The 72,089-nt window shown below is 35.0% G+C and overlaps 1 protein-coding gene across 1 annotated transcript; it reads right to left on the minus strand.

Annotated features, from left to right (window-relative positions):
• Window positions 1-14,929: 14,929 nt before the first annotated feature.
• LOC150079643 (uncharacterized) lies at window positions 14,930-42,905 on the minus strand. Its single transcript, XM_090383153.1, has 2 exons — window positions 42,080-42,905; window positions 14,930-15,202 (listed from the first exon to the last, which is right to left on the minus strand). Exons 1-2 carry the CDS (start codon window positions 42,797-42,799, stop codon window positions 14,930-14,932), a joined length of 993 nt encoding a protein of 330 aa, XP_090239279.1. The 5' UTR covers window positions 42,800-42,905.
• Window positions 42,906-72,089: the final 29,184 nt, after the last annotated feature.

Raw genomic sequence — 72,089 nt, forward strand, 5'->3', positions numbered from 1 at the left:
CCAGAAAAATTATGTTCATTTTGCTGCTCATGAGAGCAGTGAAACTTTTTCATAAAGTGAGGCAGCAACAAAACACAGTATTACTGGGATCTTTTCATGTAGTAGAGAGGAATAGCATTTTCTTGTTTGCATCGGGTGCATAAAAGCCTTAGGTGTCCTTGACACAGCCTTGTTATATATGTGAAATTTTATTATATGATATAGGATGCAAGATGATACAGATCCAGGGCACAGAGGACCTTTTGCTCATGCATCTCACTTTATATTCACTGGGGGAAGGCACCACTGACGTTTTGCCAAGGATCCATATATTTCCAGCTAAGCTATTAATCAAAAGACAACTAAAACAAACAAGTGAATTGTACAAATTAAATACTTTGTTCAACTTTCTTTGGTTGTTAAAATACATTTGGCATAATTGTTTTGAGCCTCTGCATTTGCATATGTGTATGCAGTTTTTTTCTATAAACAGATGTTTAGTCAATATGCACCTATGGTGCACACTGCAAATCACTTAGAATATAAAATGTATATCAGTTGCCAAAAAAAAAAAATACACATATAGCCATTCCATGCAAAAATTTTCTACTTCATGATTTTCACAAAATATACTTATCTGCCATTGCTTTGTAGAATTCACACTTTTTATTTTTATTTAGTTTAATCAAAAATTAAATAATTTCCTAAAATCAGTTAACACGAATACTATCAAAACTTACAAGTTTATCTCATATTAAAAGATGACTTTATGGTTTAAAATAAATATATGAAGTTGGCTAGACCAGTATTTTGTTACTGCAAGAATAACATTTAAGAAACATGTATAGAGTAAGACATTAATATAAACTTAAAACGGAGAACTTGATAAATATTGTGCAATAAATTATAAATAAGCAATAATAAAAAAAAGCTTCTGTAGTGCTAAATAACATTATAAAAAAAAAAAAAAAAAAAAAGAGTATATTTTCTTTACTAGAGAAGTAGATTTTATTTTACGTACATTGTATCAATACATGCTACATAATATAGATATACTGTGTGCTATGGCTGATGTGCGTTTTGTAAGAGACAACCCAGCCTGAGACTAATCAACCCAGAATTGAGTGCAAGAATAAAATTTTCTATGATTTTATAATATCTAAACTCTAGTCCTTCCACTCAGAAAGAATTATCTAATTATACCAACAAATTTTCATATTTATAGTATATAGCTAATATTATATAAAAAAATTTAATTGCATTGCATACATGTATAATAGATCACAGTAAAACTTATCAGATTCTCATACCATCCTTCAGAATGATACTCAAAACAGCTTTGTTATCTAATTTATCAAGACAATGCAGCAAGTGTTTTAAAAATTAAAAAATTCTAATACTGTCTTCTTTCCATTTTATTTCTGCATAACTGAATATGCATAGAAATGATGACACTCATAATTCATACCGAAATTAATGTCATTTAAAAACATCACCTGTGCAAGAGTTAATTTTTTTCTGCGCAAGAAAATTCTGATGTGATTTTTTGACGTGCCTCATTAAAAATTAGAATCAAGTTTGTTACATGTTTTATAATTAATTTTTTTTATTTGTAACGAGCTTAAACTATCAAGGATATATAAGTGATCATTTAAGTATTTAAATAAATAAACTTTAAATGATAAAAATTTAAAAACCAAGTAGCTCATTAATTTCAATTAAATTAAGCTGTCAAAGTTTTTTTTTATATAATAAATATTGTTTTTGTCCTATTAATCAATCAAAGTGGCAGTTCAGTCTATAAGGGAGTCACGATTACCCATGTCCCAATTTATTTATGTTTATGATGTTGCTTTGATCTGATAGTAGCATTTATAAGTTTTATAAGAAACAAGATTTAGATTGTTATATTTAATATTTTAACTGAAGCAGTCCTCTTCTTAAAAGATAGCATTTCCTGTTACAAAATTTGGTGACTTAAAGTTAACAAATAGCTTTTATAACTGCAATTCCAATTTCATTAACTTCCATAAAATGTATGAGATCAGATGCAGCCCTGGGGTTTTGGCACGCTTCAGATACTTTTATTAAATATTATAATAAAAATTTTGAATTTCGGTGACCCTATGCCCTGCTTACCATGCTGGGCCCATCTGACATCTGAGATTTTCATTTGTTTTCAAAATATCATGTTTATATCCAATGACTCATCATGAGAGATGATAAAATGGTGCAAATTAATAAAAAAGACAACCGTGCCTTAAAATGAACTAGACAGTTCTCATTTATTTAACCCAGGGCAAGAAATTCAACAGTTGGTTGGTCTTCTCAGAAATTATTACCAAGGCAACTCAGGCCACAAGACAGAAGTATCTCTGTGGGATATAAAAATGTTGGAAAGACCTTCCACCAATTAATTCAGCCCAACTTGAAAAAGCCTAAGTGAGTTCCCTGCTAGACATTCTCATTTCCCTGGACTTATTTAACTCACCTATGATTAATTATTGTAAAAGAGTTGATTATGCAAAGCTTAGAAGGAATAAAAATAAGACGTTGATATATTAGCACTTCAAAAAATTTGAATAAATATGTCAGGTACACAACAGACTTTAGTTTGCTGTGGTAGAGAATACTTCTGGACAACCACTAGTATAAAAATAAGATGGATGCCATATAAAGAGGCATGAATCTTACGAAAGAGTAGATAGAAATTCAACATGCAGATGACAAATGCAAAGAGAAAGTACCATAGACAAAGAGACAGAATGAAAGCAATAATTCTTCTTATGACATCAATTTAAAGCAATGTCTTTAAAGTTTTTTTTTTTTTTGGAAGTATTACTAAGAAAACTGTGGTTCTAAATACAAACACACACATACACACACACACACACACAATAGCCAATAAGATGGAATGGATGAATTGCAAGTTTACTATTTAAATAAATATGGTTAAGGCGACAAGAAATTTCATATATGTATTGTTAGTATTTTTATGGCACACCTTAGGCCAATTGTGCCAGTGTATTATATCTGTACACGTGTATGTTTCACAGTTGATTTGCATGTTGTGTGGGAAAAAACTCGGAATCACATCATTGTATTATTTAATAAAGTTACCACTGAGTCACAAAATCCATACATTTACATTCTAACATATACATTAATATTCTTAATTTTTCCTTATACTTATTAGTTACCTCAAAACTAGATATTATACTATCATGTGTAGGTAACTAACTACAATGTCTGGTTTGAAACCAAATGGGCAGCAATTCTAATTAATGGCAAAGTAAAAAATTACAATTTACTATCCTTATATATTAATTCTTAAGTAAGTAGGTAGGTAGGATATGTGCATCAATTCCAATTTTTTCTTTTTAATTATTTTGCACTCCAAACCACTGTTTACCCAGTGGCAATTTACAATATTTTTTGAGGAAAGTTTCTGTCTCAATTTCTCTATTAAAAATTCCAAAAACCTTCACTAAATGGAATAAAAATGGCTAAGTGCACCTAATAAAGGCTAACTATATATACAGTATCTTATCAACATTTACACATAAACATTACTCCTACCCAAAGGAGAAAATTTAATTTAATACAAGAATTGACTAAAAGTTATGCTTCAGTTATAAAGATGAACATTTAAAAGACACTAAAATCGAGGAAAGGGTAGAGGGACTTAAATCATAGGTTGGATAGCAAGAATAATATCTTAAAAGATATTATTCTCTTAAAAGATTAATTAACTAGACTTAAGAAATCTCTTAAACAATTTTCTTAAGTCTAGCTAAGAATTTGTAACATTAATGATAAAAGCATATAAACACTTACTTCACACACAAATTGGTACATGCATTAATTCTAATATTTGTAAAATTACTATAAATTGATTAAGATAAGGTTTCAAAAGAATATTAGCATGGCATACTATATACAGAAAATATCTGATGACACAGAAATAGCATCTGCTTCCAGTTTTTTGTACATTCAGGAAAAAGAAATTGTGGCAGTGTACTTTAAAATATATTCATTTTTTTTTTATCATGGCACTTTACATTTTGAAAGCCAAATTAGAAATCTGAAACAAAAACTGGGTAAGGTGCAAACCTTACGTGTCAAAAAATTTAAATAAAAACAGTGTTTGCTTAAGTCTCTCAAACCTATTAAAAAAATTATGAAAAAATATTTTCCCTACTCATCAGCTGTAATTGAGAGGTAATCGAGTTCAATCAAGAACAAACTTTTAATTGCACACACTATTTTATCATTAAAATACTAAGCATTTTGATGATAAATTTCAATTATGACTAAAATGCAAGGCAAGTACGATGCTAAATGTTATGCTATTACGCTTAAGAAACCAAACTAGTATTCTATAATTTATCTAAGGATATGTTTGACTTTCCAATGGAGCAACCAAATACAAATAAAATCAAACAAAAAAGGGTAATACCACTAATAAATTGTCATATGTTTATAAATTATGTTTTTGTCATTTTCACTGATATAACAATTTATTATTTTATGGGTTACCTAATAATTTTTTCATTAAATATAAAGTGCAGAAAATACTGTATTTTCTCGAATAACCTGCACATTTTCCCCCCCCCTAAAAAATAGAACAAAAAATTTGAGCAAGCAGCTTATTTGTGAATTTAATCTGCTATTTTTCTCCTATGGCAATGGCCAGATAGGCAAATAAAAATATCCTGAAAAAGGCCTCTGAGGTTGGGAAAATTCATATTTTAGCATTAAATCAGCTCACACACCAACCATAAGAATAAGTATTTACTGTAACTAAAATATTTACATATTAAAATAAAATAAAATAACTATTTACAAAAACTGCTATTATATTAAATTAAATTATATACATGTAAAAACATTAAAACTGTGATAAAATCCTTAAGATAAAATACACTAAAATAAACCGGATTAAAAGCGATAAAAACAATAAAAGTCTCTGGAGCTTTCGGAAGCATCGGCTTCCTTCCTCAGCAGTAACAAAACTTCCTGCAGCACGTCCATATATAAATGTAGAGGATATTTGTTCGGGTGTGGAACTTTGTCTGGCCAGCACCACTATGGTGTACCAAGGTGTTATGTACAAACAGGTTCACGGTACAGCCATGGGATCTCCTATTAGCGCCATCGTGGCCAATCTGGCCATGGAGGAGTTAGAGGACAGGGTTTTTAGTGGATGTCAGTTTCCCATAAAGAAATGGAAAAGGTATGTTGATGATACCTTTACCGTGGTCCAGAAGGGGAGAGAGGATGATGCACTTCATTGGCTTAATAGCTTCTCCCAATTTATACAATTTACCTCAGAGGTGGAAACAGGAGGTGCCCTTCCTTTCTTGGATGTACTGGTCTCTAGGGTAGGCCCTAGGCTCAAAACTTCTGTGTTTAAAAAACCTATGTGCAGAGGCCATTACACCCATTATAGTTCAGCACAAGCTGGGCAGCATAAGAATAGTGTAGTGAAAGCTCTACTAGATAGAGCAGGGTCACACTGCACCACCTCTGAGGACAAAGAATGTGAAATTAGACGAGTCACAGCAGACCTTAGAAAATGCGGATACCCCCAGAGGATCATAGACAGATTTAGTAAAGGAATAGAGTCTAACCGTCAGGAACCGTTTGTTCCTGTGGCTACCGCATACATTCCTTACTATCCGGACGTTACTGAGCATCTCGCTAGAGTTTTGCGGGGTTATAAAACATGCTGTGTGCAGCTTCCCGGGCGGAGGTTGCACACAGTGTTGTCTCAGGTAAAAGACCCAATAGCAAAGGACCTGAGTAGTGGAGTAGTATACAGGATAAAATGCCCGGATTGTGGGGAATGTTATGTGGGCGAGACAAAACGACGGCTCAAGGATCGTCTGGGGGAGCATGCAAATGCTATAAAAACCGCTGATTACAATAAGTCTGCTGTGGCCGAACATTTTCGGGAGAAGCAGCATCAAATTTCCCCAGAGGATGCGGTTATCGTGGATCGAGCGCATGGGTTCTGGAACCGTAAATGGCTCGAGAGCCTACGAATCTGTTCATCCGACCACAATATTATGAATAGGGACAGAGGTATGCGTATGCATCCTCTGTTTGAAACTATCATCCTAAGTACGGATGAACGGTTCTGCTTAACACGTTCCCGAGCTATTTCCGCTTCCAGTTCAGACCATGCGCCGACTGCACCACGTGTATAGGTACCGTGAGCCTGTTATATATGGACGTGCTGCAGGAAGTTTTGTTACTGCTGAGGAAGGAAGCCGATGCTTCCGAAAGCTCCAGAGACTTTTATTGTTTTTATCGCTTTTAATCCGGTTTATTTTAGTGTATTTTATCTTAAGGATTTTATCACAGTTTTAATGTTTTTACATGTACATAATTTAATTTAATATAATAGCAGTTTTTGTAAATAGTTATTTTATTTTATTTTAATATGTAAATATTTTAGTTACAGTAAATACTTATTCTTATGGTTGGTGTGTGAGCTGATTTAATGCTAAAAAAAGGCAAATAAAAATGTTGTATTTTTATTTGTTTGTAGCCTAAAAGAAGTATACCTTTATTATAGCAGAGTGTCGATAATTCAAACTAATTGGGATCGAGGGTAGTTTGGACTTCCAATTTGTTTGGATTTTCAAACTTTTCAAAAATACTGTTCCAGAGACTTGAAAAAAAAACAGTTTAGTAAGTTTAGAAATAAAAACACTAAGTTGTACTTACATATTTTTTTTCATAGTTAACAAAAAAAAAAATTAAAAAAAACAATAGAACTTGCAGCCACAATGACACAATATATATAGGCCTTTAATGAAAATAATTGCTTATTTTTTGCTGCACCATTTTTGAACTTCGTTTCTTTGCTGCCAGATCTCTCACTCTTTTCAGCAAGAGTAGTTTAGTCTGACAGCATTCAGTTTGTTTGTTGATTTTCACGTATCATTTAATTTTGTTAATTGGTAAGGTAATAAGTGTAAAAGATATAAAACACAAGTGTAAATTTGTGTTTTATATCTTCATTTTTATAGCCTCTGGATAATATTCCTCTGATTTTTGCTTATTAGAATTGCCATTTAATAGAATCAAAATTCAATTCGCAAACGTGATCACAATAACTGGCGTTTACTGCAATTATTTTCTGGCACCAGCGTAAAAAATAAATAAATGCTGGCTTGTTCAGATTATTGACATTTCAAATTTTTGATGCTCTACTGTATTAATATTTATTAAAATGTGACTTGTATGCAGAAATAAATAATTCACATTAAAAAAATAAATTTTTTTTTTCTTTTTTGTGTCTTAAAATTAGGGTGGGCAACTTTTTCAAGGGTGTGGATTATTTGAGAAAATATGGTATTATATCACAGTTAAAATTCTTCAATAATAATACATTGCACAGAATAATCAGAATATTTACAGCATGCATAGCAAATCCTCATATAAAACTGTACAATGTTAACAATTGAAAAGCTTTTCTTGCAGTGAAATATAAATGAATTCTAAAATGATGAAAACTTAAATTTGAAAGTCTTTGTATATTAAGAAAAGCTATGAGATTATCTTAATAAGAAAACAGGAAGGAATAAAAAAAATTTATGCACAAATGGCATAATATGGAATGGGGTGGAACTATACAGGGGAAAAAAAAAAAAAAAAAAAAATTTTTTTTTTTTGTCTGGCTTACATGGTGTAAGCCAGACAATTGCCGACCGGGCTAACCAGGTGGGTAAAGTGCCTGCCTGGCAACCCAAAGGTCGCAGGTTCGAATCCCGTCTCAGGCTTGGATCAGAGTAAAATGCAAAAACTTTGGGAGGTGCATTATGGCCATAGAAGCCGATGCGCTAACAAAAAAAAAAAAAAAAAAAAAAAAAAGCCAGACAAGTTTTTGCAACTAATCATTTGACAAGAATATTATCATTATCCACATTTTGTGGTTGTGGACAGAGGCAGACTGGCCATAAGACTTACCAGGGAAACATCCCGGTGGGCCAGAAGCCGTTATGATTTTCAGTATTACACTCTGACCCTCGATACACTCTTTGTTGACTGATATATGAAAACTAAATGCCCAAAAATCATAATAAGAAAAATACGGATCTTCCTTATCCACAGTAATATAATAATGAGTCAAGTTGTTTGGAAATGTTTTGTTTTCTTGAATAGTAGTCGCATCGTAAATGCACAATATAGCCATAAATACTAGTATGAGGCCACTACAAGTTTTCCCCGGTAAGAATTTTTGACCTGGTCTGCCTCTGATTGTGGATTTAAACTATCAGTTAACTCAAATGCATAGTACTATTGTGCTTCTGCATTAATCACTCAGCTACATCGTCAAAGATAAATTTATCTAATGAAGATGTTCTCAATTAAAAAAAAAAATTATTTGCACATATGAATGCACACTAAAACTAAAACAAAAAGAAATTAATGGATAAAATTAAAAAAAAAAAAAAAAAAACAATTTTCTCCCATATCAGAGTACATACAAGTTGATATAACTATTTATGCATTATCTTGCTTATTTATAGGCCATCCATATATCATAACATGCCATTTTTGAAGATTTTTTGACCTCTTATCACATCAGCAAAAAAATCTCAGCAACCCCCTCTTCATAAAATTACATCACAAATTAAACTCTCCATAAGGGTTAGCTGTTAAACAGTGATAATGCAAAAACGATTAGTAATGAGAACCCCCATAAGCTCCAAGGATTGGTTCTGAATACAGTAAACCCTCGATTTAACGTACTAATAGGGGAGAAGGGGTGTCCGTTAAATCGAATGTAACCTTTGGGGGGGGGATTTTTATTGTTCTTAATGTAAAAAAAAAAGCTTTAATACAATATACAGTACTTTACAATATAAAATTATGTTGCAATTTGGCCTTTGATTTATGGATATCAGAAACAGTTCAGTTTGTTTTTTTATGCTCTAAATTTCACAAATACGTGCTACTGAGACACCTTGTTCTAATTTCTCAATTAGCTCTAATTTCTGTACCACATTTAAGTTCACACGCTTTCTTAACTCCTCTATCACTTGATGCCATTTTAAATTGTAAGGATTGCAAAATTATTTAATGAATAAAGTCACAATTCAGAAATCACAGAAACACTCTGTATACAACCTGACAGCACGATAGCTTGAGGCAGACTGACCGAAACAAAGCAAGTTGGTATACCCGAGTGTCCGAGTCACGTTCAGCTTGCAAGTCACCACCTACTCTTATCTGTTATCTGTAATCTGGGAAAACAGCTATTTTAACACATTTTCAGAAAGAATAAAAAACAATTTCCCGAATTTGATTATAAAAATAAAAGTAGGCAATTATCAAAACTAATGGAAACAGGTAATTATTATTAATTTTTAATTTATAATAACACTGAAGTTTTGTATAACCTAAAAAAATAATATGGTCGAGATTAATATGTACATTACTGTATTATTATTTGTCTGGTCTGTTAAATCCAAAATCCGTTATATAGGGGGTCCATTAAATCGAGGATTTACTGTATATGAAAAAAATAAATAAAAGAATATTTTTATAATTTGAATTTTACGTTTAAACTGTTATGTTGCAAATATCTAAATATCATCCCCCATCACAAATAATCATGAAATTTCATTCTTTCCAATGACTAAATAAATGTGACATAATATATGGATGACTACTTTCTCCCTGCCATTATCGCTTGTTTTCTAGTCATGTACTTGTGTCTATAAAAATGATATGATTTGGTGTAGAAAATAAAAGTACCAAAAAAATGTCAACTGGCCTCATTAAAATTTGGCTAAATGTCATTCACGAAAGTCAATTAATTCATATTTCTCACTAATCTTATATGATTAGAAAATTTTTGAGGGAAAATTGCATTTCAATTATGTAATAAGGCACTTACTAATCTCTAAGAGTGACGGTGGCTTTCTAGATAAAACTGGCTATCCTTTGTGGGTATTCAAAATTGCCTGATCAATCACACGCAATTAATCAATTAAAATTTTCTTATTTCACTTCATTTAGTCAAACTTTAATATATGCAAACATACTTATAATTGTATTGTTCAATGTACACATCACCAAATTTTTTCTCTACTTGGAAATAATGTCCATATAATGCATTTTCTAATCCTATATGATTAAATTTTATTCAAACACTTAAGACTACAATTAGCTTTACTTATTTCTACCATCTTAAGATGGTATATAACTAACTTCAAGAACATTCTAACTCACAGTTAATGTTTTAAAAACTATAATGAAGGAAGAACTGGGAAACTTCTAACAAAGTGGTATTTGTAGACTTATACTATTTGCACATGTATATTAACTAGAAATCTCTAAACTAGAAATGGGATGAAGAGGAAGCACATGATAAATGATGATAATGCACCAATTATCTGAATATGTTTCTACTTGCTGTTTTAACTAGAGAACACATTTAGGCAACATTACATTATTTTGGATCAGTGAGAACTGCTGATCACAAAGGAATGTCGTTCTCAAATATACAAGTATAACACTACCCACTATAAGTTATAGCATGGTTAAATATTCTTTCAGAAAGTTCTGAAGATTAATAATTTAGCTAGTATTCCACGGTTAAACCATAAGAGTACTTCTATTACATAGATGACATCACAAACTTAGCTCATCATTTGTCAACACTTCTGTAAATGAGAGTTCAAAGTTTATGAAATTGGAAGAATAAAAGTACTACATTCAATAAGTTTAGCAGCGATAATACAATTTTGCAGTATGAATAGAATACATTAGCCAAATTACAATCTACAGATATCTGCATTGAACATCATATCTAAATTCAGTGGTCAACACCACTATGCAATTTAGAATTATGGAGTTCAATTAATCCATATAATCAGTGGCGTAGCCAGGATTTTTTGTCAGCAGGTACATTAACAAAAAAGGCACCATTTGATTTATAAAAAAAGATCCACAATACCAGATGTCGGTGCCAGGGAGTACAATGTACCTGCTGACTCTACCCTCGCTACGTCATTGAATATAATCTGGCTGTAACTATCTTTGATGTCTCTGAACTCAGCTGTGTAAAACTTATGATTTAATGTCTAACCGTGATGCTCATCTGAAAAATTTTGATTATTTTCTAATTAAAAATTATGAGAATAACATTCTTGTTCTAACTTTCTATATTTATTTTTATATTATTTTAATTATTTTGGTTGTAAAAATTCCACCAATTATTTATAGCATTAGACGAAAACTTTCTAAAAGAAGTTAAGCAAAACTATCAATTATTTGACATTCTAATATATACAGTAAAAAAAAAAAAAAAAAAAACTCCAGCTTATAGCATTTGAGTTTAATTTCAAAACATGCAAAATTTCTAAGGTTTCACTGCATATGAAGCTTGGTACAATTATTGAAAATTATAAATTTAATAATGGTAAATCACACTTTCAACAAAAAAATAGATTAGCTTAGCATAATATGACTAGTGGTTTTAAAATTACAAAAAATATCAATAAATAAATAGTTCAATTAAATATCACGTAATCTCAAATATACATAAATATAATTTATACAGATATATATATTAAACATAGGATATACGGTATTAAAAATAAATTGCTTAATAATATAAAAACTTACTACCCATAATACTTGAAAGGTTCAGAGTATTTGACAAAATACTTGAAAACATTGATAACCATCACTTATAAACACTGATCATAAATAAAATAATCACAAATACAACTAAATAACATCTGACAATAAAATGAAATAGTGGTATAAAGAAACAATAATACCTAAATTTTAATTAAAATATAAATTCACTTAAATGCTGCTTCATATATCACCGAAATTTCTTTTCAAAAATCTCTCTAAAAGTAATAAATATTAATAACATTCCCTTATAAAATGACTAAAGCCGAAGTAAGCAAATAAATCATAGTAAGAAATGATATGAATTTGAAAAGAAGCATAATGTAATGGTGGTTCGGCAATAGTATTCCAGTCAAAATGACATTTAATAATAAACAATTTAAACTGCTGCTGTTTGACATCAAAAATTAAATGCCTTAATCTAAAATATATTTGTTAAACTGCATAACAACATTTAACTCCCAAAATTATAAGCTTATTTGGAATATAGCAGGACCAACAAGTAGGCAACCCCCACCATTTAAATCAATCTTTAATATGTACTCTAAAACACACTTAATTCCACTATAATATCAATACCCAACACCGATAAAATACAAGAGTAACTGAATGATAATAAAGATAAACAGGAGCGTAGAAAAAATTATCTACACTCCTGGGATATAACCCACATTGCTTCATCTCAAATGTAAATTCACTTATATTTGAACAAATAAATTTACATTTATATAAAAACCTGTCTGATGTTATAATATGCTGTCTACTAATTTTTTATCTAGACGTTATTAATTATACATCTAACAGGATACACGGCTACTTTCTATATGTCCATGCAACCAAAAGAAAGCTGTCATTGTCTTGCTTGCTTTTATTTTTTCTGTATATTATTTTAGTGGCAAATAAATTGATATTATTGTACATATACTATGAGATGCTAAATTAGGCAGCTTACTGATGTAATACTCTCTGAGTAGATAGTTATCATGGAATATATAAAAACAATATAAAACTTTTCAGGATTACAGATTTTCACCCATGCAGACAAAATATTCAGATATTTCTCATGATCACCACAAACTGTACCAAAAAGCAAACATTAAAATAAATACAGAAGAGCATTGATAATACGAATTAATTGGAACCAGGGCCAGTTCGGACTTTCAATTTGTCTGGATTTTCAAACTTTTCAAAAATACAGCTCTGGGGGGGGGGAGAAGAAAAAAAAGGTTAAAATCCAGCACCTTTTCATACAGCTAAGTCCAGATATGGGTTCTCCTAAACTTCGTCTCTGTGTGAACCACAAATACCCCAGGGGCTCACATCTGGTGAGTATGAGCTTGGCACACTCAGAGTCCTGAGCTGGATATCATCATTCTTCTCTTTCTTGGTGAATCCCTTCTACTTCTGACTCTTGTTTTCTCTCTCTCTCAGGGTAATTCAAAATTTTTTTTTTAGGTGGTGCAGCATAAGCCTCAGGCTTCCTTGCACCATATAGCTAATAATAATAATAAAAAGCATCTTTGAGGGATGTTAAAGTTCATTATCTGTTCTTACAGTTTTTTTTCTTTTCTTTTTTTTTTTTTTGCACCACATCTGAATCAAGTTTCAATGCAAACTTTAAAATTTTTTCCTTGTTTTTAATGTCTATTATGGTTGACTTTCCAACCTCATAAAATTTTGCTAACAAAGATCTGCTTTCTCCCTTTGAAAGTTTGTTTTAAATCTCAACCTTCGATTCAATTGTTAAAAATTTCTACTTTCTTTTAAAAGAAGAAGAAAACTACATATGCATGTAAAATAAAACTCTGTTGAGAATCTTTTTACTCCATATCTCACTTGCGCATATCGTGTTAGTTGCAATTTCTGCGTGCCATGTTCTTTGTTATTGATTGACACTTATCTTTTTTTACTGTTTTAGATTTTACAACCAAAAAAAAAATCTCAGTGAACAGAAATATCAGATTGCAAAGTGTTATATTTAGTTAGTACTGTATGTATATTAATATTCTTCTGATTTTCAAATGAAAATTGGAAGAATATTAATATATATATACAGTACTTTTCATTCCATATCATTTGATTTTGCTAATTGGTAAGGGAAAAAAAAGGTGTAAATTTGTGCTTTATATCTTCATTTTTATAGCCTGTGGATAATATTGCTCAGATTTTCGCTTATTAGAATTGCTGTTTAATAGAATCAAAATTCAATTTGCAAACGTGATCACAATAACATGTGCTTATTATAATTATTTTATGACACCAGCATAAAAAAATAAAATAATAATAATAATAACTGCTGGCTCGTTCGGATTACTGATGTTTCGAATGACTGACGTTCGGATTTTCAACGCTCTACTGTAATAATGTAAGTATTAATTTCAAATAAAAAGCTCAATTTGTTTGTGAATTTTGCAATTTTATTTGTGGAACCCCTTAGATCACTTCACTACTCAAGAGTTCAGCAAAAGAGTTTGAAAAAACAAATTTTGAGGAATCTTTCAGTGTTTAAGAAACTAACTTACTTTGCTAATCTGTAACTATAATGAATGTTGGTAAGCAAGCATGACAATTATGACACAAATATTTTGGTCATCTTAATTTGCATATGTTTTAGTAATATAGTATATATCTACAATACTGTTGTTTTTTTTTGTACTACTATTACTACTTTTCTAATATCATGGTGAGAACCACCTCTATATTTAGCTGGAGTGGAATTAGTTGGCCAGCTCACAGAAAGTTTTCATAGAGCTTTATGGCAACCTAGCGCTAGACTTTCTTAGTTATACAAATTGATGATACTGATAGTAATATATCTGCCTAAAACACTATGACTAGCATCTAGAAAAACTGATGACAACACTATGCTACATTCTAGGTACTACCTTATCACCCTAAAATGTTTATATTTCAATATGATGAATAATTAAATAACTAAATGACAGAAAATTAATTTTTGGCACCTAACCATTGAAAAATGTAAATGATTTTATACATATATATTTAACTTTATATAAAATGGATACCCAGATTACATATTTGACACTAAAGGTTCCAACTGTTTTAAATTAAAAGGAAAAAAATCATTTTTTCAGTTTGCGGAAGTCCTCTTCAAACTGAAAATGTTAAAAAATTCAGTTAAACCTGCCACTGTTATTGGACATTATAAACCAAAATGCAGATCTTACTGCATGCTATTTTATACAATTCAAGGATATGTTGGGGATTATAACTAAATTTTCACAAACATGCACTTTTATATATATTTAAGAATAAATATATATAGTTATGCATCACTGCAACTCATCTCCTCAGAAGATTTCAGCTCTGTAACTGAAAAACTACATGAAAATTCAATGTTACTTGGTAGTAGCAGGTTTTCTTCTGAATAATGAAGGCTAGTTACATTCTCTTGAAAAGTTGGAGCACTTGAAGTGCATGGAGGCAGTTGGTTCACACTTCTGCAGGAAGGATGGGATATGCACTTGCTCTGTCGCAACAGTTGATTCCTACTTACTTCCCAAGATGGTTTCACTCCCTGAATTCTTTTTAAAAGTGACTGAAAAGATACATTAAAAAGATACTGTTATAACCAAAGGAAATAATAGTTTGTATTGCAATAAAAAATTGATAAAGGAAAAATCTGATTTAATTTTATTTTAAGAAAAATATAATTTTCTATGTGCAATTTCCTCCAAGCTGATCTTGGTAGAAAATTTATTTTTTCAAGAAGTGATATCTCTTGCTGTTGATAAATCTTATGTGCATTATCCACTCTTTATCATCTCCACATAATAAACGACTAAAATCACACTGAATATTTGAACTACTAACACTGCTCCAATTGCCAATTACCTTAATGGATACTTTTCTACAAGTATCTAATTGTGTGTACACAGGTCCACTTTTTCTATCTGTATGATGAAAAACTGGTACAAGTGGGATGGGAGCCCACTTAATGCCATCTGTGACCTGAGACTTGCTAACTCAGTTCCAAGTGAAAATGTTTTAGAAATTCCTCCAGTCAAGAACAGGATTCAAAGTAAGACCTTTTGAAATAAGTGGCATAACTGCTTAATATAATGATATTAAGGACAATAAATTATGGCTCACCAATTATTATTAGGTGTGGTTAGGTATGAAACATGTATTTTGACAAAAAAAAAACTGTTCTGTAGCATTTATTGCATAGCAATATCCTTTATCTTCAATAACTATTATCAAGTTATAGTATCATATGAGTTATAACCTCAAAATTTAAATTATTTCATCAATATTTTTTTGGTTGTTCGTAGCCAATTACCTAGAATAAAACAATATTTGTAAACCTTTTTAAAATGTATATGTATAGGCAAAAATATATAAATGGCCAATGTGTTCAGGAATGCGCATTCCTATCCTCAATAGACTATATCAGTAATTATTATGCCAACACTTAATAATCAAGGCAAAACAGTTACAAGTGATTTCAGTTGCACGTAGTGACATGCTTTCTTCAGATACACAAGGTATTAGAGAAAGCAGTTTGCTATTGACATCATGACAAAAATTTCTGTAATGTGGCAATGACAGGCTCATTTTAAGTGCCAAGGCAATGTGGTGTCAGTATAATGTGTCTATAATTATGAGCATTCTTTGCAAAGCTTGCCTATTTTGCTTTTATAAGCCAGAGTTTCTAGGATATAAAACCATGAAATCCTTGCAAAAAACCAACTAATTTAGCCATGGTGAGAAAAAAGTCAAAAATTTCTCCTGTCTGGATGGAAAGTGAATTCAGGCCTCATCTGGAAAGTGTGGAAATGCCTTGTGGGCATTATTATTATTATAATTAGCTGTATGGTGCAAGGAAGCCTGAGGCTTTTGCTGCACCAGCCAAAAAAAAAAAAAAATTCTAAGTTATCCTGTGTGTGTGTGAGAGAGAGAGAGAGAGAGAGAGAGAGAGAGTCAGAAGTAAAAGGGATTCACCAAGAAAGAGAAGAATGATGATATCCAGCTCAGGACCCTGGGTGTGCTAAGCCCATACTCACCAGATGTGAGCCCCCGGGGGGGCTCACATCTGGGCGTACATTTCAAGTACCTTGGTGAGGGGGGAGGGATGCTGTGTGATATAGGCTGGCCAACACAGCCAAATGATCATCTACCAGAGTACATTAGCATGTGTGTTCAAGTGGACCATGGTTCAAGCCTGCATGACTGCTAAATACAGTTAATGACTGCATTCACTGTTAAAATAATTATATTGTAAATTGCTCTGAATTCATAGTTGTACTGGAGTATAAACAAGAACACTTTTCAGTTAAAACCTAATCCCCCTCCCATTACAACAAACATTTAGATCAGGGGTAGCCAACCTGTGGGCCTACTTCTCTATTAGAAAAAAATGACATAAAAAACTATACAACTGATTTATGTATTGTATTGTAAATTACACCTTAATTCTTTCATGGTGTCCAGGTATACACTGTGTGTGTGTGTACACGTTTTTTCATGTGTGGGCCCCATGGAATTACACTTACAGATACAATTTTTATATGCAGACTCCCTGCAGTATATATGTATGTATGTATACATTTTGAAAGTTGCTTCAAATAATATCTGTTTATGCGCAAATATCCACCTAAATATTAAAACTATAACTATTTCTAGACTCTATAAATATCCAAGTAGGTGCTGCTATGTATTTCCAAGTAATTGTACTCAGTTCATAACAGATGGCAGTAAGCAAATAACTTTGAAAGTTTGCACCTGTTAGTTTCAGTTGTCCGACTTGGACTTACAAACGATGAAATTGAATAGTCTCTGGATTTCTGATCTTTGAACTGATGAAACTAAATCAAACAATATCTAACTGGATGCAGAGAATATCACTGCATAAATGTAACAATTGCTTTTTTTTGGCAATTTTTTAAAAATTATAATTTGATTTTTGATAATAACTTCATGTTGGGTGGCAAAGTCAAGCCAAACATTTAACAAATTACAAGTCCGAAACAGATTCAGTCACCTTATTAAGGACAATTACTGCATACCTTTATAAGACTATATATTATTTTTATATTAAATTTCATTTATAAAAATTGTTTTAATTTTTTTTACTATTTCAAGCACTTATTTTAGTCTTTATCTCTTGAAAATTAGGTTTTTTTTTTTGCCCTTCCAAATTATTTATTATTTTTGGGTGGCATGTGACACATTAGAGAGAATAGTTTGCCACCCATAGTTTAAATGTTCCTAGCCGGAAGGCATTTTTATATTAAAAGGCAGTGCTGGACTAAAAAAGGCTGGGGATTATATTGGTTTACAGCATTAGTACTGGAATATCTAATGCCTCCAACTACTTTCTTTTCTACTAATCATGTCCTCTTTAATAGATAGTGTGGACAGAGCAAAAGATGGCTATGGGTAGCATATCTGCAAGCCTCTATTGCAGTGGTTTTCACCCGGGGTGCCGCAACAGCATTCCAGGGGTGCCACGTAATTTGGGTTTAATTTACTTAAAACTTTTTTTTTTTTTTAAATTTATATGTTTATTTCATTATAAAAAGGTGTATGGTATCTTTTTAATTTTGTGGTGATCTATAATCAATGTTTACTTAGTATCTCTATATAAAGAATAAAATTATTATATATAAATATTATATAATTTGTATTATGAATTGTAATTTTGTTTATAGTTATATTATTGTAATAACTTTCATATAACATATATTTTTTAATATATATATATATACACTGTGCTGCCACTTTATTAGGTACACCCCTGCTGTGCACACAAATGGTTTGTCCCATAATGTTGACAGTCACATGACCACAGTTGTGGATATAAATGTAGCAGAACCTTTCTAGTATCAGTTAAGCGTACAAACCATAGCAAGAATGGGGAAAAGGAGTGATCTAACGGACTTTTAATGTGGCATGTTAGCAGGTGCAAGATGTGCTGGACAAAGCATCGCTGAAAAGACAGTTCTCCTGAACTTTTCATGAACCACAATTTTAAAGGTGTATTGAGAATGGTGCAACGAACAGAAAACATCCTCTCAACAGCACTCCTATGGAAGAAAATCGCTTGTTGATGAGACAGGTCAGAGGAGGATGGCTAGAATTGTGCAAGCAAACAGACGGGCCACAATGTCGCACATCACGGCAGAATACAACCTTGATGAGCAGAACAAAATATCACAACGGACCACTAGTCGCACTTTGTCGCAAATGGCCTACAACAGCCAATGGCCATATCGCGTACCTTTGTTATCAATTGTTGTTGTTTGTTTGTTTGTTATTTGGCTTTTAGGAGCATTAACAACTAAGGCCATATTGCTCCGGGGATATGCGGTGGTCATTCCCTGACCTTTCCGCATCCAACGTATTTGGTGGTGACGGGCTCGAACCCCGGTTTAATCAAGAAGCGTGTGCTACGCACTGCTGCTCCTTCCCACCTGGCTACGGAGGCGCCTTTGTTATCAATGAAGAACAAGAGAGCACACCACCTGTTGGCACAGCAAAACCAGCACTGGACTATCAAGTATTGGAAAACAATTGCTTGGTCTGATGAGTCGAAGTTCTTGGTGCATCATGTTGATGGAAGGCTCAGAATTTGGCGAAAACATGAATCCATAGACTCGTTATGTCTGACAACTACTGTGCAAGGTGGTGGGGGCAGTGTTATGGTATGGGGAATGTTTTCTTGGCACACGTTGGGTCCATTGATACCCATAGATTCATGTCTGAATGCCACATCGTACCTAAAAATCATTGCTGACCAAGTGCATCTGTTCATGTTGACAGTTTATCCTCAGTCAGATGGTTATTTCCAGCATGAAAATGTGCCGGTGCACAAAGCCCGAATGACTATGGAAAGGTTCCAGGAACATGACAATGACTTTTCTTTGCTGCAGTGGCCCGCTCAGTCTTCAGATCTCAATCCTATTGAACATCTTTGGGATGAGCTGGAAAGGGCTGTTTGCTGCAGGCCTATAACTTCGTCAAAACTCAAGGAACTGTGTGACACACTCATGTCTGCACGGTACTCCATTCCTGCACGTTTTCAGCATCTTGTTCAATCCATGCCTAGACGAATTCAGGCTGTTTTGAAGGCTAAAGGAGGCTCAACACGCTGCTAGGTAGGTGTACCTAATAAAGTGGCAGAATAGTGTATATATATATATATATACAGAGAGAGAATCGGATCTAACAGGCAGAAAATTGAGAAGGGGTGCCGCAAAATGAAATAAATTACTTAGGAGTGTCATTATTAAAAAAAGGTCGAAAACCACTGTCTATTGGCTTATAATGCACATTCTGATTTCTGGAAGCTCATAATCTGAAATGGATTTATGGCAAAAGCCTTATGCTATGAGAGCTATATAACATCATTGTACAGAAGGGCACAGCATTAAATAAACTAAGTTTGCTGCTCAGTGTATTGATCTCATATTGTTATTATTATTATCATTATTAGCTATATGGTGCAAGGAAGCCTGGGGCTTATGCTGCACCAGCCAAAAAAAAATTTCCGAGTTACCCTGAGAGAGAAAGAGAGTCAAAAGTAGAAGGGAATCACCAAGAAGAGAAGAATGATAATATCCAGCTCAGGACCCTGGGTGTGCCAAGCCCACACTCACCAGTGAGCCCCTGGGGGTGAATTGTGCAGGCACTCTGCTATGGGTTGCCTCGTTATTGCAGTACTCTAAATAAAATATACTGTTCCAGTGGAGAAGTATATTGCTGTTTCATTTAAAGTGTTTGCCAAAACCCACCAAGTAGCAAACAATTTGTTCAGTGGGAGTTCATAATATACAACGTGCAGTTAATTATGAAGAATATGAAATTGTGACTTAATAATGTAATGATGCCTATCTCATAACTGGAAAGAAGTGGTATGACTTATTTGTATAACATCATCATTTACCACAATCAGAATGTATGTGTGTTATTTTGTGTGTGTGTGGGGGGGGTAAGAATAGGAAGCTGTGTCTCAACAATTAAAAATGGATAGATCAACACAAGTCTGCCATCTATTCTGCTAATTAAACTTGTTCAGCTGCTACATAGCATGTTTGGCAACAGATATATACAAGATTTGTCATATTAATCTGATACATCTGAAAACCAAATATCTCAATAATCACAGATGTGGGATAACTTCACCTTTTCTGTTTTATAGGCATTTGAAAAAGCACCAGTAATCAATTGAATACAAAGAATCACACCTTTGATGCTGAGGCATATTTCTAATATAACAAATCTGTAGTTTTAACTCTTCCAAGAAACTGCTTCGGCAATTAATCAAAAAACTATAGGAAAATGGCTACAGTACGTATTCCAGAAAACAGAATAGCCATTGAGTGAAGTCTGCAACATTTCTCTATCAGGCATACAACGGCAATGTACATATTTAATGTGAATATGTACTGCATAAGGCTGTTCATGAACCGAGAAATTGTGACATTATCTTATGAATAGCTTTTTTCCAGCAATCTCACAATCTTTAAATGAAGTTAGTACCCGATGAACAACTTGATTATAACAGATCAGGGGCATATTTAAGGGTGGGCAGAAGGGGAATATGCCCCCCAAAAAATTGAAAAGAAAAAGAATGCAGGAGGCATTCTTAAAAAAAAAAAAACAACTCAAAACCCTGGTTGCCATGTCCCCCCTTATGATACCTGGATATGCAACTGCAACAGATGAAGTCTATTTTCTTAACAATGGTGCTGTACCACTGTTTGAATGGCAAATAGATACGGTTTCTGGAAGGGGTGACGGCAGGGCTGTCTTTTCGATTAGGCACTGTGCCTAGAACCAAAGAAAAAACAGGGACCCAGTAAAATATAATTCAACAATTTTATTCCAATAATAAAATTCTAGAAACTAATCTTTAAATAATACAGATTTTTAAGAAAAATTCTTCTTTCGGCTTTTTGTGTTAGCAAAATCATTAACATCATATTGCTTAATATGATTTTGGTATTAATATGATATCATATATCTTAATATGATATTCATATTCAGTAAGTTAGTGCTAGAATAAGTGTTCTGGAAATAACTTCAAAACCAAAAAAAATGGATGTAATGAAAGGGTACTTTACTGATTGATGTAACGTGGTGAGGCCTCAGAACACCTAGGGCTTACAATCACAAAAATAAAGCCCTGGGTGACAGCTCTTACAGCCAGAACAGATGGATATTTTGCAATAGTTGTTTTTAGATCATAATATCTCTTTCAATGGGTACATGTCATGGCCTTCAACATGCACAGATTTGGGCATGTAACTTTTTCTTGTAGGAGATAGTTGTGAAACCTCAAATGTATGTTAATCATCCTTAAATTACCACTGTGCTAAAAGTACTGAATTTGAAAAGAAATTCAAACAATACCAACAGATAATGCTACAAAGAGTAAATGGAAAACCTGTGCTCAAGAATGAATGAATACTTGCAAAGGTCCAAAGGACACTTTCAAAGTATTGTTCAAAACACAAAATGTTTCCTTAAAATTCTTAAGTGTATAGTTCACTTTTATGTAGATTTTTCATTAAGTACTATCCCCATTGCCTTCTTTTTTAAAAGTGTTAGATTATTGTGGCAGACCTTGCATTATAGTTTTAACACTGTTAAAAGCCCATAATTTTAAGTCTGCCTACTTTATTTTGTTTAGTAAAGATATTTAAAAGTCTTTCAGACATTGCTTTATTCCTCTGTTGGGAGTATGGCATCTAACATGCCACTTTTTAAAATTTTTCAGTTATTTATTTTTTTTTAAATTTGTAAATTAAATCAAATCCTCCCATGTACCTTTGCCCACCAATATTCTTTATACTGTATAACTGGTTATATACTGTACTTTATATTTAGTATAAAACAGAGCTATGATGCTCAATATGATCTACGTTGTATTTGGATATATGTAGAACACTTCCATATGACACTCCAGAAATTAAAACGAATATAAAATTAATGCAAAATGATTACAGTAATAAAATCAATTAAAAAAATTTAAAATATTTTAAATTAAAGTACGGAAGGAAAGTTGTTTTTCAAAATATATGTTAAAATTAAAATTAAAAAAAAAAAAATTGTTTTTAATTGATTTTATTCTTGTAATCATTTTGCGTTAATTTTATATTCGTTTTAACTTCTGGAGAGTGTCACACGGAAGTGTTCTAAGTATCATATTGAGGTAAATTTCTCTTATTCTTCTACACTGTACATTGGTTATGTACTTTATACTGTATAACTGGTTATACAGTATTTTCTGTTTTCATTTTGATGTACTATGATTTACAAGACAATTTTTTTGTTTGGCATTTAACAGACAAAAGATGAGCAAAAACATCTATCTTTATTCTAGGCGATTCCCATTCCCACACGACACCTGTGAGACAGGCCTGAGAGCTTTAGTTTATCTAGCTAAATGCAAACATCTGATAAACACAGTCATTCACATTGCATCTATCAGATTTCACGTAAGCATCTGTGTTTCAATCCAGGGAACTGAACATTCTAAAAAATACAATAAAAATTTTATTATTATTGATTTCTCTGACCCCATATAAACGTGGGAAGAAGGCAAAGATAAAGAAGATTATTGATTTCTTTTGTTTATTTTCAACCATTTTTAACTGGGTCTAGCAAATCATAATAAACAGCTCACCATTTTCAACTCAGTAGAAAAGCTAAAAATTTATTTTTTATAATAAAAACAAAAGAGGAGTCTCACAGACACCATGCATCTTTGTTGATTTAAGGGTGCAAGTGATGGAAGTTAAGAACGTCATAGATTTGTTGAAAGGATGCAGAGAAGAGCAACAAGATTAGCTGAGGGAACAATAGGATATTCTTAGGATAATCTCTAGAAACTAGGTATTTGCACAGTAAGCTAATTGAAGTGTATAAAGCTTTAAAAGTGTTAAAAGACCTAAATGATGATTGCATATTTTTATCCTTTCTTAGGTGAAACACACAAGGGGACACAAATTAAAACTGCAAATGCAAAAGGAATATTGCAAAACAGATGTATGGAAATTCACATTCAGTCAGGTCTTTGTAGAGTCAAGCACAAGGATACAAATGTGCATGCACTTTGAGTGATCGTGGTTCAAGCCCACACGACTACTAAATGCGGTATAATGTTCTTATATTCATTCTATCTTGTGAATGCCTTTCACCTTATCTAGTCATCCTGGAATATAAACAGAAAATTTCTTAGTAATCAATTGTTAGAATAAACTAACACATAATATTGTGTAAGCGGATAGTTTGAATAAATTTAAGGAAGGTTTGGACAAATTATTGGATGGAATGGAGAAATGGGTGTTTTTTTTTTTTTTTTTTTTTTTTTGGCTGATGCTGTAAAACTTTTGCTTCCTTGCATTATTTTGACCAATTTTGCAGTTTTTCTAGCAATACCGACACTTCACATTCCCTGGATTATTTTGTAAGCTTTCTCTTCTCCTTCCCTTTAATATGCAATTCTCTAGCCAAAGTGGTTCACAACTTTTTTGTGTCATGACTCAAAATTAGCTGACATATTTGTCACAACCCCAAAAATTAACCAATACATTTGCTGTGACCCCACTTCAAGTTTACTGTCGGTACATATGTATGGGTGAATGTTTATTTTTTTTAAGGCAGTGAAACCAAATAGTTAAGTAAGGAAAGTTAAGAAAGAAAAACTAATAAACTTTTAATATTATTAATAATTTGTAATATGTTGGTAATACAAACATATTAATTTGATATGAACATAAATTAAAATTCTGTTCTTTCTGAATTACAACAAAACCTCAGTTTAATTGGGATAAAGCCTGCCCACTAAATCTGATTATCCTCAAACTTGAAATATACAATAACCAAAGTTGATAGAATGTACAGCATTATATAGCACTTTAGAATGAAAGCTATAAGATTAAATAAAAAACTTTACATATTGTATTACTGTATTTTACTGCACTTGCCAGTTGTGAGGAGCAAAGTAGCTTAAAATTTTACTGTATCATTTAGTTGCAGAACTCAAATTGATTCTTATTTTAGGGTCAGAACTCCTCTCAAGAACTGTTGCTCAAGTGATTATGACGAAAATTCATATCACTCTCTGTGATATGAATCTTTTAAAAGGTACGGGACATATAATTCTGGTTTTCTTTATAGTTTCTTCACAATAGCAAAAACTGTAAACACAACTTAGGTACACTATTTGCAACAAGTTACTTTGGTGATAAAGAAAAGAAAAATGCCTTCATACAGTATTTCAGTTTTTTTTTTTATCTGATTGTCTGTAATCACATCAATAAATGAAAGGAAGCCAGCTTCTTCATTAGCTTTGGGTTAAATTTACTTTACTGTTAATTACAATCTATTAAACTGAGGGTTTGCTGTAGTAAAGAGATTTTTTTTTTAATGATTTAATGGGATACACCAGTTTCCTCCTTTCATCATCCATTTCATTTAAAATTCTGCTCAGAGAAGCCCGAAGAGGAACCCCCAGAATTCAGAACCATTGAAGGAGAAAACCCATTTTTTAAAAACTTCCCAATGGAGTATTATTTTTCTTTTTTATAATAATAATCATATTTATAATAATAATTGACATTAAAAACTGATATGTATATAAACGGTGCATCCATAAAAGATTTGAATTATTTCATTTAGGGGTTTATTCAGGGAAGACCAAGGGATCTGGATGGGGTAATTTTTTTTATTAAGAAAATATACGTTAATTTTTATTATGATCTTTGAAAACAAATTATGAGAAGTCCTTAATAAAAGATGCAAAGACTTCTTCACATATATAAACACTAGAAGTAAAGGGTTGAATCACATTGGTGGTCTACTTGATGTTGATGGTTTAACTGTTGATGATTCTGCTTAGGTTGCCTCACACGAGGAATTTAGGGAAGGGGATGCCAGAAGTTTATCAAACTCTTAACACGGAATTAAATGATTTTGTGATAACTGAAAGTAGAAGAGAAATTGTTGAAGTGAAACATAAATAAGGCACCTGGGATGGATGGGATCTGCCTCACCATTAATATATGTAATTTATTAATGGGGAAAGGAGGCAAACAAATCCTTAACCATAATTATAAGAGCATTTTTGGATTCATGAGATGTTCACACGAATAAACGTTATCTCCAATTCACAAGGGGAGGGGGAATCAAAGGTGATATGAGCAATTACAGACCTCTTAGCTTAACTTTTGTTCTAGGGAAAATAATGGAGTCACTGGTTAAAGAAGTAATGCAAGACCATCCAGACAAAGCTGCAATTATACTTCAGACGTAGCATGAGTTCGTTAAGGAGCGATCTCATCTGACCAATCTGATTGAATATAGCCAGGTGGGCAGGAGCAGCAGTGCATAGCACACACACACTTCTTGATTAGACCAGGGTTCGAGCCCGTGACCACCAAATACGAAGGATGTGGAAAGGTCAGGGAATGACCACCGCATATCCTCAAAGCAATATGGCCTTAGTTGCTAATGCTCCTTAAAAAAAAAACAAACAAACAACTACAATGCAGTAACAAAAGAAATGAATGCAATAAATAACTGCAATGTTATATGCTTGGATTTCGAGAAAACTTTTGATACTGTTGCACATGAAAGACTACTATACAATTTAGAAGTGTGCCATTAATGGCAAGTTACAGCTATGGATAAATGGATGGTTGCATGGGAGAAAACAGGTACTAAGCTTAATGCCTAAGTCTGCAGATGATACAAAGGTTAGAAGGGTGGTTAATGACAGTAATTAAGGTATACTACCCCAAACAAGATCTAGAAAAATTAGGCAGATGGGCTGAGAAATTGCAATTGAAGTTTAACACTGACAAATGTAAAGTAATCATAGAATTAATGTACAGTGTGGTACTATGTTCAGGGTAGTGGAAAATGACACAGACCTGGGGTAATTGTGCAGTCATGTGAAGTTCTTTGAGCTGTATAGACAGGCTGCCAGAACAGCACAAGGGGTTTTGTCAATGATATATAGGAATTTTGCCAGTAGGAATAAGAAAGTAATTATCCCATAGTACAAGGCAATAGTTAGGCAAAATCTTGAGTACTGCACACAGGCCTGGAGACCTCATTTTAGGAAGGGTATGGATATGCTGGAATAGGCACAGAGATTGGTTAAGAGAACAAAGGGGTGCTCTTACCAAGAAAAGCTTGTTCTGTAAATAGCAGCAACTGGAGACTAGGAGGTACTTGTGAGGTAAACTAATTGAGGTGTTTAAGGCTTTGAATGGATTGAACAAGCATATAAGAGGAAGAATGCTGATGGCATTTTTCCTCTTGCTGAAACCACATGAGGGAGTATAAATTCGAATTGAGGATGGTTGCAGGATAGATGTGCAGAAGTTTGCTTTCAGCCAGTGGATGGCTGATCGCTGAAACAAACTTCCATTTGTTTTGGAAGTGGATTTTAATATATTCAAGAACTACAACTATCAGAGGGGATGGACTGGTGATGTGGGATTTTTTTTTTTTTTTTGGCTGATGCTGTATACACTTGCTTTCTTGCATTATTTGTCACTACTAATACCAATATTAAAATGAAATGCATAATTTCTTGCTAAATGTTCCTCAAAACACCTACCCTTTAGACAACATTAGACTAGCTAGCCTTCTTATCTGTCAATTGCAACATCTACTTTTGTCCCCCCGCTCCCAACCACCCACACATCCAGTTGCCACTTATCCAGCTTTAAGCCAAGTAGTCTGGTTTTTAAATAGTCATTCTCCTTTGGATGTCAAATTTTCTGGCTTTACAAATTAATATAAAATAAATAAATTCAAGCAAAAGTGTTTATGGCAATCTTGTTAGATTCCTCAAAGTTGCTCATCCCAAGTATATTTATTCTAAAGTTTGTCTTTATCTGTATTTATTGAGTACCAACTCACAGATGTGATAAGCTGTGTAGTCTTCTTTCTGTGGGAACTGGAAGAGTAACTGCATGTGCTGTCAAGTGTATTGACAATTAGTAATCTTACAGTACTGGGTAGTTAAAGTGTTTCACTTTACATGTAACACTTTAACTAACCAGTTTTTATTTACTATATACCCATATTAAAAATGCCAAAATGATCAACGTCATACCCAGAATGGTGAGAAAACAAATACCCATGCATAAAAGAGCTGCGAAGGTCAACATTATGTGTATTGTTTAATTATGTAGGTGTGATTATTGAAATATCAATTAAAGGAAGAGATGATCTTATCAAACACAATGTAACTAAAAAGTAAAAACTGAATCAAAGAAATGCATCAAATTCATATAATACAGCTGTTTCCGAAAAGTTATTTATATATTTACAATGAATTTAATTTTTTTTTTTTTTTTTTTTATTTACAGTGTTATATACCCAAAATTCATATTTCATGCTGAAAAATTTGATGCTCTCCTTTTCAGGTTTTAAAATGTGGCAAAGCTACCCAACAACAAACATCCTAGGTAAGGGCAGGTCCTTTTGGGAAGACGACTTTGACTGTAATAGTACAAAAATTTTGAGAGACCCCCCCCCCAAAAAAAAAATGTACTGGCACACAGTTCACACACTAGTTTAGTTCAAATTGATTTAATTCAAGTTTGATATCCCTTGTTGCAATATAGTGAATAGTGCAAATGAGATTTATGCAAAGCTGGTAAGTTTAAGCATGCAGGCAATAGCAGAGATAACACAAATGAAGTCCCAAAGAAGACCTCATTTGTGTTATCCATTTGAGGACTCCTATGGAGTGCCAAAGATGCTTAATCCTCATAAAGTATTCGATCACAGTCTGGGCAGTGAAAAGATAGAAGAATGAGGATGATGCAGATATGTGCAAATGGTCAGGTGGAACAAAAACACAAATGGATAGAAATTACTGATCCCTGGAGAAAATGGTGACGCAAACTGAGTGACATCCTTGGAAAACATGTTTCAGCTCCATATATCTACAGGAGTCTGCATCCATGGTCTGTAGGGAGCAGCACAGTATGGGTTTTCATGGCAGAGTTACTGCTCACACGCCTCACACCACACCATATAATAATAATAATATCAGATGGCTGAAACTTGTATAGACTGATCTCATATTGAGATATCAAATATGAGACCTGCTAATCAACAGAGGAACACTAATTAAACCAGCTACAAGATGACTATTGACTAACATGTCAACATTATTTGGCCGTTTTAGTGCTATTTGTCACCGCATCAGCGAACAGTTATGCATAATAAAAAGACTTGAAGTGAAGATTAGGCAACTTCTTTTTAAATCAGGTAGGCATAACCATTTGAATATGGATAGAATGGAAACCTTAACTAAAATTGAAAAGAGGTGGGGGGGAACTCATTTGTAAATATGAAAAGAGCTCATACTAAAGAAAGATAATAAAGAACCAGCCTTACTAAAAAAAAATCACTAACCACAAACACCATGAATCAATGCAATATTCATAACATTAAGACTGATTTACTGTATTGATTCATGATGTTTGCAGTATTTTGTCTAGTAAGATTGTTCTTTATTATGTTTTTTAAGTATGAGTTTTTTTTTTTTGTTTCCAACTCAGTCTGTTCCCCCAACATTAGTTGATATTTTGATTCTGTTCAGAATTAAATGGTTGTGCTTGCCAGGTTTAAAAAGTTGCCTAACACATATGAGGTGACAAAAAGCACCAAAACGGCTACATGAAGAGTGGCACTTGTTTTCATATAGTAGTCAGTAATCAACAGTAATCATCATAATCTCCAGGTCTGATATCCCAATATGGTATCAACCAGATGGCTAAGTGCACGTGTGGAGGAATGCCTGGGGAGCATCATCTACCATAGAGTATTATACTCACCATGAAGTTCTCAGGAGGTCATGGTGTGTGGCTGCTCCTTATGGTTCATACTCAGCCCATTAGCTGTAATGCAAAAAACAGTCAATGCCAAGTTGTACAGAATGATATCTTGGACAATATCATGGTACCAATACTCTGGCAGCCTATGGAAATGGAACTTTAATGGTCGAACACAATGCATACAACAAACAGTTTAAACACCTGGTTTGAGAGAAAAAAGCATAACAATTTGCCCAGCTAACCCAGAGTCCAGACCTGAATCTCATCAAACACTTTTGGAATGGGAATGAACTCAAATATCAAGGCATAATCAATATGCTTCTCTACAGCCAAACTGGTAGCTGTACTCAAAGTGGAATAGACAAATTCCTGTTGCTGCTACAAGAATTGGTTTAAAGTTTTCCCCAGCACTGTCATTAAAGCACAAAGTTTTTTTTTTTTTTAATAGTTTTCCTGATCACAACTGTGGTTTTGAGTAGGAAAACGGAAAAAAAAAAAAAAAAAACTCTTAAATCTCTCAATCTCTGTGTATTTAATATGAGATAATATACACTACACCACATTCCATTCTTCTCTCATTCTGTTTGAGAACTTTTCATTCTCTCAATTGTCAGTGCCAAGCTTACACTTATGCTCATTTTAAAAATGACATTTTTATCCAGAAGCTGACCTAAAATTACTAATTTTGTTTTTAATTTTTACAGTGCAGCAGAGTTAAAAATCAGCTATCAATTTAAAAATTGAACGGCAATGTCTTGATCTTTAATATTTGTTCCCTCTATTACTAATAGAGGAAACAAATATTATAAATATAACAGTAATAGTATTGACACATAGTGCAAGGAAATCACAGGGTTTTGCTATACTTGCAAAAAAAAAAAAAAAAAAAAAACATCGAAGTAGATAAGAGAATACATATTATATGCTTTCCTCCTCACACAGGTAACTATCCAATTGACCTCTGAATTTATTTGAACTGTCAGCCTCAACTACCTGCGAGGGCAACGTGTTCCAGCAATCAATGGCTCGCTGGCTAAAAGAAAACTTCCTACAATCTAATCTAAACTTCAAGCCCTGTAAATTTGAATTCATGACCCCTAGTTCTGGAATTCTTTATAACAGTGAAAATTCCATCTTCATTCATTTTATTAATCCTTCTCAGAGCATTATAAATTTCAATCAGGTCACCTCTGAGTTGCCTGGTTTCCAAGCTCTACAGTCCGCATAATTGCAGTTCTTCCTCAAATGGCTGTCCTTCTGCTGATTACCATTCAAATTGCCCATCTTTGGACCCTTTCAAGAAGCCCAATGTTTTTTTTTTGCAGATGAGGCCTCCACACTTGAACACAGTATTCCAAATGAGGTCTTATAATTTGCCTTATACAATGGGAATATGACCTCCCTATCTCTACTAGATAACATTTGATAAATCATCAATAGGACACCATGGGCTTTCCTGGCTGCCTGTTTACACTGTTCAGAAAACTTCATATCTGCCTGTACTGTAACTCCCAGATCCCTTTCCTCCTCCACTGTTTTTAATTCAACCTCACCAAGTGTTTAATTTATTTTTACAGGATGCTATTCCCCAAATGTATAAGGGGAATAGCAACCTTGCATTTAACAGCATTAAAACATAGTTGCCACTTCTCTGAGCATCTCTGAAGTCTGTTCAAGTCATCCTGGAGGAGTGCTGCTTAGCAATGATCATTAATGACTCTGCCAATCTTTAATTTATTGACAGTAACCACTACTAAACAGTCCAGACCAGAGAATACACCGTCAATGGAGGGAACAAAAAGTCTCCAGACAAAAGAGCAAGCAACACAGCAACGGGATCTATCCAGTTATATTAAAGGAGGTAGAAAAGGAAGTAAGCAAATCCTTAGCCATAATTATGAGAGCTTCTTTGGACTCAGGGAAGGTACCCATGGACTGGAGATGTGCAAATGTGATCCCAATTCACAAAGGAGGATCAAAGGGCGACACAAGTAATTATAGACCTGTTAGTTTAACTTCTGTTCCAGGAAAATTAATGGAGGCACTGGTTAAAGAAGCACTGCAGGATCATCTAGATAAGACTTCGGTTATAGCTCGGACACAGCATGGTTTTGTTAAGAGAAAGTCCTACCTGACCGATTTGACTGGATACTATGATGTGGTCACAAAGGAACTGGATGCAGGGAATAACTTTGATATCATATATTTGGATCTTAGAAAGGCTTTTGATACTGTTGTACATGGAAGACTGCTGCACAAATTGGAGCAGTGTGGCATTGGAGGCAAATTGCTGCTATGGATAAAGGGATGGCTGAGTGGGAGAAGACAGAGAGTGGTAATCAATGGACACTGCTCATCGTGGACTAATGTTATTAGTGGAATCCCTCAGGGTTCAGTGTTAGGTCCATTGTTGTTTTCTGTATTTATAAATGATATTGATGATGGTATATCAAGCTTAATGTCCAAGTTTGCAGACAATACGAGGGTTGGCAGGGTTGTTAAGGACACTAATGACACTATGCTGCTGCAACAGGATCTAGAAAAGTTGAGTAGATGGGCTGAGAGACGGCAAATGAAGTTTAACATTGACAATTGACATATGGAAAGCAGTAACCCCAGAGTGATGTATCAACTCTGTGGTAATATACTGACAGTGGTAGAAAAAGAAAAAGACCTGGGGGTAATTGTGCAGGCAGATATGAAGTTTTTTGAGCAGTGAAGACGGTCTGCAAGAGTAGCTCATAGTGTCTTGTCAATGGTATACAGGAATTTTTCTAGCAGGGATAAGGAGGTGATTATCCTCTTGTATAAGGCAATGGTCAGGCCACACCTAGAGTACTGTATACAGGTCTAGAGGCCTCATTTCAAGAAGGATGTAGAGCTGTTGGAACGAGTACAGAGAAGGGCAACAAGATCAGTGAATGGAACAAAGGGTTGCTCTTACGAAGAGAGGCTTAAGTTTTGCAAATTACAGTGTCTGGAGACTAGGCACCTGCGAGGTGATCTGATTGAGGCATATAAAGCCTTGAATGGTTTGAGCATGCTCAATGTTGATGGGATTCTTCCTCTTGCTCAGAATAATCACCTGAGAGAGCATAAATTCAAATTGAGGAAAGACAGATGTAGGATAGATGTGCGGAAGTTTGCCTTTAGCCGGCGGGTAGTTGGTTGGTGGAACAGATATCCATCCTTTGTTGTGAAAGTTGATAGCCTAAATAAATTTAAGGCTGAGCTGGATAGGTATTTGGAACAAACGGAGGGGTGAAATGGGAGCGTTTTTTTTTTTTTTTTTGACTGATGCTGCCATAAGGTTGCTTTCTTGTATCATATGCCTCTACTAATGCTAATGCTAAAATTAGTTTATTTCAGCTCCTACATTGAAATAAGATACCCCCTGCTTTTACCGACATGTATTTTGTCCAAACAATGTGCCTGTGGACCAATTCGGCCTATAAACAACATACCTATAATAAATCAGCAGTCTCCAAGAGACATGAAAAAAACTTAAAATTATATTGCAAGGGATGACATTAAGTAATTAGATCAGGTGTGCTATTTAATTCTTAAATTATATGAGAAACACCATAATCAACATGGATTTAATGAAGTAATTAATTTATTGATCCTAATACACAAAAATAGTTGTTAGTTTTTAGGCTCATTAGTGACTTAGACCATATTTCACCGATACACATAAACAGAATGCAGAAATCCAGAGTGGATTTAGAAGTGCCACCAACAAACAGCAAATTAATTAGTGTACTGATGTACTGGGTGTGGGAAATGTTGTTTCCTATATTACAGAGATCAATGAGCTAATTTTACATGGAGTATAGCATTTTTTAAATTAAGCATTATATCAATTTAATAAATATATTTCTGTTTTTTAACAACAAAAAAATCATATTACACATTTATTATATTATTTAAACATATTTTCTAATACTTTTGTCATGTGACCATCAACAAGACAAATGTTCTCTTTCCAGATGAATATTTTGCTAATTTAATAAATGCCTGAATATGAGTAAGAACAAAATCTGACCACACAAACCCCCCCATTTTGTCTCGTTTACCACACACACAATTCTTCTCAGCCTTGAACTCATACATGATACTAAGTACTACAGGTTCTAATTAATACCTTTTGTGTTTGAGATTTTCAAAAAAAAAAAAAAAAAAACAAACAACCCAACAACAACAAAAAAATATATATATGCATTTTTCAAGAATTTTCAGAGAGAAGGATTCACAAGTTTCAATTACTTTGGCACTTCATTTAAAAGTTGTAGACATTTTAGAATTTTTCTCATCAAAAACAGTACTAATTATCTCTCTTAACACCATTACTAGCTACAGTTTCTAGGAAAACAATAATCCTTTAATTCTGGTTAATGTTATAAACTCAATTCCCCACCAAGACCTTTCAAAATGGTCTTTGGAGATGCTAAATTTGAGGGAAAGATCATGGACAGATATATATTGAAGATTGGCTTTCATAATGTATAACTGATTAATACAAAACTTAGTGATCAATGCAAAACATGAAAATCTCATTAAATCAAAAAATAAAAACTTTGGGAATGATGAGAATCATTCAATCCACCAAACAAAAATCATAGCAGTAAATTTAGCATCATGTAGAAAAGGAATATGTTATACATATACATGTGAGTTATTGTATCCGTTTAAATTAAATTTTTATGAAATTTTAAACTTGCTTCTCACGTACAAGTTAGTGCATATGCATCATATTAGTAAACAGCTAAACTCTAAATTAGCAAATTTTTGCAAAAGCGGCATCATTTAAGTTATATCTCATATCTTGAATACCTTCACGAGTTGCCCTGATATTGCACTACTTCGAAAACTTGTACGTAGTCTAATTCTCTTGCAGCCTGAGGCATAAGCCCTTAATGCATCTTAGACTTACTTCTCGTAAACTTAATACTAGTGTTCAGTAGGATTATATTGTATTTTGACAACAAAAATCAAGACTGTAATAAAATTTTATTAAATTTTTGTTACTATAAAATAAATACAACTCAGAAACAACAAAATATACACCAATTACATATAATAATAATTTTGAATTTTTCTTGACAAACCATAAAAACAGTATTTACATCAGTCCATATATATTTTATATTTGTAGTAAGAACAAAATACATTTATATTTATTATATGCAAATAATTTTTCACTTTATATGAAACTATCCTACATAACTGGTGTTTAAGCCGTTAATGATTTTAATATGGGTGTAACTTAATTGTAAAGTTGCTAACATATTATATTATGCACAAATTATTACACAATATCACCTCCAATTTATATTAACTATATGTGAGATCTGAAGGTAAGATACTGTTATTGTGACAGTTTGAATTTCAAAATACACTGTACAGTTACATTTTTTGTCCTCATTACGTTAATTTTTTTTTGGCTGGTGCAGTATAAGTGCATGTGTTTGAGGTATCTTTAAGTGACTACCACGATTCCAGCAATGAATACTACTGTAATCTTGTTTTTTTTTTTTTTGGAAAAAGAGTACATAAATACACTTATGACAGAGATAGATAAGATGCTCTTCATTCCAGTTAAAATACTATATGTGTGGATTATTAGTTAGTTATTCCAATACAGACAGCCAGAAATTTTAACAACAGGTTGGCTTCTAGCCTAACGTCATAAAGCACATTCTGTATTTCCCAGAAATAATAGAATCTATTATTTTTTGGGGTAGCAATTTGCATTTTGTCTTTTATTATGGCCACCACAGTCACATGGGGAAGGATAAATTTGAAGCCAATTTCATTGTTTCACAAACCAAAATTCATAAGCTTCAATTACTTTGGTATTTAATTTGAAAGAAAGATTTAGGCATTTTAGGCTTTTCTTTTTCTTATTGAAAAAGAATATTAGCATTATCTCTGTTACATCATTACCAGCCACTGTTTCTAGGAAAACAATTTTTAATTTAAAAAGGTCAAAAAGATAATAAAATAAAAAAATCCACTAATGACAGGCCAAAAACATAACTGCTTAATTGCTAGTGAACAACAACCACAAGCTGCCAGGAAGAGCTATTATCTACCCAATACAGGGACATCCAACCTTTTTTTTTGGCTATGGGCCAAAACAGATAAAATGCTGAAGGTCGTGGGCCACGTGGGTTCTTGTGAGAAGTGGGTCATAAGAATAGGTCCTTTTACCGCTAATCATGCATTTTTCAAAAGAGAATTTAATTTCTATTATCAATGTTTATTTACAGTTAAATTTTTTGCATTTAATAATTGAATACGAAAATCCAACAATTATCGCATAACACTAATATCATTCTTAATCATATGGTTATAATAAAATTAAATACCAAGGAAGAAACATAAAACATCATAAGAAAACAATATAGAAAAATTAAATTTACTAAAAATGGACATTTTCGAAAGTCAGTGTGAAACTATATTTTGTGACACACCACTTTTAAACTCAAGGGGATGCATAATGCTTGGCTGCCTACGTGGGTTGCACAATGAAGGAATGAGCTGCCCTGGTCTAACAGAATCACAGAACAAAATGATATCACAGACTTAAATGAAGACCCAATGCTTTGCAATGAAATTTATTTAATTCTAAATGATAAAAAGTGCACAAGATCAATTTAAAAAAAATTGCGTTATCTATTTATAATTAGAAAAAAAATTCAACATTTAGAATCAAAACGATATCGTCTTTTATGATCAGAAAAAAAAAACTTATTTATAGTTTTCTTTTTGGTGATCAGAAATAAAACTGCCATCGATTTCCTTCTTGATTAAAATTAGATTAAGTTCATTTTTAAATTGATATTGTGCCACCATGTGTACACACCAGAACACTAACGTAAGAGGGAACTGTCACAAAGTTGGGGATAACTGCAATGTAAAAGTTAATTGATTTTACAGTAATCTAATTGTTAGGTGCTTTTACATATACACTAAAATACCATCATAGCACTCCTGTAAAGCACTATCCCACAGTTAACACTTCTTGTTCCATGGTCACTCCTATGATGAGCCATGCATTTTTTATTAGGATTGTTGGTGATCTCAGAAAAACTGGAGCACTATCAGTTTTCATAATTTTACATCTGAAGCTTTCAATTTCATTTATCTACAACTTCCAGTTCCTGCATTCATGTCAATCACTTCAAAGCAGCTTGGCTTGCTGGATTAAAAATACTTGGGGCACAAGAAAAATTTGGGGGGAAAAAAATTTTCATTGAAAGAGGGTAGATATCAATAAAAAAATAATCTATAACTTTAAAATTTAAACTAAAAAATTTATAAAATGATAATAAAGCTTACTTAATTATAAAATACTGGATATTTATATGCCCGGTATTTGTTCAATTTACTTACTGGCATAAGCTCAAATACCAAACTATCTAGATCAAAACTAGCATTGACCAGGGGACCAATACTGCAAGGGGAATCCCTCAGAGATTGGTACTGGGGCCACACTTGTTTCACAAACTTCCTTAATGACACTGTTGATAGAGTACAGGGTAAGTCAATGTCTGCTGATGATTTAAAGGTAGGAAGGGTGGTTAATGGCTACTATGCCATTTTGCTTCAAAACGACTTAGATTGGTTGTACATATAGTCTAAAAATGGTAACTAGTGGCAACTAAAATTTAATGCAGAAATGCAATGTTTTTCACCTAGGGAATAGTAATCCAGAAGTAACTTATAAGCTACGGGGAGAAGAAAGTGTTTCAGAATAAAAAAGATTTCAGAGTTATGGTACAATCAGATACAAAATTGACTATGAGATGTAAACAAGTGGCTAGGAGGCACGTACTGCTCTGTGATATATATAGTACCTTTGCACATAGAGCAAAGTATGTTATTATCCCCTTTATGAGGTGCAATCAAAAAGTTCAGGGACTGGTTTTGTATCTTGAAATTGCAGCTTGGTAGCAAGTTGCTACTATGCTGCAATGTGTTGTTCAGTTACTCATCCAAACCTAGTAATATAAGAATCACTCATTTATCTGCAATCAGTCTGTTTGGAACAAATGGCTGGAAAAGTGAGCTACATGGAATAAACAGAAGGTGGGCATTCATGCTGAATGAAGGTTTACCTTCAGTCAGCATTTTGTAAATCACTGGAATAAATTTCCTGCCATGGTGAGGTAGAGAGTTTGGTAGAGTTCAAAGTAGAACTGTATAGTCGTCTTTTTTTTTTGCAAATGGAAAAATGTGAGAAATTGACAATCCCTGCCCCCTTTAGGCAGATGCATAAAAGCGCTTTCTAGCATCATTTAGCTATTATAATACTAATACTAGTTAATTAATTAATTTAAAAAATCCATTTTCTTTATATTTTGTGCAAATACATACATACACATATTTTTGTACTATATGGGACACAAAGTATTCTGCTTGAGGACTCTGAAAATGACAAATCCATTATTGCATAATCAACTAGGATGTTAGAAGTAAAATTCAGCGTCCCCCACCTCAATTTTTTTTTTTTTATTAACTACACATTTCAATAATGTAAATATCATACACAATCAGATTTATTATAATACTCATTTATGACTTAAACAACAAACTATGGTCACTGAAGAACTATTAATAGTCAAAACAATTTATGCGATATTTGCATATGAAAAATACAGAAAACAGTAATACAACACACTGACAAAAAATATCAACAGTTTACAATAAAATAAAAAACAAACAAACACACACACATATATATGTATATATAAAGCTTAAAGTAACACAATATATGGAAATAGTGGGGATATAAGTATTTAGTTATAGTATAAAGGCTATATGGTAAATGTACCTAAGTGCACGAGGCAGCAACAAAGGATACAAAAGTATATAAGTAAAGTTATAATAATTAAGTGAAAAAAAAAAAAAAAAACTGACAGATGGAAATGTCAAGAGCACAAGGTGCCAAATTAGTGAGGAAAGGATAGAAAGAAAGAGAAGAATTAGGGTGGATGACAGGGGAAAGGAGGCAAAAAAACCTAAGTGAAACAAATTATAAAAATTAAAGGCTGAATTAGAAAGCCAAATTAGATGGAATGAAGCTACAGAGGAAAGGTAAAAATAAATGATTAATATTAATGATTACAATAAATAGCATGCATCAGATATTGTAAATTTTTTGATGCATGCTATAAATAGCTGATAGATAAAGCAGGTAATTCTTTGGGGGACTACACCTGACTACTGATCAATAAACTGTGTTTCTATGCCTATGTATCGCTATGGAAGAAAAATATTAAAAAAGGATACTCTGACAGAATAAAAATAAAATTCAAATAGACTCTTAAAAATTTTTTGTAATAGGGAGGGTAGTCCCAACGCAGCCTACCCAACAAAATTAGGGTAAAATTAAATATGCAGTTAAAACAATAACAAGTCAATGCATGCAGTAATAAGTGGACTTGATGGGAAATTAAAGATAAACAGGGCAAATCTGAAGGAAAGGCAGGCTGGTAAATTAGAACAGGCTTTGTATGTGATATGAAGATGAAATAAGAAAAATGGATACGTACGGTGGAACAGAAGTAAAGGCAAATGGTACGAGAAAAAGAAAATAAAGTGTGGTAAAGGAGGTGTAAAGTAATGCACAAAAAAGGCAAAGATGGCATAGAGAAAAGGATAATAATAGCATCCACACTGCCCTCATGTTACACTAATAGCTCAGTGGATGGAAAAATGAAGTATAGAAAGCAAAAAAGATAAAGAAAAGAATAGAATATATATACACTCTATTCCTTTACATTAAAAATGCAATTTTAAAGACTCAAAATGAAATACGACAAAAGCCAAAGAAGGGGAAGACTAAAATGGAAGAGAAAAGCTCAAAGCAAATCATACTGGAGAGGTCTGATTCCTGCAGTAGATGCTAATGGCTGATGATAATGCTGAAATGTATATATTATTTATGTGCTTTTTCTAAATGTGTTAATATACAACTTACTAACAGCAGCTCTTGTCTGTTCCATGCAACAGCTACTTTTAGTATTATAAAGCTGTATAAGAAATGGCTGGACAGCCCACTTACATTCTGGAGGAGAGAATATTGATGAATATGTGGATTCATGAAAAGGTCACATACTTGTAAAACCATGGAAGATATCCAGAATGATTTAAAACAAGATTCAAAATGGCAGCAACACAACCATTGAAGAATATGGATTCAAACTGGGAGAAAAATTGTCTGAAACCAATTCCACTGAGGATGTACAATGGTCAGGAAGGCCATCAATTTACAGAAGTAAATTTTTGCACTGTCCACTTCAGAAACAGTTACAGAAACATGGAGTCTCCATGTCCCCAATGAGGGATTGCATCAAAGATCTTGACATGAAACCACATAATCCCTCATTTGTTAATGAATTAGACATGCAATGTCTAATTCATTAACAAATTAAGATACAGGCATGCAGTGGAATGAAACACATAAATTAAAGATACAGACATGCAATGGTATGAAACCTGTGAACATTTGCTGAAAGCATCAGTAATGGAACAAAATAATTAAAACCAGTAGGGGAAGAAAGGAATTTGTGAGTTACAATACAGGTAGATATGAAGTTCTCTGAGTGGTATAAAAAGGCAGTTAGGAAAGCCCATGGTGATTTATTGAACAATATCCCATAATCCCACTGTATAAGGCAACTGAAAGCCCACATTTGGTCCAGTATGGAGACTTCATCTTAAAAAAGACACTGAGCTTCTTGAATGGGTCCAAAGATGGGCAACTTGCATAGTGAGAATTGCAAAAGGGTGACATACCAAGAAAGGCTTATGTGGGCTACAGAGCTTGGCAACCAAGCACCTTAGAGGGAACTTCATTGAGGTTTATAAGGCTCTGAGAAGGGTTATTAAAAGAAAGCAGAATTTTTGCTGTTATAAAGAATTCCAGAACTAGGGGCAATAAATTCAAATTACAGGGGAAGAGGTTTAGACTACATTGTAGAAAGTTTTCTTTTCACCAGCGTGTTGTTGATTACCAGAATAAGTTGCCTCTACAGGTAGTTGAGACTGACAGTTCGAAGTAAACAGGAGTTACCTATGTGACATACGTAAAACTATCAGTAAACGGGATAGTTACCTATGTGAAGAGGAAAGCACAGTTTGTATTTTCTTATCGGTAGATGGCAGTAAGTACCCCAGAAGATCAGGAAAATAAATCTCATATGGCAACACAGAATGTTGCAGTCTCTGCAGCATTGGACTGCAAGTGTGATTTTACAATATTACAGTATTAGCCATATAGTTTTACTTTTTTTTGGACAGTGCAGTGAAGGCCTGTGGCTTCCTTGCACTATATGGCTAATACTAATACTGCGGCATTATGTAATTACACTTGCAGTCTAATACTGTTACAGATTACAACATTCAGTGTTGCCCAATATGAGATTAATTTTTCCTCATCTTCTGGGGTACTTACTATACTGCCATCTACTAATACTTCATAAACACAAAACTAAATTTATGTTTCCTACTGTTTATATTCAATTGTCAATAACAGATGGCAGTCCCCACCCCATTTTAAAAGTGAATTATTTATAGGCAGCATCAACATTTCATAAATGCGTTTCTTATGAAGAAATTCAGAAACTGTTAGAAATTTTGGATTTGGAATTCAACTTGCCATTCTCAGTTACTGACAATGATATTTTATATCCAAATGATGTTTCAGGCAGAAGTGATGATGCTTCAAACTGCAATGCTGCCGTGGGAGTCCAAAAACTGAACATGGGTTTATTCAGTTATTTTTATTAACCATTTTACTGTGCGGTTTTATATATTAACTCTCACGGATGCATTTATAGATAATGTAAGCATAAACAAACCCCCAAAAGGCAAAATATCCACAGATATTCCTTAACAGAGGGAATGTGGGTGAAAAGTTTCAACTGATTAATTATTTTCTAAACAGTAGCTTGGGTCTTTACTTTGTCACTAACCATTTTATTTAAAAATGGTATAATGGCTGTAGAATGTATTGTGCTTTAAAGAAACCACTTACATGCAATTAATTTTAAAAGGTTAATATAATAAATTACAATAGAACCTGGGCTGGGTATTATCACAAGCAAACTATCAGCCCTAAACCATTCTAACTTGCTGAGGCATAAATTCTATTTTGTTAGCTCATGTAAACCCAAAAATAAATAATTTATGAACACTAGAGTTTGAAAAATTAAATTGTCGGTGACAATTTATTGGACGAATAAGCTCATAGAAGGACACACACTACTGAAATAGTCTGGTATCCCTCTTAGAGAAGAATATCTTGATAGAAATACATCATTCATCTTTGTGAATGAACTTGGTTATTATAATACAATACATTTCATATACTAATATTAATAAATATAAATTAATCTTTGCATGCAAAAATATAAGACATTTCTATAAACTACATTGCTTATACATGCAATTATTAAAGGAAAGGAACAATATTTTATGTTCATTCATTATTCAGGTATATATCATTTAATATATTATATTAAATGATTATATTATTTCAATTAACAAGTTATTCATTGACTCAGTAAATAGTTTTGCACTCAAGTGCTTACCATGTTATCAATGTCTATTTGTCTTTGTTGTCTTTGTCTGTTTATAGCTGATGATGACATATGTCCAAGCTGAGCTTGTAAAGGATATTTAGGTTTTAATCGGTTCTGCTGCGAAACTATTTTTTTCAAAAGTCGTTGATTTTCTTGGTCAATCTTACGAACATCATCGTTTGAGAATGACATATTCTTTCGCTTGCCTTTTGATGATGGCGGTGTTGGGCAATGTCTTTCAACTGTAGTTTGTTCTTTTTGAATTTCCAATCGTTTCACAGCTTCCACAAGAACATTTATACCTGCTTGATTGCATTCGGTCGCCTGTGGTGAATTCATCTCTGTAAATGCTACATCTTCCATCCTTCCAGAGGAATCTGAATTATTTTTCTGCATTTCGCTATAGCCAACCGTCATCGGTAGTTGATTTGAACAAGTTGCTTTACAATCTGCACAGCGTCCTTGTGGTAATGGACTATCACAACAATAGGGGGAATGTAATGGTGTAACATCTGTAATAGATTCTGATTCTGATAATTCATCCAATGAGTTATCTGAAGTGAGAGCATCCGAATCTGTCATTGACACGCTTGATGATAAGGAATCTCCACAACTGTTGTCATCTTTTTCCACTCCTCCACAGGAAGCCTGTTCGTTTATCACATTATTACTACATTCAGAAGTATCTTCGCCTCTAGAATGAAAATTCATGCCATCGCTCACATCCATCCCTTATGTATAGAATGAGGCGAAATTAACACAATTTCCATTTAATACTTTACCATCAGTTACGAATCCCATGAATGAACGCTTGCATTCACACATTACTTCTTTCTTTAATTAAACTTCAAAGCTTGAAAAAAAGTTTCAAGTTTATATAAATATTGCGTACTAGTAAAACGCCTACTACATATTCCACCATCAGGCTATTTCAACCGGTTTTTTCCTGAAACGCGTCAGACAATACGCACTTCCAGAACGAGAATGAAACGAAAAGTACTAAATGTCATATAACTATTTCCACTGTGATCCAAAATTAAGTGTTCTATGAGAATAATAACAGCTTTTCGACACTTCAAAAATAATGTTAAAATTACAACCACTTAAAATTTCCAAGGTACACTCTAAAATCGCAGAAAACTTAAAACAACCGAAAACTACATCGTAACAATGCATTCCAGCGCCCCCTACAACACAGAGCGTTAAACTGAAAAAGTAATTTCTTAAAGATCAGCATTTACCAAACTGAGGTTCGCGAACCCCCAGGGTTGTACAACAGTTCCAGGGGAGCCGCGAAACGCACCCTCTGGAACTGGGGTAAAATTATTCGTTCTATGTATAGCAAATTGATGATAAACAAAACCCAGTTTCATATATATATATATATATATATACACACACACACACACAGAAACATATACAGGGTTGTTAAAATTAAAGTATCCCTATATAGAGGGCTCTGGAACGAGTTCTAAGGCTGGTACTGAAGATAAATTTGGACAACAGGTACCAGGGCCGGCCCGAACAAAAGCGAGACCCGGTGCAAAGTTGACTTGCGGGGCCTTGATACAAATTTCGTACAACAAAATAATTTATTGCATTTTGACATTTATTACATTGCACAAATTGGTTTAGTAAGGATTACATGAAAATGATAAATAATTAAATAATTTTAATAAAATTAACATTTAAATCACAAAAAAATCTTTAATAAATCAAATAAGAAAAATAATTGCTTCATATATTTATAAAATACAATTTGGTATGCGACTTAATCGAATAAGGTCACAATATGTGATTTTTGTTTCATTTTATTACATGTTTTATAGCAAATTCGTTGATAATATCATCATAATTTAGTTTTTTTGGCTATTTCGGATTCGATAGATAAAATGGCTAAGGAGGTAAATCGTTCTTGACTAATGCTAGATCTCAAGTAATTTATTATTTTCAATCTTGAGAAAGATCTTTCTGCAGATGCGACGGTAATTGATAAGGTTAATATAATTTTCAGAACAGTAACAAAATTTGGATACAATTCAAATAAATTATTTTTCAGTAAATATTGTAATATTTGTAATGTTGTGATCCTGGAAGGCAAAACTCGACGACAAATTTTGATTTCATTAAATAAATCAATGCAATCAATATTGTCTTTCAAGGTCGCATTTAAGTCTTTGCAACATTTAGACTAAGGCGCATTTAGGGCTAGAGCCTCAAGCTGCGAACAAATTTAGACTATGTATATAAAGTGCTTAGCATCATAATACACAGCCATTTCTGAATAAACAGAAAATTTTTAAGGTGGCATCGTTTTAGGTTATATCTCATATTGTGAATACCTTCACAACGAGTTGCCATGATATTGCACTACTTCGAATAAGTAACGCTTCACCTAAGGAGAAGACTAGTGTTACTTATTCTCAGATAGGTACCACCACCCAGACAGCACTGTTTCAGGGCTATTTGATGTATGTATGTGAATATCTACTCGAATATCCACTTGTCCCTATTAGACTTAGAAAAGCAAAAAAGGTAGAGGGAAAGTTAAAGTAGGAGTGGAAGAGGAAAAGAAACAGTGTAGAAGAATGAAAGGGACAGTAACTCCTTCAACTCACACCACTCAAAAACTCATAAACTCCTCGAATAGGCAACGCTTCCCCAGTGGAGAAGGCTGTTGTTACCTATTCTCGGAAACTCCGGACATCATCAAGCTCCCCCTAGCAGCACTGTTTCAGGGCTATTTGATGTATGTATGTGAATATCTACTCGAATATCCACTTGTCCCTATTAGACTTAGAAAAGCAAAAAAGGTAGAGGGAAAGTTATAGGAGGAGTGGAAGAGGAAAAGAAACAGTGTAGAAGAATGAAAGGGACAGTAACTCCTTCAACTCACACCACTCAAAAACTCATAAACTCCTCGAATAGGCAACGCTTCCCCAGTGGAGAAGGCTGTTGTTACCTATTCTCGGAAACTCCGGACATCATCAAGCTCCCCCTAGCAGCACTGTTTCAGGGCTATTTGGCCCTTCGTCAGTGAGTGGGTAGGTACCCAAGCAGCACTGTTTCAGGGCTATTTGATGTATGTATGTGAATATCTACTCGAATATCCACTTGTCCCTATTAGACTTAGAAAAGCAAAAAAGGTAGAGGGAAAGTTATAGTAGGAGTGGAAGAGGAAAAGAAACAGTGTAGAAGAATGAAAGGGACAGTAACTCCTTCAACTCACACCACTCAAAAACTCATAAACTCCTCGAATAGGCAACGCTTCCCCAGTGGAGAAGGCTGTTGTTACCTATTCTCGGAAACTCCGGACATCATCAAGCTCCCCCTAGCAGCACTGTTTCAGGGCTATTTGGCCCTTCGTCAGTGAGTGGGTAGGTACCCAAGTGATGCAATGATGGCAAAAACAGTTATGAAGTATAACTCCACAATATGAGAGATGCCTGATGGTGTATGATGTATTTAGACTAAGGCGCATTTAGGGCTAGAGCCTCAAGCTGCGAACAAATTTAGACTATGTATATAAAGTGCTTAGCATCATAATACACAGCCATTTCTGAATAAACAGAAAATTTTTAAGGTGGCATCGTTTTAGGTTATATCTCATATTGTGAATACCTTCACAACGAGTTGCCATGATATTGCACTACTTCGAATAAGTAACGCTTCACCTAAGGAGAAGACTAGTGTTACTTATTCTCAGATAGGTACCACCACCCAGACAGCACTGTTTCAGGGCTATTTGGCCCTTCGTCAGTGAGTGGGTAGGTACCCAAGTGATGCAATGATGGCAAAAACAGTTATGAAGTATAACTCCACAATATGAGAGATGCCTGATGGTGTATGATGTATTTAGACTAAGGCGCATTTAGGGCTAGAGCCTCAAGCTGCGAACAAATTTAGACTATGTATATAAAGTGCTTAGCATCATAATACACAGCCATATTTAGCATCATAATACACAGCCTAGTCTTCTCCTTAGGTGAAGCGTTACTTATTCGAAGTAGTGCAATATCATGGCAACTCGTTGTGAAGGTATTCACAATATGAGATATAACCTAAAACGATGCCACCTTAAAAATTTTCTGTTTATTCAGAAATGGCTGTGTATTATGATGCTAAGCACTTTATATACATAGTCTAAATTTGTTCGCAGCTTGAGGCTCTAGCCCTAAATGCGCCTTAGTCTAAATACATCATACACCATCAGGCATCTCTCATATTGTGGAGTTATACTTCATAACTGTTTTTGCCATCATTGCATCACTTGGGTACCTACCCACTCACTGACGAAGGGCCAAATAGCCCTGAAACAGTGCTGCTAGGGGGAGCTTGATGATGTCCGGAGTTTCCGAGAATAGGTAACAACAGCCTTCTCCACTGGGGAAGCGTTGCCTATTCGAGGAGTTTATGAGTTTTTGAGTGGTGTGAGTTGCAGGAGTTACTGTCCCTTTCATTCTTCTACACTGTTTCTTTTCCTCTTCCACTCCTACTTTAACTTTCCCTCTACCTTTTTTGCTTTTCTAAGTCTAATAGGGACAAGTGGATATTCGAGTAGATATTCACATACATACATCAAATAGCCCTGAAACAGTGCTGCTAGGGGGAGCTTGATGATGTCCGGAGTTTCCGAGAATAGGTAACAACAGCCTTCTCCACTGGGGAAGCGTTGCCTATTCGAGGAGTTTATGAGTTTTTGAGTGGTGTGAGTTGACGGAGTTACTGTCCCTTTCATTCTTCTACACTGTTTCTTTTCCTCTTCCACTCCTACTATAACTTTCCCTCTACCTTTTTTGCTTTTCTAAGTCTAATAGGGACAAGTGGATATTCGAGTAGATATTCACATACATACATCAAATAGCCCTGAAACAGTGCTGTCTGGGTGGTGGTACCTATCTGAGAATAAGTAACACTAGTCTTCTCCTTAGGTGAAGCGTTACTTATTCGAAGTAGTGCAATATCATGGCAACTCGTTGTGAAGGTATTCACAATATGAGATATAACCTAAAACGATGCCACCTTAAAAATTTTCTGTTTATTCAGAAATGGCTGTGTATTATGATGCTAAGCACTTTATATACATAGTCTTTGCAACATTTAAGAAGATCGTTTTCAGTCAGTTTTTGAATATTATCCGAATTATATAAAAAACCATATGATGTCTCATGTTCGTGATAAATTTCGAATCTTAAAAGAAATAATCGCTCTATCGATTATGACTAGAAAATATTGAATTCTGAAATATTCTTCACCTGATGAAATAGGCTGATCGGTTCCTTCATAACAAAATTGCTTTGTTTTTCGTCCAGTTCTTTGATTCTTAAATTCATATGTCACTTGTAATTCTTCAGCTATTTCCTTTGCAGTTATTAAAGAAGATTTGAATCCCGATTGACGATACTGTTCAAAAAAATTTAAAAGGCCTTTTAAATGTGAATTTGCAGTACCGATATCTATATTCGAATTTTGAAATATCTTGCTCACAATATTTATTTCATTCAGTATGTCATATCAAATGACCAAACTTAATAAAAATTCAAATGAAGTAAGTTTATTTTCGATTGATTGGATTTCGGATTTCGTTTTCATGTCGCTGGTATGTTCATAAAGGTATTTCAAAGCTAGAGAAAATTGTGGCACTTGGTATCTCACAGATTTCACACTTTCGAGGCGACATTTCCACCTCGTTTCTGACAGTGGTTTTGGAGTAAGATGTTTTACATGCTCTTTTAATATATCCCAGCGTATCACAGAACTTGCAAAAATATTATATATGCTTTGTAAAGTCCCAAAAAATGAATTTGCAAGAGAAGATGATTTTGAAATGTCTCCAAGAACTAAATTCAAATTATGACTTCCGCAGGGCATATACTGTGCTTTGGAATTCTTTTGCAGGATAAGTGCTTGCACGCCTTTATATAAACCTTTCATATGAGCTCCGTTATCGTACCCCTGTCCTCGACAGTTCCCTAAATCTAATTCCTCCTTTTCTAATATGCTTTCAATTTTGGATGATAACCCTTTTCCTGTCGAGTCTTTTACTGTTTCAAAACAAATAAATCGTTCTTGTATACTCACATCACTTTCAGAGTTATCTACATTAACATATCTTAAAATAACAGGTAATTGTTCTTGATGGCTTACATCTGGAGTGCTATCTAATAAAATTGTGAAATACTTAGCTTTCCGAACTGTATTTATTATTTCCTTTCTAACTTTTTTAGCCAAAGCAGAAATCAGTTCATCTTGTATTCTATGAGATAAATAGGAACGCGATGCTGATTCTACTCACCGATCCAAATGTTGTTTCATGATTGGGTCAAATCTTGCAAGTAATTCTATGAGACCTAAGAAATTACCGTTGTGCGGTTTATATAAAGCATCGCTACTGCCCCTGAACGCCAAATTATGCTCTGATAAATATAAAATTGCAGCCACTATTCGTTCACAAACACATTTTAAACGCTGTGTTTCGTTTTTAATTATTTTTTCATGTTCTTTGTCAATAGTGTTTCCAAGTTTCAAATTCTTTTCAAGTTGTAACAATTTGTACAAAGCTTGTAAATGATATTCTGATCTTTCGTGACTTTGTAATCGCGAACTTAAATGTACCCAATATTAAGTCCAGTTAAACACAGAGAAGTGGTATTTGAAGAGAATAACTTACACGCATAACACAATGTGGCATCTTTGTACTTTGAGTAGAGTAACCACCTTCGTTCTTGACGTTCCCCATTCGTTAATTTTCTTAAATAATAATTTTCAGAAAAACTTCTGTTATTTTTATCTTTCGGAAAATCGTAGTTTTTTACTTGTGTAATTTGTATGATAGCCATTCTAAATTTATCAGTTATAATTTCAGGCCAAGTACCACGATTATGATTATCTTCCCGTTCTACAGTTTTCTTATCATCGCTTTCCTCTTCATTAGGACGAATATTTATTCAATAATTTCAAATGAAACTCCAATAAATTATTATACAATTATTATTTTTATTTGTAGGCTTCGATCAGCCTAATTGTTTATAAGGTCTCTAAGAGACTCAATAATATTGCGGTAGCCTAGATTAGGATCAAATGAGTAAATGGCCTACTAAAGAAGCGTAGTTAACGAGTAGCTTACTAAAGAGGTTTAAAATGAATAGCCTAGTCGGTGTTATTATTATTATTATTATTAGCCATAAGGTGCAAGGAAGCCTGAGGCTTATGCTGCACCAGCCAAAAAAAAAAAAAAAATTCTGAATTACCCCAATAGAGAGAGAAGTAGAAGGGAATCACCAAGAAAGAGAAGAATGATGATATCCAGCTGGGGACCCTGGGTGTGCCAAGCCCATACTCACCAGATGTGAGCCCCTGGGGTTTATATAGCCTTTAGAGTACGATAACTATGCAAACGTTGGCAACATATAATCGTACGTCTGAGCGACTTGTAAGGAGAGATATTTTAAATATATTTGAAAGAAAATATATTTTTCCGTGTTCTTTGGAGAATTCTTGGCAGGCTTTCAGATAATGTTAATAACATGATTACTGACATTTTATTTCTTATGTATATTAAAAATATGGCCATTTTATGGCGATGTCGCTAGATTTTGCGACAGTATTAAAACAAAAAAAAAATGAAACCATTTTTATTTTGCAAAATCAGTCAGCGGCGCGGGGCCTTCAGAAACGCGGGGCCTTGTGCGCTCGGACCGTTCGCACCCCCTTCGGGCCGGCTCTGACAGGTACAATAAAGAATGAGCTCGCCATTTATTGGAAAAAAATTAGTTACAAAATTTGTCACTGTATGGCGCGTAACTATCTTAGTTACGATTATGCAAATAACTTATATTATTTGCATAATCGTAAGTTATTGCCACAGCGCCGCTGCTCAGCTCTACTGTACTGTATAAAAGCAAAGCAATCTCTTCAAAATCATACAGTAGATGTTTGCCTGCATTACAACAGCAACGCCAACAACGTTTCAGCAAAAGGCGCTATTAGTGAAGCTGTACTATCAGAACAGCAACAGTGCAGCTGGGGCTATCAGAGATTTCCGGCGTCAGAAGCGCATAAGGCGTGGACCTATGACTGTTTGTGCTGTCCACAAAATGATTGCGAAATTTGAAGCGACAGGACATATTAGTGTTCAACTAGGTGGACACCTATACCATCAGGAACATCTATTTCTGCAAGATGAGCTCTACTATCATGCCCTTACCGAGTTTGCTCAATCAACCTTCCAACTCAAACGTACTAATCAGACAACAATCTCATAGGCAACAGTTCGACAGTAGTACAAAGGGAATCCACTTAAACGCACTGAAAACCCCTACGGGATAGGATAAACTAGTGCCTCTGCCGGGGTACGATACGCTGCAAACCCCATCGGGGTAGGATTAAATTCAAACCTTTCTGACACCTTCGGGTGTGGGATGACTTTGCACCTGTATACTGGAAGATGGGTTAGGTGCTACAAACGCCTTCGGGTGTTAAACGCCATATGGCACCTCTTTGCAATCTTTTTTTTTTTTTTTTTTTTTTTTCCTTGGCCCTGAGTGGATGGGCTTCCCAGGACAGGGGACTCGAATTCCCTCCCTACATCCGTCATCTGGAGGACGCCTTTTTTTTTTTCCACGTCCTTCTTCTTCCTTCCCTCTTTAGCTATCTCCCTCGGTTTTTTTTTTTTTTTTTTGGTTTTTTTTAAATTTGGTCTCTGTCGGGAAGCTTAGGAGAAGACCCTGGCAGTGGCCAGCCCAAGCATTATGGACAGCCTGGCTCACCTCCAAGTGGTGGTGGCGGGCAACGTGGGGTCCCAATTGAGTCCTGCAGCTAAGAAGCCTGTGACATAACAACAGAACACAACGCTACTCTGACAGAAACCAGCCATTACACTTTTTGTGGCTTTTACAGAAATTCTAACCTATTTCTTCACAAAGTACCATGGTGCAGATGTGGGAAACCACCGGTGGCGCCTTCCACAAAACACTATACCACCATGTTCAACCAGGTAGAGGTCAAAAACGAGTGGACTCCTCTCGTGTTGAAGATGTGGCTATGGCTGTCGTAGATTTATCAAGTCAATCTCCATGTGGTAATGCAAATGTGCCAGCTATTTCTCGTGAAGTGGACATGCCATATTCCACTGTGTAAGGCTAGTAATGCGTCAGGTGTTGGGGTACTATTCTTACAAGATGCACATGCTACTGCAGCTAAAGCATGGTGATGCAGATATTCGTTTCACATACGCACTTCAGTTTCTGGCGCGAATGACAGTGGATATCACTTGGCCATGGAACATCCTTTGGAGTGATGAAGCCCACTTCTGCTTAAATGGACAAGTGAATATGCACAATTGTCGCATTTGGGCAACAGAAAACCCTCGAGTTATCCAGGAGGTCATGTTGCATTTTCCGAAAGTGACAGTGTGGTGTGGATTTACTATCACATTCATGATTGGGGCATATTTTTTTGAACAGGTAACACCGACTGGACCCCGCACCTGTTCCATCACTGGACAGCGATATTATGAAATGTTGGCAAATTTCACAATACCAGAGCTGCAACAATGTGGGTCTTCAGGATACCATATTCATGGAAGATGGTGCGCTACCCCCCACATCCACCATTGTGTCCAAAGATTGCTAAGGCAACACTTTAAGACGAAAGAGTCATCAGCCGTTGTTTCCAGACGTCTTGGCCACCCCGATCACCGGACCTCATCCCATGCGACTTCTGGTTGTAGGGTTTTTTGAAGAACCAGGTATATCGGGAAGGAAGTCTGCGCGTGTAGCGCAGTGGTATCGTCACCGTCCTCCCCACACCAGGTGAAAAAGGCCCGGGTTCGAATTCCGTCGATGACGCGAGGAACTTTAATGGGCTTTTTTCACTGCATGGCTGAGTTTGTCGGTCTGAGGCGTAGATAGCAAGGTCCCCCCCCTCCCAGAAACTGTGGCTTTTTCATCCACCAAAACAGACAAATCGACCATACAACACACGCAATTAATAGACATAAGACACACAGCACGGCAGATGAATTTAATTATTCGGGTGGCCTAAATATAATAGTTTGGTAGTTTTTTTTTTATATTGGGAAGGATGTCAAACTCTGGCAGATCTGAAGGACAGCATTAGACGTCATGTGCTGGCTATTCCAGTTGACATGTTATGTTTTGCTGTAGAAAATGCTGTTCTTTGAATGGAAACTATTTTTGACCAAAATGGAGGATACATTGAATACTTGTAGCGCTGTTCAAATGATCCGTATTGCCACAGCGCCATATAGTTACAAATTTTTTAACTAATTTTTTTCCCCATAAATGGCTAGCGCATTCTTTATTGTACTTGTTGTCCACATTTCTCCTCAGTATGAGCCTTAGAACTCGCTCCAGAGGCCTCTACATAGGGACACTTTAATTTTAACAACCCTCTATATAATTCAGTGATCATTCAGTGTATATATATATATATATATATATATATATATATATATACACTGAATGATCACTGAATTATGGCCACCTACCTAATACTTCGTAGGTCCTCCTTTTGCCCTCAGTACAGCAGCTATCCGACGTGGCATTGATTCAACAAGATGTCCGAAGTGTTTGGGAGGTATGGCCAACAAGGCTATGTGTAATGTGGTGGCCAACAAGGCTATGTGTAATGTGGTGGCCAACAAGGCTATGTGTAATGTGGTCATCAACGCAGGTATGGAGGTGATTGGTGCATCCAGCCGCCTGACATGTCTTTCCATATTGTTCCACAAGTGCTCTATGGGATTGATATCGGTGGAGCTCGGAGGCAAATCGATATGCTGGAAGTCAGAACTGTGTTCCTCAAACCATTCCTGCACAACAAGTGCCCGATGGCTCAGCGCATTATCATCTTGGAAGACACCATCGCCATTCGGGGAAAAATGTAACATAGCAGGGTGTACACAATCAGAAAACAGTTGACGACAGCGGAGACCACTGATACATTGTTCCACATGCACCAGGGGTCCAAGTTGCTGCCTGTGAAACATGCCCCACACCACACAACCGCCTCCACTAGCCTGCACTTTTTAAAACCATGCATGATGGATCAAGAGCCTCATGTTGTTGACACCATATCCGTATACGCCCATTCACGGTGTGGAATAAATAACGTGACTCATCCGACCAGCACACCTTCTTCCAGTCGTCTAACGTCCAACTTGTATGCTCTTTGCACAAGGCGAGTCTTTCGATGAACATTGGTTAGGAGAGGATGCTGTAGGGGTCGTCTGCTGGTATAGCCCATATGTGCGAGCGTGCGACGCATGGTCATGCCAGATATTGTTCCGCGTTGGCCCATGTTGTATTGGGTAATCAACTCTTTAACAGTTCTGCGCTTGTTCGCCTGTAAGTCGTCTGACCCGGTGCTCAGCTCTAACATCATCTGTTCGCTGACCTTTGCAGTTTTGCCTTCGGGTAGTTGTTTGGCCATTTTGATGTTAGTCCTGGTGCACTTTAACTACGGCGGCTCTCGACCACCTCACCAGTTCAGCCGTTTGGGAAATCGAGGCACCAGCTCGTCGAACACCCACAATCTGTCCTTTATCAAAGTCCAATAAATCCTTCCTTTTACCCATCACGCTCGGAATTTTACTACCTACTAAACCACTGACACCTTATCTATTCTACGTAGATCGACTATCTCTGCACTCTCGTACTTCACGTGGTCAACGGGTCGTATTCAGTTTTCATGGGGGGTGGTCATAATTCAGTGTTCACTCAATGTATATATAGGGGGTCCATAAACTTTTTTTTTTAAATTTTGGAAGCGTCCTTAGATCTCAGTAGTTTGGGAACCACTGTTATAAATAATTAAATAGATAGGTTAAGCGTATAACACTGGTAACAAGTTTTCAGTTCGGTTCAATCTGCATTCCTGGCGTTTCTTTTTCAACTTGGTATGCAGGTTTGGAATATTAGCATTAGCATTAGTACAGGCATATGATGCAAGAAAGCAAGCTTATTCAGCATCAGCCAAAAAAAAAAAAAAAAAAAACACACACCACTCCCATTTCACCCCTCCGTTCGCTCGAGATACCTGTCCAGTTGAGCTTTAAATTAGTTTAGGCTATCAACTTCAACCACAAGTGATGGAAGTCGGTTCCACCAACTAACCACCCGCTGGCCAAAGGCAAATTTCCACACATCTATCCGACATCCGTCCTTCCTCAATTTGAATTTATGCCCTCTGAGCTGATTATTCTGAGCAAGATGAAGAATCCCATTGGCGTTGAGCATGCTCAAACCATTCAAAGCCTTATACACCTCTATCAGATCACCTCGCCGGTGCCTAGTCTCCAGACTGTAATTTGCAAAACTTAAGCCTTTCTTCGTAAGAGCACCCCTTTGTTCCATTCACTAATCTTGTTGCCCTTCTCTGTACTCGTTCCAGCAGCTCTACATCCTTCTTGAAATGAGGTCTCCAGACCTGTATACAGTACTCAAGATGTGGCCTAACCATTGCCTTATACAAGGGAATAATCACCTCCTTATCCCTGCTAGAAAAATTCCTGTATATCATTGACAAGACACCATGAGCTACTCTTGCAGCTCGTCTGCACTGCTCAGAGGACTTCATATCTGCCTGCACAATTACCCCCAGGTCCTTTTCATTCTCCACCACTGTCAGTGTAGTACCGCAGAGTTGATACGTTGCTCTGGGGTTACTGTTTCCCATATGTAGTACTCTACATTTGTCAATGTTAAACTTCATTTGCCACCTCTCAGCCCATCTGCTCAACCTTTCCAGATCCTGTTGCAACAGCATAGCGTCAGTGGTGTCCTTAACAACCCTGCCAACCTTTGTATCATCTGCAAACTTGGACATTAAACTTGAAATCCCATCATCAATATCATTCATAAACACCGAAAACAACAACGGACCCAACACTGAACCCTGAGGAACTCCACTAATAACATTAGTCCACGTTGAGCAGTGTCCATTGATTACCACTCTCTGTCTTCTGCCACTCAACCATCCCCTTATCCATAGCAGCAATTTGCCTCCAATGCCACACTGCTCCAATTTGTGCAGCAGTCTTCCATGTGCAACAGTATCAAAAGCCTTTCTAAGATCCAAATATATAATATCAAAGTTATTCCCAGTTCTTTTGTGACTACATCATAGTATCCAATCAAATTGGTCAGGCAAGACCTGCCCTTAACAAAACCATGCTGCGTCTGAGCTATAACTGAATTCAGTTCATATGACCTCAGTTCATTCATAGCATCAATGGTTTGGCCAGAAATGAAATTTAATTATGCAATAATACGATATTACATTTATCAGACAATGTATAACTTTCTGTAGAGGATTGAGTACAGTAAGTCTCCGACATACGTTAAGTGATACGTTCCAGGACTTCTTGCGTAAGTCGAATTTTACGTAACTCGGGAATGACTAATAAAATATTGTTACAATATGCCTGATATCGGAGGATACGTCCAGCGGTGCCTACAACCTATCGCATTGTATGCATCACCAATCTGGTCTTCTGCCCCGACGTCGTACATAAATAGATTCCTCGCAGTCGAGTACTGGGTAATGCGATGGATGAACAGGGTCACGGGCAATGCTTTCACCATCTCCAGGGCTGTGTTATATACCAACTTAAATATCACCCCCTGGAGAGTTCACATTGCATCCAGGAATATTCTTCTTCTTTCTCAGATGCTTACCGAAGTGATTGACGCCCCCAGTCTTCGAGGACTTATCTCTACTCCACGTGCTGGGCGCAGTATTGACAACCCCTACCTACCGTTGCATTCTACACTATCCAACCTGTGCTGTCTGAAGAACTTCTTCCCAAACAACGCAGTGAACCTTTTCAACTCATTGACAATAGACCCTGTGAAATACTCCGAAAGCAAGAAGTACAGAGTGAAGAGCATCTCAGAAGCGCACAGCTTAATTCAACTATAATCCTGACAGTGAGTGAATTTGTAAACAATTTGTATAAATATTGTAAATAATTGTATTCGTGCATTTTTGTACACTCTTCTTATATTGTAAATACTGTAAATAATTGTAATTTTTGCTCTTTGTACACCCTTCTTATATTGTATATAATTGCAATTCTTGCATTTTGTACACCCTTCTAGCCGGTTGGCTGTGTATAAGGGGTGAAGGCAAACACTTGCTATTTTAATAAACGGATTTTAATAATAATAATAATAATATGCCAAAATTACAAAAACAAACAACAATATCCTCAGATCCCTAGCCTCCGAAATCCCAGGAAAATAAGTGTCAGGACCTGCCAGAGTATAATTAGTCTCTTGGTAAACCCGGCCGGCGTCCCCTTCGCTAGGTAACGCCGGGTATCACTAGGGGCCCGGCGGCCAACAGGCCGGATGAACAATGCGCACAACTAACTACATACCACATAACCCATACATTATTTTTAAACCTATGGCATAGACAGGGTGCCGACCGGGCTAGCCAGGTGGGTAAAGTGGCTTTGGGTTGCCTGCTTTAAGGTCGCGGGTCCGAATACCGTCTCGAGCTTGGATCAGCGTAAAATGCAAAAACTTTGGGAGGTGCGTTATGGCCACAGAAGCTGATGCGCCAACAACAACTGGGCAGCACTGAGAATAAGTAACAGTAGAGAAGTGTTATGGATTGCAATTTTTTTTAACTGTTTTAAATTTTACAATCCTAAAATAAAAAAAAAATTTCATTTAAAATTTTATTACGTAAGTCGGAGACTTACTGTATTAATATTTACTACAAGTGATTACAATTTGCTAGAAGTATCAGAGATTATAAATGTGTAACCATTGCAAAAGATTAGCAAGATGTTATCTTTGCTACAACTAATTGATTGTAGCCAGGACCGTCTTTTCCATAAGCCATTTTAAGTACTGTGCCTACGAAAAATATAATTCAAAGATTTTATTGCAGCAATAAAATTCAACATACTAATTTTTAAACACAGATTTCTAAAATAAGTTCTTTCTTCGGCTTTTTCTGTTATCAAACTCAATAACAGCGTTTTCAAAAATTGTATTGCGAATAACTTCAGTTAGGTACTTATTCCTTCTAACTTTCTATCCTCCCGTGTTCTTTTGCGGCTAGTAGAATTTGAACTGCTTTGTTAATGCAATGGTCTGAATGCTGAGATCAGAATAAGTGTTGTGGAAATAATTTAAACACCAAGTTTATATAAAAGATTTCGAATTTCTTTAAAAAGAACAAGAACAAGAATAACAACAACACAAAAGATTTAACACAAAGGCATATTAATGTTTGATATGATGTAAGAGGCCCTCAGAATGAAGAGTACCCAGGCGTCTACAAACACCAAAAGACCGCTCTGCTTGTAGCAGGGCCGTCTTTTGGTGTTTGTAGACGCCCTGGGTGTCTTTTTGCGGGGTGAGCAGGATTTAAGATATATAAATAAATTTTATGTTAATACTAAAATACGGCAATGTAAAGTCATTCCAAAGTATAAACAGAAAAATCACAGAGAAGTAAAACTTTATTTAATGCAATGGTCCTAATGCTGACATCAGAACAAGTTGCATTTGTATTGCTTAATTTCAAACAAATGATATGAAAGTTAATTTGCTGCTAGGGAGAAACTACCATACCGACAGGACAGGTTCGCCACCACGAGTGGGGGGCGGGTGAAGAGTCAAGAGGTCCATGGCCACTCATCTGGTGTTTATTCAGAAGAACGAAGCAATGGCTAAATAGCAGATAAATCCTTTAGCGATGCAATGTCTATCATCTCCAAAGGCTTAATCTACACACTAGTTTAAAAAAGAAATGCGTTTGAAAGCAGTGCAATACAATACCAGGAAATGTTTGTCCTGCAGTTCGGGACCACAGTTGCCATATGGTCTATGCATTATTTACGCTGCTCACATTTACATTGATGCGATCGTAGTAGTGGTAACCGAATATGTCTTTGTTGAACATTTAGAGAGAGAGAGAGAGAGCTCGTTGTGTAATGTACAGAATATTGACCTAGAAAAAGTAGTTTCAATTATATGATGATCTGCAGTTCTTAGGAATCACCTTTCTGGGAAATATCCTAAAAATTGCAGACACTCCAGAGAGGAGTGTAGTTATACATCCAACACAACATGTGGTATTAATGGCAAATGATGCAAGAAAGTAAGCTTATAGCGAATCAGCAAAAAAAAAAAAAAAAAAATCCAGTTCACCATCCATACCCTCCAAAATTTTGTCCAGTTCTCCCTTGAATTTATTCAACCCATCCACTTCCACAACAACAGATGGAAGCCTGTTCCAAGATTCAACCACCTGCTGGCAAACTTTGTTGCGCCTTCGTGGGTGGCACAGTTCATAGGATCGCCGTCCTTTCCACACCAGGTGGAAAAGGTCTGAGGTCGAATCCCGTCGATGACGGGAGGAATCTTTATGAGCCTTTTCAAAACGTGGCTGGGTTAGTCGGTCTCAAGCGAGGATAGCATAGTTTTGGCTCCGAAAACTCGGGTTTTTCATCCAGCAAACAGAATATCGATGCAGGACACAAGCAATTTACAGACAGTATATCCTGAGCAATATGGCCTTAGTTGCTGATGCTCCTAAAAAACCCTACTACTACAACTACAATTTTGTAACACCGGAAAAAAATAAAATAAAAACAATATGCTTATGTGATTACCTCTTACACAGATATTTATTCAGCATACCTTTGAATTTTCCCAAGTTGTCAGCCTCCAACACCCATGGAGACAACTTATTACAGTAATTAACAACTCACAGGGTAAATGAAAACTTCCTGCAATCCAGTCTAAACCTCTTCCACAAAATGTAATTTTATGACCACTAGTTCTGAAATCATTCATAACAGCGAAAATTTTTCGCCTTAATTTTACTTTCTTCTCTCAGAACCTTACAAATATATTAAAGGTCAGGGAATGACCACCGCATATACCCAGAGCAATATGGCCTTAGTTGCTAATGCTCCAAATAACAACAAATATAAATATAAATATAGATATATTAGAGGTATACTCTCTCAGGCAGCTAATTTACCAAGCTCTCTAGCTCACACATTCAAAATTTTCCTCAGTGTACCGACACCTTTTTACTGATTTCACCAAGATGTTTGAATGTATTTGAACCACTTCTAGAAAGGCAACAAGTTGTTTTTTTTTAGTTGCGGTCTCCATGCTTGGATACAGAGATCTAATTGTGCAGTCTTACAATTCGATGATGACTTCCCTATCTCTACATGTAAATGTTTGATAACTTATCAACAGAACACAACATGAGCTTTCCTTGTCGCCTGTCTACACTGCATTGATAATTTCATGTCTGCCCATACTGTAACCCCCAAATCCCTTTCTTCATCTACTCTTTTAATTCAGCAATAACTACACCAAGTGTATAAATTGTTTTGCTGTTTCCACAAACGTAATACCTCTCATTTTGCGGAATTAAATCAGTTGCCACTTCTCTGACCATCCCTAAAGGTTATCTAATTTGGCTTGGATTCTTGGTATTGATCATTAACTATTCTTCCAATCATGGCATCGCAACCTGTATTTTTTCATGGATGTCATTTAAGAAAATCGGAAACAAGAGTTGTCTCAGAACTGATCCTTAGGGGCTCCTCTTCATATGTTAGCCCAATATGAAAAGTAGTCATTAATCATAACCCCCTGCATGCCATGCAGCTACTCAGTGAACCATCTAAGAATTTTCCCGAGTTCCTAACATGTTCCAGCTTACACAGTAGCCACGCATGAGAGGCTTTATAAAAACAGAAATAAACAATACAGAAATTATTTCCTATATACAGCTCACCACAGTCAAAGCATATGTACTTCTGTATTCCCATGCCAGACTACTCTTGTTTTTCTAGCATTGGCATCTCATCTGTTCAAAATTCAGCTACCCTTGCCAGTATTGGTTGTTGCACTGGTTCTTCCCCCACCAGGAGAACCATTGCCCTTCCCCCCACCTTTGTATGTAGCACAGTGATGATAGCCATTGTTCTCCCTACACTAAGTGAAACAGGCCTGGATTCAAACCTTGTCAATGATACAAGAATAATGAACAAGCCCATAATGAACTATTATGGGCTTTTTTTACTCCATGGCTGAGTCAGCCTCAGGCAAAGATAACAAGGATGTTTCCCCCAGAAACTCAGGTTTTTTTGCCCCAGGAAAACGGGCAAACCAACCAGAGAATGCATAAAATTTATGTATGTAATACACATGGGCAGATGAGGTCCTTGGATGACCCTAATATGAAATTTTTTTACCCCCTTACTCTGAACACTTTAAGGTTTCCTCAATGATGTTGACAAAGACTCTTGTACCACCTTTGTTGTAACCCATGCCAGTAGCACAGTGCATTTAAGCTGATGCAAAGAATTTTTATGGGCATTTTTATATGGCCGAGTCAGTTGGTCTCACAAAAGGGTTGCATGGTGTTTCTCCCAGAAACTGGTGTCCAGCAAACAGGCTGATCGACTACCAGAACAAATGTGTTAGATCTGATATACACTGAAAGGACAGAATTCGTGGGATACCTAGTTCCTGGGCAATGTGATGCTGTTACCCCTTTCGCTAGTGGATGAACCTACTGCTTGGCAGGTATATAGGTACACTGCATTCATAGATAGTAATTCGATGTCAGTATGGATAAACGTCGTGAGTTAACCGACTTTGAAAGAGGGATGATAATGGGTGCCTAATGCATGGATCACTCTATTGCAGAGGTGGTACAGAAATTGCACTATCCCAGTTTTACAGTATAAAGAGTCTATCAGGAATATGCCATTTCTGGGATAACATCTCGTGGATAGCACTGTGGGTGGAGAAAGGTGATGAATGAAAGTGGTCGTTTACATGTCTTGCATCGTTTCAGCCAACCAGAGAGCGACAGCGGCACAAATCATTGCTGACTTCGAGGGAGGTGCCAGAAATGTCTCCAAGACAATCAGGCAATTATTGGCTGCAATAGGTTATGGGAGCTGCTAATCCACCAGAGTCCCATTGCTAACACTACAGCACAGGACTCTACACCTGAACTGGGCAAAAGAACATTGGCACTGAACCTTGGATGATTGGAGATGGGTCACCTAGTACAATTCAAAGTCTGGTAGGTCCCGTTTCCAGTTATTTCCAGCAAACGGGTGGGTGCATATCTGGCAGAAACTGCACGAATCGGGGGAAACTCCATCATCGTTTGTTTTGTTTGTTATTTGGTTTTTAGGAGCATTAGCAACTAAGGCCATATTGCTCTGGGAATATGCGGTGGTCATTCCCTTGACCTTTCCGCATCCTCCGTATTTGGTGGTGTCGGGCTCGAACCCTGGTCTAATCAAGAAGCGTGTGCTATGCACTGCTGCTCCTTCCCACCTGGCTACGGAGGCGCCCAACTCCATCATCATCATCGGTAATGATCTGGGATGTATTCAAGAGGCACATGTTGGGACCTCTGGTAAGTATAGACATATCTATGGATGGTCCAGGCTACGTATCCATCCTTGCAGACCATCTGCATCTCTTCATGGCCATCGTGCACCCATAGGGCAATGGACTCTTCCAGCAGGACAATGCGCCCCCCACAGAGCCGTTGACTAGAACATGGTTCGAAGAGCATTCCACAGATTTTACCACCATGGAACGGCCTCCCCTCATGAACCCTTCGAAGCATCTTTGGGATGCTGTTGAAAGGTCCATTTGAGCTTTGGATCCTCCACCCAGGAATTATGGACAGCAGTGCAGCAAGCATGGATGGAAATACCTTTGGAATGCTTTCATGAACTAGCGGACTCAATGCCTTGCCATGCGACTGCCCTTATCTGGGAGAAAGGTGGGCTTACCCATTACTAGGCAGGTATCCCATGATGATTTCTGTCCACTCAGTGCATATGGCATGTCACCGATATGCCTAAAAAAGCCTACCCCACAACCACCTTTGTTCAAATGTATCCTGCCTCTAGAAAACAGATTCCTTCTACATACAAGTGCATGACACACTGATAAAAATTTCTACCCAAAAGCCTTGCAAAGTCCCTCAAGTTTCAAGTTAATCCAAAGCTTTCAGCATAATCCATTTTATTATGCCTGGGAATAATTGCAACCACATATGTTTTGACCTAACTTGCAACATTTTTTCAGCATGGTACTATATTTGTCCAACAAATTATCAGTTCACTGCACTTAGCTGGTTACCTCCCCCCCACCTCAAAGCTGAGGACATCATAAATTGCAGCTCCTGGCAGACACACCCTGGTCAACCCACCCTTATTAAAAATTTTTTACCTACTGTATATCCCCAAATAAAACTAAATACTCTTAAACTAGAGCAGTATGCACTTGACTATTCTGTTCCTGAAACCCAAAGCAGGAGTGCATTATATGACAGATCAGTATACTCCAATCTTTGAAGCCCCCAGATTAATCTCTCTAGAGCAGCATTACCCAAACTTTTTTAGACATGGAACATCTGCGGAATACTTATATATTTATGGAACACACGTTTAGCAGTAGCTAAAGAAATGTTTGCTAATATTTTATTACATATGACGACGCACTGTGCATCATGAGTATATTTATTTCGAACACACGTAAAGCCAAAATTCAAATAACTGTCATCATACTTTCGTTTTGGTCTTTTATTATAGTTGGTTCCTGTTTTTTCACTTCGGATTTTTGGGGAACAAAAGGTTGTGATTGTTCACCCTCACTTTGAAGTGTGTTCGTTTTCATCAACCACAGTTGCAATACTAGAAGTACTTACTTCTCATTTTAAAGTTCCTTTTTTAAACCACAAATCCACAATCATTTATTTTAATGATATTTCGAAATATTGATAATCATCAAAAAAATATTTATACAAGGAAGTAAGTTTAGTTATTATGCTTACTAGTTTTATGCACTACTACAGAACTAATCTTGTAATTGCGAAGACAGTCTGCACCATACACCAGCACCGTGAAAACATGCAAGAACGTGGTCAGTGGAAGGCTACTTTGTTCATCCACCCGAATGATGCATGATATTGGCTCGCTTCCCCCTCAACCAATGTAAAAGGTAAAAAAGGTAAAGTGCAGCCATTATCAACCCACTGCAGGATGAAAGCCTCCTCAACAATTCATGTTGAGGGAAATGAACCATAACTGCCACACTGGTCCAGTGCAGGTTGGCATATCAACCATATTTAGCAGTCCAGGGCTTGAACGCCGGTCTACTCAAAGACCGTGTGCCACTGCACTCCTGCTCCACAGAGACCTGCCTCAACCCGTGTACTCCAGACTAAATTGCATACTAATGGAATATAAGATCACTAAATTGCTACTTTTTCGTATATGTCATTACCTCTACCCATACTTCTCAATGCACAAGCCTGCCAAAATAAAGTGTTCCTTTGTCTATTTGATTATTAGTCTATGTCAGTATATTAATAACCGAAAAAAAAATTACATTCAAAATTATAATGATACAAAAAAAGTGTATGCTACAAATATGTAAAATTTATTTTATTATTATTTTTAATTATTAATTACGAGTTTTCACAGAACACTTGTTCACATCTCATCTCATCGGAACACAGTTTGAGAAACGCTGCTCTAGGATATCCACTTAGTTCTTCAGTTTCTGAATTTAATCTAATAATGTACCAAGCCGTAATTTAAGATCAGTACACACCTTACATAGAGAAAAAACAAAATGTAAATTGCCTACATCCATTCCATCTGAGTCATGACATCCTCAGAAGTATCTGAAGATCATACAGCAACTTCTTAAGGATTAAATTTACAAAATATTAAAAAATTAACTTTATAAAATAATACAGTAATTACATGAACAAAATATTACAATATTTAAGCACATACCAAACATTTATGGGCTATCAGAAATGTAGGAATTTAAATTAACAAGATACAGAAAAGAATGTAACTTATAACTTACCAGAATAAATTAAATTTACAAGAGGTTAAAGCAGTGGTTTTCAACCGGGGTGCTGCAACAACATTCCAGGGGTGCCACATAATTTGGGTTTAAGTTACTTAAACTTATTATTATTTTTTAATTTATATGTTTATTTTATTATAAAAAGGTGTACAGTATCTTTTTAATTTTGTGATCATCTATAATTGGTGTTTAGAAATATAAAGAATAAAATTATATACTGTATATATATATATATATATAATTTGTATTATGAAATGTAATTTTTATAATTATATTATTGTAATAAATATCATATAACATTTATATTTTTAATATTATATATATATATATATATATTGAGTAGGGGTGCCGCAAAATAAAACAAATTACTTAGGGGTACCGTTATTTAAAAAAGGTTGAAAACCACTTGGTTAAAGAAATCAAGCAAAACCAAAAATTAATCTATAAAAAAAAAAAATCTTTATACCAACTAAGCCAGACGCATATACTACTTGTTTTGACAATAATACTACATAATATGGTGTTCAACTAATCACATTAGTTGGATGCACATTATGTGGGTTCAAAACAAGATATGCATGTACTACTGCACTGTTGCATTAATAAATTGGCTCAGGCATTTACTGAATTCTTTACCTAAATTGCCAATCCTATAGAATATTAATCTACCAAAGAGCTTCAGTTTTTAAATGCAAACAGCTGAAAAAAGCACAGCCATTCATGTGGTATCTGCAAGACACCACAGGAAACTCTGGTGTCTTGCAGATACCATATGAACACCATTTTCAATTCAGCAAAAACAGGTAAATATTAATTTTTTATAATAAAAACAAAAACGTCTCAGATGCCATGCAAACATATTTGTTCCGTTTAGATCGTGTCACGGAGAGTTAAATAAAATTCATAATTTATACGAACCAACATCAATGTTGATAGTCACAATATTGGGCATTTTTGCAAGGGAAATATGTGAAAATATTTTATATCTCTCTCAATAACGCCACTAGTGTTATATACAATAGAGTGGCCTACAGAGGTGGATTTACCACAAATCTTAAGCTTCAGGGCCCCATCCAAGGCCCTGGGAGGAGCCCAGGCAATGAGTTCGCATAGTCATATGTTTTTGTAAAATTTGAAAAGTAAGATATTTTAATCACAATCGGTTAAAACTGCTGTCTCTTTCCACTATGACAACCCCCTCCATCACACTTCTCGTGTGTTGCATTGGAATGGCCGTGAAAATTGCACAAGCATCAGACCCCACTAAACCTGGATCTGCCCCTGGTGGTCTGTGAGCCATTTAGGCAGTGCACTAGTCTTTGAAACTCCACTAGTCTCCAACCATTTAGGCAGTGCACTAGTCTTTGAAAATTGCTTGTATAGCCCACAAGCATTTATAAGTTTGGCACCTCTGCCACAGATCTGCATCATACCAGTCTTGCTATCAACCAAACCTTTGATGTTTATTTTACCTTGGTTAATGTACTTTGGAGCTAAGTGACTGCATTGCATGTGGCAATATATAAAAGCATCTGCACACCACAAATGGTGCCCAATCTGGAACAACCCACAGCTATACCATGCGATAACCTTTCACAACTCTGTGTTTGTTCTTGTAATATATGCTTGTATATTTCCAATCTGCTTGCTATCTTTTCTTCCTGAGGGGAGCAGCAGAAAAATTTCCTTATATGCTGTTTCTGCAGCCTTCTCTTGTGCCAGGTAATTTTGAATATCTTGGAGTTTTCAATTAGTGTTCACTACTGTTTTACTGAAAAACAGATCTTCGACCAAACACAATGATTACATCTGCCTCGTACAAAAATTTATATATCATCCTCTGCCCATCTTTTTATACAAAAAGTCCCATGACTGTATTTTAGCTATTAGAGGAAACAATATTAAAATGTTACATAATCATTAATCATGCAATAGTTTAAAAGTAAATCAAAGCAAAATAAGAGTAATTTAGGCCCGATTTAGTGAGTTGTAGGGGTTATATTATTTTCAGGACATCTAAAAATAAGTGCATCAGGACCCAAATGAGTTATCTAGCACAGTGATCTATATTTTGTCATGCATTCAATTGGATTTAAATACCAATGATACTAGGTTAATAAAAATATTCTCAGAATATATTAAACTTTTAGATCATTAAATCAAAATTACAAAGTGATTGACACACTTCATAAGATTTGGGCTTAAACCTTGAGACTTGGAGTGATTTATATTACACTTAATGACTAATGACAATGAAGTAGGTGCTGTGCTCCACAACATTAGTAATTGTGCATTCAGATATGAAGTTTTCTGAGCAGTGCAAAAAAAAGGCTGCAAGAGTAGCTCATGGTGTCTTGTCAATGATATCCAGGAATTTTGCTAGCAGGGATAAGGGGATAATTGTCCCCCTGTATAAGGAAATGGTCAGGTCACACTTTGAGTACTGCATACAGTCTGGAGGCCCCATTTTAGGAAAGATGTAGAACTGCTGGAGCGAGTACAGAGAAGGGTAACAAGACTGGTGAGGGGGAAACAAGGGGTGCTCTTACCAAGAAAGGCGTAAGTTCTGAAAATTGCAGCTTCTGGAGACTAGGCACCTGCAAGGTGATCTAACTGAAGTGTATAAGGCCTTGAATTGATTGAGCAAGCTCAATGCTAATAGGATTCTTCCTCTTGCTCAGATTACTCACCTGAGGGGACATAAATTCAAATTGAGGAAAGACAGTTGTAGAATAGATGCACAGAAATTCGCCTTTAGCCAGCAGGTAATAGTTGGAACAAACTTCCATCTGTTGTAGTGGAGGTCAGCAACTTAACTAGACATACATTTGGGGTGAATGGATGGGTGAAATGGGTAGGTTTTTTTTTTTTTTTTGGCTGATGCTATATAAGTTTGCTTTCTTGCATCATATATCTGTACTAATGTTAATGCTAATCTGGCTCCAACAATAACACAACAAATTCAACTTTGGAGTGTTATCACAGCTAGAAAAGAAAGAAGTAAAGAAATTAAATTAGCAATTCGGGAGTGCTATTATGTTCATCTAACTGAAAATACGTATACTGATAGCAAATTTGCTGAAATGCACTAAATGAAAATTTGTTAATTTTCATGAAGAAATAAAAATTTTGCAAATTTTCGGATGTCTTCACTGATTTTCACAAGATACATTTCAGAAAACTTACTTTCAATACTTCGTCTTTAGTTGGAAAAACATAACGCTCTGAAATTCTTAATTTATTTACTGCTCTTGTTTCTAGATATGCTAATAAACTCCAAAGTAGGTTCGATCATCGTTAAAGCAAGACTGTCAGTGTGGTTCAATACAGAGCTTACTTCATTTATCAGTCATTAAGTGTAATGAAAATCACTCAGTGTCCAATAAATCTCATAATTTAAGCTTAAAATGTTATGAAGAATTACATGTCAATTACTTTATAATTTTGATCCAGTGATCTGGAATGTTCCACATATCTTTTGCACAACATTTAATATATTACTTTTTTCAACCTTTGGCCCCATACGGAACCACAGGGGGAAAATAAAAGTATTATTTGAATGATGGGGCCAAGTGAAGGTTTTATATAGAAATGAAATGTTATCTTAAGATGAGTCAACGATTGGAATATTTTCTGAATGAAGCAAACACATATTGCTTTTTAAAGTTAAATTCCAAATATGAAGTGCAGTTTCACATACTTTACTGGCCCATTTACCATTGGTAACTTAAGCACGATGTAAATTAAAAAAGAGTGTCTGAGACTTGCAGACACTCTTTTAAGTAAGTAGTATAGAATATGCAGTACGACTTGCAGACTTGCAGAAAGTCTGAGACTTGCAGTGTAGAAGAGTTTAGGCAATTTAAGAAGTGAAAACTCAAACCAGGAGGTTGAGTTCAGGAGTTGGCATCTTTTCAAAAGTGGAATAAAAAATCAGGGCCATCTTTTCCATTAGGTACTTTAGGCACTGTATCTAGGGCTTACAAAAAAAAAAAAAAAAAAAGGAAACAAAAAAAATATAATTCAATGATTTTATTTCAACAATAAAATTCTATAAACTAATTTGAAGCAGATTTCTAAGATCAATTCTTCCTTGGCTTTTTTTGTTAGCAAAATCAAATTTCATATCGCAAATAAGTCAGTACTGGAATAAGTGTTGTGGGGAAAAAAAAATCAAAACTAAACTTATAGAAATGATTTTGAATTTCTTTAAAAACAAAAAAATTGATTTTACACAAAGGCATCTTAATATGTTTGATATAACATAGTGAGGCCTCATAATGAAGAGTACCTAGGGGCTAGAAACACTGAAAGATAAACCTGTACAAAATTTGCTGTAAAGCAAATTTTGCCAGTAACAAATTCAAAATATCTCTCATAAAAAAAAAATATCATCGTTATTGTAAAAAATTAAGTCCATATGAAGTAAATAAAGGATTTTAAAGTGTGGTCAGAATATTTCATTTTAAGACATGACATATAACAACTGACTGCCTTTGTTATAACTCACATTAAAAATATCTGCACTACATTAGAGTAATTAATCTATTAAAATCTACCAGGTCACCTTTCACACATATGCCATACATTGTCTAATCTGTACATATATATAATAAATTTTGTTGCATTTATGTATAATTTATTCCATCTTCACTGACATATATGTACGTGACGTACTGCATATTCTATACTACTTACTTAAAATATGGTTTTAAATAGACCGGTTTTGGATAAGTTGTAAAAAGTGCACATTACTATATAAGCTGCAGCTTAAAAAAATTAACAAATGCATTTCACCTACTTAAGATTAGCAGTAATTGAGAAAATAGTATTTAATATTTAATTAGCAAAATGACAAAGAATAAGCTTATAATGGCATCAGCAAAAAAAAATTACCTACTTCATTTGTCCATTGCTCCTATAATTTCTCTAATCCTTCTTTAAATATATTCACAGACTTCCACAACATTACGTGGAAGTTTTCTTCCAACAATCAATTACTCACTGGCTGAAGGCAAATTTTCACACATCTATTCTCTGACCATCCTTTTTTAATTCTCTCCTGGTGTATGTTCATCCAAGAAAGCATAAAACTGCAATCAGCGTCTTTACACACCTCAATTAGGTTACCACACACACTTAATATCAGTAAAATACTTGTATTAGTTTGTAATTAAATTAATAAGTTGTGATTTAATACTTTAAACTTATTCAATTTCCTAAATTAAGACTGCTTTTTTTTTTTTCAATCACTTATTTTTACTTGTCTTTTGTAATACTCATTATATCACATACACCAATTTAAAAATAATATTATTATTTGTATATGGCTGTACATGATATAATGGGCATTGGTCACTGACTAACACATTATGCTATGTACTATCACAAATGGCTAGTATCCAAATGTTGGCATCCGTAGCCAGGTGGGCAGGAGCGGCAGTGCGTAGCACACGCTTCTTGATTAGACCACCAATATGGAAAGGTCAGGGAATGACCACTGCCTATCCTCGGAGCAATATGGCCTTAGTTGCTAATGCTCCTAAAAAACCAAATAAGAACAATATCCAAATGTTACAATTTACAAATACACATTTTCTCAATAAGAATACCCTATTGCAGCATTTCCTAAACTGGGGTCTGCAAAACAGCGGTCAACCACACACATATATATGTGCATATAACATATTCATATGTTATATATAGGGGTCCGCAACCTTTTTTTGATATTTGAAGGGGTCTGTGAACTTTTTTGATAGGGTCAGTAGATCTCAGTAGTTTGGGAACCACTGCCCTATTGCGTACCTTTTCCAACAAATCTAAATTCTTAAAACGAGGCTTCCAAACTTATATACAGTACTCAAGATGCAGTATATCATTACATCTAACAAATGCTTTACACAATGGAATAATAATCTCTTTATCCCTGCTGGCAAAGTTCCTGTATATCATTGACAGGGCATCATGAACTGGCCTATCAGCATGCTTGCAATTGCCAGACTGTACAATTACTCCAGGTCTTTTCTCATTATCACATACCTTAAATTTGGGGCCATCCAAAAGGTATGTTATCCAGGAATTACTCTTACTCAAATGTAGTACCTTGCATTTATCAATGTTATGCCCAAAACTTTGGCATTTTTAAGCACGTCCAAATAGCTTTATCTAGATCTTGTTGAAGCAGTATTCTGATTAATGTTATTAACCGCCTATCCATCTTTGTATTATCGGCAACTAGACAATTAAACTTGATATACTGGTTAACAGAATTATATAAACTAGTTTGTTGTTTGTTATTTGGTTTTTAGGAGCATTAGCAACTAAGGCCGTAATGCTCCGGTGATACGCAGTGGTCATTCCCTGACCTTTCCGCATCCTCCGTATTTGGTATTTGGTGGTCACGGGCTCGAACTCCGCTCTAATCAAGAAGCGTATGCTACGCACTGCTGCTCCTACCCACCTGGCTACGGAGGCACCAATATACATAAACTAGTTAACCATAAGTAGTAGTCCATTTCTGTGGCTTCTCCTCTCTGGGTCTTTTGTTACAACTAGTTTATATATAATTCCCAATTACTAATTTTATTTCTTTTATCTTTTGCATGTAAGTTTAAGGCTAATAAATGTCACCACATATGCAGCGGAATGTGTCTTTTTTCAAAATGGATTGGCTGTTTTGGATAAATATCAAGGCAACTAAGGTCGTGAATAATGGATAGATAATTCCCAATAAGTCTACGATTGATTAACTTGGCCGACTGCATGAAAGTGCTTTAGAAGCTTATGCTATTACCGAAGGGAATAAATCACTCTAGAAAGTAAATGAAATCTAGGCTCAAATAATTTGATAATAGTATGTGTCACTGCATTATATATATCAATGAAAATTACAATGACAATCTTTACTATTAGCTTTTCCACATGCAAGGCAAGTAGCATAGCTACAATACTATTGTAGAGAGTATGTAAAATGTCTGATAGTGATCCAATACTTATTAGATCACATACAGCAATATAAAAATAGTAATAATGATATTATTTATTATAAAAGACAAGTAACAAAAAAGTAATTGGGAGAAAAAAAAACAATAATGCATTCATTCATAAATTAAATAGGTTAAAAGTATTAAAACCAATTTATGAATTTAATTACAACGTAATATTTTATGAACTTAGTCACAAAAAAATCATTGTATTTATTCATTTGAATTAAATAATTTAATATTTACAAGGGTCTACAGTTTTAAGTGACCTTAAACCAGTTACAATGATATTAGCAAGTATATTTTCTAGCTCATGCTTAAAGTTCTAATAAGATAAAACTATTTAAATTAGGTTAAGTTCCTTATATACTGTATATATATATAGCACTTGCTAATTTAATGATAACATTATATTAGCAATAAATCAAAATTGTTAAAACTAAAAAAGCTGTTGGCATGTTTTTCAAAGTATGGCAGTTCTTTTAATGTCTAAAAAAGTGGTATACGAAATCAGTTTTATTAAAAAAAATTATATATTTTTAATATCTGTATGGCAAATTTATTTGTGTCAATCACATATTCAGGCTACTTCATCAATCATCACTGGGTACTATAAATAGTTATCTAGAAACGAAACTTCATTTAGGAGAGACACAAATTTTGTAGAACAAAAAATATATATAATGGGAAATACAATATTCTTCAAGAAAATTTATGGGTATATCAACAAAAAAAAGGTTGACTACCACTGCTCTAAACTACTTTGTTCACCCAGCTGTAACCTGCTTATACCTTTCAATAAAGTTTTTTCCCTTAAGATTTTGCTATTAAAAAATTTTGAGAACTCCATTTAATATGGCTGCAATGATTCCCACACGATCTTAAATTTTGCCCCAAATAATGATGGGTTCACTTGAAAAACTACCATAGCAACAGGTTCACTACCAAAGTGGAGGGCAGTGGGTTTAGTATAGTTTGTTAAACATCACCAGAGGTGAAACTGGTTTAGCAATCAGAGTTTCGCCTCTGTTAAACCACGAGATGCTCCACATCTCACATGGAGGCAGAATTTAGTTTCATCTCTCAGTCAGCCTCCTCCTCCTCAAT

This window comes from Mastigoproctus giganteus, chromosome 10 (assembly GCF_048544385.1).
Source record: "Mastigoproctus giganteus isolate SK-2022 chromosome 10, ASM4854438v1, whole genome shotgun sequence".
In the NCBI taxonomy this organism is placed as follows: Eukaryota; Metazoa; Arthropoda; class Arachnida; order Uropygi; family Thelyphonidae; genus Mastigoproctus; species Mastigoproctus giganteus.

Excerpts from the sequence above, each read along its gene's own strand:
- LOC150079643 (XM_090383153.1), bottom strand. The coding sequence starts at position 42,799 with ATGGATGTGAGCGATGGCATGAATTTTCATTCTAGAGGCGAAGATACT. Across the intron at positions 15,203-42,079 it reads AAATAGACATTGATAACATG|TCACTTTTAAAAAGAATTCA; the intron begins GTAAGCACTTGA and ends GTATCTTTTCAG.